The sequence below is a fragment of the Erithacus rubecula genome, assembly GCF_903797595.1.
Source record: "Erithacus rubecula genome assembly, chromosome: 2".
NCBI classification, from domain to species: Eukaryota; Metazoa; Chordata; class Aves; order Passeriformes; family Muscicapidae; genus Erithacus; species Erithacus rubecula.
This window is the reverse complement of record NC_136685.1, coordinates 99,240,233-99,312,321: the sequence shown is the minus strand read 5'-3', so window position 1 is coordinate 99,312,321 and position 72,089 is coordinate 99,240,233. Positions and strand designations below refer to the sequence as shown.

Genomic DNA, 72,089 nt, shown 5'->3' with positions numbered 1-72,089 from the left:
GTCATTCCCATTCTGCTAGCAGGGGTGTGCTAAGGAAGGGGGCGAGACTCTGCAGGCCAAGTGACCTTACAGCAGTAGTTTAAGGGGATAGTTCTCATTATGGAAGCAAGCTGACTTGCAAAGCTGTATTTTTATACAAAGGTTCTAAGATTTGTTTAATCTTTACTTAAAAACTGCTCCCCCAATTCATGTTAAGTTTCACTTTTTATGCTGATTTTGCAGTCAAGGATAAAATAAAGCTGTGAGATTTTGTAGTGGGAAAAAGAGGGTGTGCTGGTGGCAAGAGGATAGCTTAAGAGTCTCTGAAAACTTTTTTTAAACAATATATATTTTAGCTGAAGGTTGTGCAATAACTATGTGCAATAAGAAATGTGCAGTCTTGCCAAAGCAATTATCTGATTTCCCTTTTAGAGTACAGAATGAACCTATTGGCAAATTCAACAGCAGTCCAAATTACCAATGACATTTTTTCAATGACAGAATGGTGGGTTGGAATAATTTGTTTTTTGCGAGGATTGCAGCTTTTCTTATAATAAAAGATTAATATGAACTATATTTTAAGGACAATCAGAAGCTTTCTAAGAACAAGATGGGCACCTGATAATTAAAGAAATATATGAATGAAGCAAAGTATGTACAATTCTTAATTCATACAAAGAAAGACTCCTGAGCAGTTTATCAGGGTACATTTGGAGCTAGAAAATGAAATTACAGATGTATCACAGTCGCTGATAGTTTTTCTTGTAATCTCTGAGATCAGTGAATATGTATGTCTATACTGTAGAGCTACAGTGTACTGCAGAGCTCAGAGGTACACACATCTTGCTGGAGTCACCCTGGGACTCTCCTCCCTTCTGTCCATCTCCTGTCTAAACTGTGACCCATCATCTGACACAGTCACACTTCCTGGGATTAGCAAGTATCAGGTTCATTTTTCACCTGTGGACACTGTTCTACTGTACTAGCTCCATACTGGTTTTTTTACATCTTTCCCATGGAAAAAAATAATAGAATTATAGAATCATAATCATGGGATGGTTAGGTTTGGGAGGACTTTAAAAGTCATCTAATTCCAACCCTGCTGCCATGGACAGGGACACCTTCCACCAGGCAAGGTTATTCAGAGCTTAATCCAGCCTAGCCTTGAACTTGTCCAGGGAGGGGTCAGCCATTACTTCTTTGGGCAACTTGTTCCAGTGCCTCACCCCTCTCATAGTAAAGACTTTCTTCCTAATATTTAAACCTACTCTTGATTTTATGCCATTTTGCCTTGTCCTGTCACTACATGCTCTTTTAAATAGCCTCTCTCCATCTTTCTTGTGCGCTCCCTTCAGGTATTGGAAGGCTGCACTTAGGTCACTCCAAAGCCTTCTCTTTTCCAGATTGAATAATCCCAATCCCAATCCCAATCCCAATCCCAATCCCAATCCCAATCCCAATCCCAATCCCAATTCTCAGCCTTTCTTCATAGCAGTTACTCCATCCCTATAATCATCTTGGTGTCCTGCTCTGGACTGGTTCCAACAGGGCAATGTCCTTCCTGTGCTGGGGACCCCAGATCTGAGTGCATCACTGCAGGTGGTGTCTCACTAGAGGGAAGCAGAGCAGCAGAATCCCCCCTCACCTGCTGCCTACTCTGCCTTGGATGCACCCAGGGCACATTCTGGGCTGCCATCGTGCATGGCCAGGAAATATGCAGCCTCCTATCTACCAGCTCCCCCAAGTCCTTCTTCTCAAGGCTGCTTTCCATCTGTCCAGCCCCAACCTGGACTGATACCTGGGATTGCCCTGACCCAAGGTACAGTGTGGCCATTACTGGCCCAGGGAAAATCTTAAAGCATTTTTCCAGTCTAACTTTCTCAGGTTCAGATAGGGTTTTTCCCAAGCTAGAGACCTTTCTCTAATGTAAATATAAGAGAAAGAATTATAACAGAAGATAAACACCTGCTGGATCCATGAGAAACCCTGGGACAAGAGGTGTTTCCTTCTCTGACCAATGAATCTTCTGTATTTTATTTTGCACCAACTCTCTTATTTAAAACAATGGCTTTCTTCAATAAATTGCTCTTTCTTTCTCTTTCTTGCACCATACAAGAGAGTGCCATGTTACTGTGTTCTCTTGCTGTTCTGTAACCCCATACAGTAACAGTATAGCACCTTGCACTTGGTCTTATTGAATTTCATAAGATTCCAATAGGCCCAATTCCCAAGTACATCCAGGTCCCTCTGGGCTACACCACCCAGCTTGGTGTCATCTGCTGAGGGTGCACTTGATCCCTACATCCATGCCATTAATGAAGATATTGTTCCCAATATGGACCTATGAGAGACACCACTTGTCACTGATGTCCATCAGGACTCTGATACATTGACCCTCTATATGCAAACATCCAACCAGTTTCTTTTCCATCCAACAGTCTACTCATCAAATCCACCTCTCTCCAATTTAGAGAGAACCGTGGTATGGGAGACCATGTTGAGGGCTTTACAGAAGTCCAGATAAATGACACCTGTAATTCTTCCCTTGTTCATTGATGTAATCATTTCATCATAGAAGGCCACTGGGGCAGGCAAGTCAGGCAAGACTTGCCCTTGGTGAAGCCATTCTGGTTATTCTGAATCACCTCCCTGCCCTCCATGTGCCTTAGCAGGGTTTCTCAGATCTATTCCATCTTCCCAGTCATAGAGGTGAGACTGACAGGTTTGGTATTTTCCAGGGTCCTCCAGTCTGCCCTTTTTAAAGATAGGTACAATTTCCCCTCTTCTAGTCACTGGGGATTTCACCTGCCATGGCTTTTCAAATGTCATGGAGAATGGCTTGGCAACTACACCAATCAATTCCTTCAGGAACCTGGAGCACATCTCATTGGGTTCCATAGATCCAATGATGTTTCCCTCCTTTTCTGTTTATGTGCACTGGCTGTGCAGGAGACAGTTCTCAGCCAGAAACTTCCTAGGGAATGCCAGAAATATGGACAAAATGAGAGGATTTCAGCATTTCACCATCTTTTGTAGATGGTGTCCAATTGCTGTGTTCTTGGTGCACAAATGAAACTGGAACTCAAGAGGAGTGTAATACAGAATATTTTATGCAAGTCTGTCTTTAGTCTGCCTGGTGTGTAGCTACCTGCCTCTAGGTGCAGGAAGAAGGCAGATACTGAAACTCAGAGAGGCATCCCAAGGCATCCTTTGCAGTGTTGACTGCTTGTGAGAGCTGGCCGAGAGCTATTCTAGCTGTGCTTCCAGAGCAGGAGCATTTGCTGCTTTGAGTGAAAACCAGAGAGGATTAGTAGTTGAGCCCTTTGCTGGAGCAGACTGTTCCACAATATCGTGTGTTGGTTAGGTTTTTGCTCACAGAGAAACTGTGAGCTTTCCAAGGTGGGGATAATGGTCTTCCCTTGAAGTGTCTTGCTGGGCAGTCTGACCACACCCCCTCAAAGATGGCATATGAGACTTCTGTCTCCCTTAAAGGAAACAAACACAATGAGGCTTCAGTACAATGACAAATTACTATCAGGATCAGGAGGCAGGCAATGCTCTGCATGTTATAATGTGGTGTAAGTAGCTCTACTGGCTCCTATCTCCAGCTTATTTTGACATTTTCTGGCAGAGCAACTGGGTGTTGCTCCTCCTTCCTCCCCTTTCGCATTACTTGTTTAGTATTTTTTGTATTTTTTAATTGGCAAATTGGAGCATGTGTGGAAGCTTGGATAGTTGTTTTGCCCAGAGCTTGGCTTTTTAACAAACATCTGGACCCAGCTCCAGATCCAGAGAGTTTGTTCTGGACACTTGAAGGAAATGCATGCTTTGCAAGTGGTCCATTGAATGTCACTATGATGCTCTGCAGGAATTCAGCTCTAATGAGGTTTGTCTGGCTGCAAACAACATGAACAGAAAGCAGTTTGGAATTGCGGTGTTTTTGGTTTTTTTTTTTTTTGTCTTTCCAGTTTGGGATGTTGTCCCTTATTCTAACTTAACTTCTTAAGCTCAGTGGTATCTTGTCTTCAGTCACTCCTTTGGATGACCAGGGAAGTAATAGCTGTTTAAGGTGCTTGATAGATTTAACTTATTTTTTTCTTTTTATTTTGAGACAGAGAAAACTTTATGGGAAGCGGAGTGGACTGTAGTACTAGAAAGAGTACTGCTGGCTCACCCGTTTATGATGCTGTTCTGTAAAGAATAATATTATACAGGACTTGCTGTTACTGGACTTACAGTGTTAACCCTCACTGTACCTAATTATCCTCTGAAAGAGAGAGGTGAAAAGGCCTCCCTAGAGTTTGCAAAAATGAAAAAGTTGAGCAGTACTATATTCCCCTCATGCTGCTGTCCTACCAAGCAAGATGAAGCAGAGTACAAGGAGTAACTGAAAAGAAGTGATCAAGAGCAAATGGACTGCGAACACAATGCCCATAATTAGTGAGACAAGTTGTTTTTTCTTTTCACATGACTGTTATTGCTAATGAGAAGAGTTATTTTCTCCACTTCTTGAATTGCAAGTTTTAAGGGGAATAGAAGCAGCTAAAAAGTACTAATCAGTGAGCAAAGGGATAGAGATGTAGTCTCTCTTAGATGGTATAGGCTTGTCTTCTTTCTGAATTCAGACTTCCTGAATTGCATTCTGGGCTTATATTACTGGGACAGAAGAGATGTGCGAGGAAACAGAGTCAGCAGTTGAAGTAGCATAGCCAGGAGTCAGCTCCCTGTACCTGGCCTCTCATCACTGGGAGGATGTGGCTGCAGGAGTCATGGATTGAGGAGTGACCAGTGCTGATTCCAGGCAGAGCCTCTGACATTGGCAGTTAAGAAATCCCAGGTGTCCCTTTGCAAGGTATGTAGTTGTGCTGCCTGAAGGAGTCTCCCCTCTCAGCTTTTCATCAGTTTGATACCTGTAGGCACAACGATAGTGGTCTAACTCCTTTCCTTCCCATGCCATCTGCTGCCTGAGGTGTGGTCACTGCCAACCCAACTTAGATTTAGTCTTCACTGTTCAGTTAAGTGATTTTTAACAAGGCTCATCCCTCTAACTTGGGTAATTTTTTACTAGGGTTTGCTGTTGGATTATTTAGCCTAACTTGTTTAGAATAGAACTTAACTGTGGCATGACCTGCTCACTCTTACTGTCTTCTCTCAGAAGTAGAAGGTTGGGCAGAAACTGAGGTTGGCCTTCTGTGATCAGAAGAGGGTATATGAAAGCAGTAGCAGTTTTACCTATTGCTCCTCTATAAAAGTGTCAGCATTAAGGGTGTGTGTTGATTTACCTTTTGTTAGTTTATGAAATAAAGCCCATATCTAAAGAAATTAAGACAAAGGGTGTCAAACAGACTTGGGAATAATACATTAAATCATGTTGTCTGACCTGTGGTAAATATGCATGTACAAGCACTTAGTCCCTGAGCTGTACCTTGAACATAGCTAATTTCTTTTGTTGATTGTGAATCTAATTCAGATGAGTTGAAGTCGTGCCTCTGACTCTGTATCTGTGCATGGGTAATTACCACAGCCAAGCTGGTGCTCAAGGTCTGGAAAGTGAGTCTGATGTCTGAGACTCATTCATCATACAAAAACTGGGAAAACTCTGTGGCAGGTAAGCTATCTTCTTGCTCAACTTAATAGCAAATATTAAGTCCTCAGGCCTAATGGATACTGATTGGTATCATTGGAGCATGGAGACAGCACTTTGGAATTCCATTTACTGTTCTCCTGGAAGCATAGAGCACTATGGCAATCAAAACCATCTTGTCCTTGGTGTATTTTGCAGAATATAATTCTGATCCTTATGGTACATTTCACTATGCAAGGAGTCAAGTCCTGGTGACAACTCTCTCCCAGCCATCCAATAACCTGTTTCTAATCTGGAAGGACTGCTGGAAGAATTTCTCTCATGGGATTTCAAATTTCCTGTTAGCTCAAGAGCAGAATCCCTTAAAATTCTTCACTGATGATACCTCAGCCACAGTATGAGTAACAAACTTTATCACTTGGAAATATGATGCTGGAGAAATCCATCTTGACTGGGTAAGGAGTGGCCTGTGATGTCATGTTCCGCACAAAACTTTACAAAATAGCACTTAATTCTTTGCAACCTCAAGAGCACTTTGCAAGCTAAACCTGGAAGTGCTCCCTTCTGCTGTGAGGTACTGAAGTAGATGGTAATATTCCACACATAGAACTAGGAAGATGACCTTCATGTAGTTAAGTGGGTTAACTCCAGGCCACACAATGCAGATACAAACCTTGGTTCTTGCTTCTGTGTTTAACCACAACCTTAAAACTGGTATTTCAGGCTGCAGCTTGAAGCATGTCAGGGCTACAGTGAAAGACCATGGCTGCAGGGAAAGTCAGAGTTCTGCAGGGGCCACTTTGTAATAAAAAAAAAAGTCCCAGTCCCATTAAATACCGTTGTGTCCTGGTTAGAACACAGGAAGCCAAGTTTTTCAGCCAAGCCTGTATCCATGACTGATTTGAAGAAGTAAAAGCCTACTGTATTCTGCTATATAATAAGCCTCCAGCTGGACTAATTAGGCAAATGCTATTACATATCAGCCCAGAAATTTGGGCTCAGTGTGGATTCAGTTCTTTTCCCATAGAAGCCGGATGAAGTGACATCTCTGGTTTCAGATTGGCTCAATGTCATTTGACTGATTTTTTTTCAGTGACACCATTTCTTTCTGTAATCACTGTAAAATATAAGAGAAAACAAAACAACTTTGGCTTCTGATAAATTTTTTTCCCCCCCAGAGAATGGAGGAATCTGGGCACATCAGCTTCTGGCATGGAAGCAGCTGGCAGGTTTTCAGATATATGGACGTCTTTCCAGTTTTCGAAGAAGCTTTGTGTGGGTTGGAAGGAAAGCAGACTGCCTCTGACTGATAGATGAGCTTCGGAAATTCTGCCCTTGTTTTTAGATATTTTCAAATATTTGGAGAGCAAAAATAAATGACTGACAAAATGGTGATTACTCTTTTCAGTATTTCCATGCTTGCACAATAAGGACAGCACATGAAGAAAGAGCTGAAAGTTACATTATCATTGTAGGAGCAGCAAAAGTGTCAACATTGATTTAAGAATAAAGTCACACAGACGATTTTATTTGCTCCTGATCTTCCTCTGTGATACTTCAGTCTGTTTACACAGTGTTACCCAGACTGACATTTCCTATGTGTGTCCAAATTAGTTTAATTTAAAATTGCAATGCATATTGAAGATAGAGAATTACAGGTCGTGTGCAGTAATCTTGCAGAAATTTACCATTGCTGCTGATTAGATTTTATTAACACCACTAACTACTGAATTCAGACAGAATGTTATTTCATATCACATTAAACTGATGAGGAGTGCAACATTTCTATTGTTTGGAGCTGACACAGATCCTGTGGAAAAATTATTCCCTGACAGGTACAGATGGATTTTTTCAGCAAATCAGAACAGAAAATGCATTTGTTTTAGACTCAATATTCTAGACCAAGAAAATATTCTGAACTGTGTCACATTGTCTTTTATAAAGGTATGTTTCCAAAATCAAGGGGGGGGGGAAAAGTATTCTGGATGATAAATAAATCCTTTCAGCTTCAAAGAGTCCACTGTGGTAAGGATGAATGAAAACACAGAGTTTAGGAATATGAGGAAAGTGGTTTAAGTAACAAGACTGAATAGCAAAGCCCATCAAAGCCATTAAGGCATAAACCAACAGACTTTAAAAAGTGAGAGTTGAAGATTATTTAGCATGGTATGGAGGCTTTGCAGAACCCATTTCAAATGAGAATGGAACAAAAGAATGAGCAATTGCAGCTTTAGGGGAGATTTATTTCAGTGGAAGGGAAAACACTTGCTCTCTGATACCAATTAACCAACAAGAGGACAGCGTCACAAGCCCCTGATATTAAAAATGTAAATCCCAAGCCCAAGGGTGCCTGAAATGCAGGTCATACAATTTGAGGAGAGAATGCATAAAGAGATAACGAGACTCATATTCAGACCACATCGGCTGCCTGATTATCTCCTTGCCTTCTGCCTATTCTGCTGGTTTCCAATAGGAGAGTGTCAGCAGAGAGGCACAGGAGGCTCCATGGATGAACAGGATCACCTTGGGAAGTGGGCTGAAGTTGATCAACTGTGTGTCACAAAGGTTAGGAAAACAGAAGATTAAAACCTGATATGGTACCGAGAGGCAAACAGGTGAAGGAGTGGTAACATAAAGGAACTGTGGCACAGTTTTTGCACCCTGTGACCCCGGGGCTTTGTGTGGGGCTTTAAATCAGTGGTTCCCAACAGAGGGCATGACAGGAGCCTTTTGGATGCATTTAGGTGCTCTCACAAGGGGCCACGAACTCAGCTCAGAGCACGACATCCAGAAATAGGGTTTTAGGGTGTCATGAGCAGCATGGGAATCCTGCTGCAGATGTGCAGTTTGAATCTCAGGACAGTGTGAGACAGATGGAGCACAAGGATTCTGGCTGGGAAACCTTGGACCAGCTGCTTGCCAGGTTCAAGGGGACTGTGGACTTGAGTGGGACAGCTAAAAACTAAGTATCTTTATTAGTACTGATGCAATAAAGGGCCTAAGTTGTCCCCTGAGAATCTGCCTGAACTGAAAATCGGGATCTGGAATCTCACAGGTCTTAGGCTTGATCCCAAGAGTCAGAACAGGCTGTTTTGGTAATACCAACTCATTTCCATGCTGTCAGGGCAAGAGGTGGGTGCTGATAGGTAGATCAGCTGAGATTCTAGTGCTAGGAGGATCATATCCTTATTGCTCCAGGTCACCTGGGTTTGGTATTAAAGGTAAAAGGCTTTAAATGTAGGTTCTGTGCTTAATAGTAACAATCTGATGGCAAAGAAGAGACAATATTTCAAACTCCAGAATATGGCCTCAAACACAAGACTCTACTGCCGTAAAAAACCTTGGATCATGGAAATGCTATTTTTTATGACTGTAGGTGTTTCTTCATTATTTTAAGTAGACATGTTGCCACAAGACTGGGCTGCCTTTGATTTATGTAAAGAGATTGTGATAGGAATTAAGTGAAAACTCATAGGGAAATGAATCTAAATAAGAATAATTGAAGAGATTCATGGTTCATTTGCACTTATATTCATCATACCTATTGTCTGAAGAAATACACTTGTTTAAACCAAGTGACAGATTATAATTTACTAACTTTGTATTCATGACATCACTGTATTGTCTATTCCATAGTCAGAAATGTTAAGCCTGAGCAGTTATTTTCGCAAAATACTATTATAGACTTATAAATGTCATTAAACAATAGACCGAGGTAGTGCCTTGTAACTTCAATCTCTGGATTAAGAGAATTACACAGAATGAAAATATTCAATTTAAAAACAAAGCCTTGACACTATATTTTCCATAACTGTTATGCAGTAAGACATTTAATTTGCATCTATTTTCCACTTGTTTTAAATTCTAATCTATAAATTCTATTTTTTCTTTACATTTAAAATGTTGTCTTCTCCAAAAGCCAACACATTTCCTTGGGAAATGTTAGAACTGGATATACTGTGCTGCTGAGCAATCTGAAATTGGTAAGAGCAGAAGCTGTAGTGGAAGAGGAAGATACTTTGTATCAGAAAGCCTGGCTGAAAAGACTGTGCTGGGTAATAATAACTACCTTCACCTTAAAAAAAAAAAAAAAAAAGAACGACCATTTTTACATTTTGAAGAGCCTACCAAGCCTATAGCAATTAAATTATAGGAGCAACATTTTTGCTGCTCTTGGACTTTGTGCAGATTCCATTCCATATTCTAAGAAACCGTTTAAAAAGCTCACCAGAACCGGGATCTCCCCCGTGTGAATCACACCCCTCTTCCACCGAAAGTCATTCTTTGTATGTGCATTAGCAGTGCATCTCAAGGACACCTTGACCATGTCAGAAACTGAAGCAGTTAGTTCAGTGAGCAGTTCAAGGAGGTTTGTTAGAAGAAAATCAGCCCTGTTTCCTACATTCTCCCCAGCGTGATGGTGAGATGACAAACGATTGAGTGGCAGATCAAGTGCTTAACGCTCTCTGTTTAAAGCCAGTAGTTTGCCTTTCTTTTCTGCAAGTGCTTCTCCTTCAGAAACATTTGAAGCGTTGTACATGCTGCTGGCAGCTCGGGTTGTTCTCCACAGTGGCCACTAGAGAGAGCGAGTGGCCAAGCTAATGCTTTGCTTTAGTACTGCAGAATGTTTTTGAGTTGAAAAGAACACAGCCAAACCCCGAAGCAGCCTATCAAGCACCGTCAGATGGCCTGTCCATCTTTGTATCTTTCCTCTTTCCTAATACAGAGGTGTGGAGCCTTCATCCTAAATGAATAAATCTTCCTATTTAAGTGACGAAGTTAAGTTACTGATATCAATACATACTTTTCCCACTGTTGGAGCCATAAATTTTGGCTGTTGCAATGCTCTTAGTACAGCTCATTGTTCCTGTGGGCAGAGCTCACGGTAGCTCTTAGCAGTCTTGCTGGAGAGATGTGAGGATTTTTCTAGTAGTTTGTAATTTTTCCCAAAATGTGGTGCAATGAATGTCTATATTTCTGGCAGTGCTGAGGTGCAGCACATACGTAAGTTTTTAAAGATTTCTGTAGTAGTTGCATTTGTTTGTGTTATTACATGTGTGATAAGCTACTTTTGTTCACACTCAACATTGGACAAGGGTTAAAGGGGATTCCTTTCAGGAGGGCTGATACAATTAAAAGGTGGATGTCCTTGTTTTTACTGACAGGCCCCTAACTGAGAAGCTGAAGAAATGGGGTGAGAAGTTTAAGGGAAACCATCACTCATTGAGATCTTAACCCACACTTTAATACCCAGCTGGGATCTCTTCTTATCACAGAAACCACATTTTACAAATTATTTACCCTAGCAAATAGCCAGGCAGGCATGTTAAGAATGACTCTAGCATCACACAGGAGTGGGCTGTGAAACAAAGGAACTTGCCAGTGCCCGAGATCCTGTCTCAAAATTGTAATTGCTTAGGGAAAGTGATTCTCTACTTCATAAAATGTTATGTACTGAAAAGTGAGTGACTCATCAATATGGGGATATTACCACTAACTCTTAATGCTGCTCTCCCCTCTAAAGGGCAGAAAAGCTGGGGCCCGATTCTGGTTCCATTAGAAATTATGAGAGTTTTGTAGATGATTTCAGTGAAGACTGAATCAGACCTTCGTTGTTTTTATGGGCTAAATGTCCTATGCATTCAGTGCTTATGCCATTACAAAGACTTATGTTTGTAATAAGAGACATATTGCTTTGGATATAAATACAGCCACGAGTATCAAATACAAAAAAATATTTAAGTACACTGAGCCAAATTTGTCCCTGTTGCCACTCCAAAAACTTAATAGAGTTACACCAGGGATAGCACAGGAGAACAATAGCAATAGAAGTAATTGGTAACAAAATAAGCTTTTAATTGCCCTAATCTAACCCCTTGCCCCTCACTCCCAAATTTACTGATAGCAAACAGGAATGTTGAGAAAACCAGTGAACCCTGTTGCTGTGAAAGGGATACACTGCATATATAATATGATGTGACATGACAGAGGATTCCTTATGGATCTTGATGCACAGGGAACCCAAAAATTAGTTGTACGTGTGCATATGTTTTAGAAGATTTTCCTGTCATATGTTTTGCAGTGTCCCACTTCCAATCCTACAGACTCTGTACAATCCTGTTTTCCCTCACAAATAACCCCTAAAAGTCCTGTTGCTCTTATTGTGCTAGTGAGAAATTTAAGCATAATGAAACATGAAGATGAATTTGACAGAGGGCCTCACCTTAAAGATGCTAAATCCAGGGGGGGGGGGGGAAGTCCCAAAGCTTATACGAACTGCTGAACCAGAAGTCTTTTAGAGACCATGTGCAGGAAAAGTAGTGCACAGAGATGTCCATGTGGATGGATTCCTCCACATCTGAGTGTGGTTTTTGGTGAGTCCTAGCAGAGAGTTGAGGGAACAGGGAGACTGAGCTTGCCTGGTGCTTGTCAGACTCTAGAGCACATCTCTACAGTCCAACAGTGAAATGTTCTCAGATCTGTTGTCCTTAAACCTGAGCAGCCTATGGATTTGAGAATCAGGTGTGTCTGTTCATCTACTTTAATTTTGAATAGACCTCAACATTGTCTGTGTGCAGAAATTGTTTTTAAAGCAAATTGCTATGATTTTTGCTGATCTCTGAAGAAGGTGTGTGCCAGGAATTTAAAGCTATATAAAGAGAAAAGATAAATCCTCATATGGGTCATGAAAGCTAGGGTGCAGAGAAAAGTGCTGAAATTTAAAAAAACCCAGTCTATCTTATTTTGAGGGCTTAGTGAACTTTGGGTATGGCATCAATTCAGTTAAACTGCTGTCTGCACTCCTTGAGGAGTTCTCCTGAATGTTATGTCTCCATCCAGATACTGGCATATCCCAATTTTTATGCCAGCTATGCCAGAGTTACGAAGTTTTAGTCAAGCATGATGAGACATGACAGGGCACACTTTATTGAATAATAATGCCTGCCTAAGTGCATTTTCCAAGTTCATTTAAATGCAATGCATTTGAAGTAAAACAGCAATTCCAAAACATTGGTTTGTGTGTCTACAGCAGTGGGTACCTCATTATTGTTTACACTGTGCAAATGAATGAACAAGAAACAAAAATATTAATATTATAAAAATATCTAGCTACTGTGGAAATTAGTCCCCAGCAGAAACTATGATAACTTTTTATTTGGATGGATTTTTTTTTTCCTCCATACTATATTCTTAAAGCATTTTTATTGCTTGAAATGTATCTTTATACACTGGAGGTTTTTAGGAACCTGCAGGAGACGAAAGCCTGTAGCAGCCCTTCCGATGCTGACAGTTTAAACCTAAGAAGCTCTGACATTACTGGGAATCCTTTTGAAGTGCCTGCAGCTTGAGGAAAATCCATCTGTTCCAGAAAAGGAGACTTTTCAATTAAACAACATCTTCTTTTCGATCAAAGATAGATTTTTAAAGACTTTTAAATTGGCTTTGCACTGTTGGTATTAAGCAAGGACTGGATTTCACCTCTTGCCTTTCAGGGCCAGAGAGCCGAGCCTCACTCGGGCTTTATGCCAGCTGGTTAGCAGACTGGAACCAGAGGGATGGGTTATTTCTTTTAATGGAGGGAAAGGAATTGGCAGCAGGAGTGAGCTTATTAAATTGTCTCGGTCTGCTTTTATAAATGCGTTTGTGGAGTCGGCAGGTAGACTCACAACAGAGAATTTCACTGGCAAAGCAACCTCTTTCTAGCATGGGATCTGGTGGTGACTCCAGGTTCTTGGCCGAGTTCAATGTGCCCTTCTTCCTCCCAGGTACAGAGGCCCTTTGGCTTTCTGACCTCAAATTTCATTTCTGTCTTCCAATTCACTTTCATCTCAGTTTGTGTTTTACTGTGTTCCAAAACCATTAACGTCTCTAGTGTAGGCAGCAGAGCCAACTTGTATCTTACACATCCACTGTCTATTAAGGTACCATTTGAAAAGAGGCATCACACCTTTGAGTGATCTTTTTGATATTTCCTTATCTGCCTTGAAAGTATCTATGTAAATATTACTGCAGAAGAACATTAAAATGGAGCTTCTTCTTCCTTGTGTCTGAAGGACAGAAAGATTATTCTGTGCAATTTCTCCCCAGTCCTTACCCCCTAATTTGCATATGCTTGTTTGTCTCCCGTCTTCTCTGCTGTTATACATGGTGTTTTATTTCCCACCAAGCCTCTTACAGAGATGGTACCATAAGACTCTTTTTTCAGTCTCTATTCTGAAATATTGAATTCATGCATCATATGCAGCCAGAAACAGAGGGAATAGGAGAAAGATGGGCTCCCCATGAGCTTAGGACACTAGAATTAATGAACATACTTTTTCTTTGCTGTTGTCCTTCCCTGCAGTAGTTTGAGATTATTTGACTAGGGATGTGCTATGCATTGTTTTGGTGGTTAGTTGTTGAACTTGGTGTAGTGAGATTTAGTAGTGAGTGGTAGTGAGTGAATGATCTATTGGGCACTGATGTAGATTATCCAGAAGGTCAGCTTCTTGTCTTCAGCCTCTGCTAACAACATTGCATAATAGGATTTTCTGGGAAGATCAGATTCTGTTTCTCCTGTTCTTTGTGCTTGGCTTCATATCTCAGTGTCTTCTCAGGGAGAGCTCATCACACAAGTGCTTTGCATCTAAAGAATTGCTCCTGAACTGAACACAGAAGGCTGTCTCCTGCCATGGTTCCTGCTGTGATGCAAGATAGTGTATGTGGCTCCTTCAGCATTTGGGATAGTTTTGTAGTCTTATGGATGGTTTTGTAAGCCTTGTATCAGACATCAATACATCATCTTGGGAATCTTTCATTACCATATACCCACCATATTTCCTCAGTTATTCTTTATGTTTTGCCTTCCTTCCTACTGAATGGCTGTTTTCCTAGCCCTTGGCTATAAACAGCTCACCCTCCCAAGCTTTGGTTCACACACAGGAACAGGCAGAGAAGAAAAAGGTCTTGGCAAAATTCTAGGAAGTCATCTGTCCAGAACTGAGTCAGGATATTCTTGATTTCAGGCAAACCTTTTCCCTTCTGTTAGAGGGAAATCAGGAGTCAGCTTTACACCAGATCTCAGTTTGCACAGATGGAAGGGTCTGGTAGCACTGATGTATGCCCAGAGTACATCAGCAGGACAGGACAGGAACAGAACAGTCTACAGTGCTCTTTCAGGAATTAAGAATATGCTGAATTATTATCATTATTCCTGGTTTCATCTTAGCTGCAGACCTTGGTGGGGTGGTTTGCCAATGCACAGTTGCTGATATTTATTGCACCTGACTGCACTTCAATGAGCAGAGAACTTCCTGCTGTCCCCCTACCCCCCACGCTTCTCCTCATCCCCTGCCTTGATGATCCCATGGGTTTGAAGCTCATCTGTGGAAGTAATTTTTTCTAGTGGGATGCTTGTCAGATCCTGTCAGGTACAAATTGCTCTACTGAAGGTGCAGAAATAGAAATCCTTACCTGTTACTTATGGTGGTGATTTTTTCCCTTTCTGAATCTCAGGACAATCATCTGCAGCAATTCTCCCAACACCTCCAAGTGTAATTTAACATACTGGGTGTTTTTTAGGTCTTTTATCTGCACCATCAGATGGCATCAGCTGACTTGGAAGGTGTGTTACTCTCTACTGCATTGATAGCAGTGGAATGTGCTCTTTAAAGTGGAAGACATCAGAGTAAAGTGAGGAGAAAGATACAGAAACTTCATTATCATTGTAAGGGGGTTAATATTTTAAACATGTTTTCACTCAATTTATTTTTTTTTTTTGTGTGTGCATATTCTGTGTCCCGAGTGTATCTGGTCTAAGGATAAAAGAACAGAAAGAACTGTTATATCTACTTATTTATTTTTCCCTGGCATGACTTTCAGCAGAGATATAACCTGATGGAGCATATGCATAAAGTCAGTTTGGTCAGCCTGCATGGGGACATAAGTGATTTAAGGCCCCTGTGAGCAGAGGAGTCCCCCAGAAATGTGTTAGTTTATGGCCAATATGCACAAATTCAAAGCCTCCACTGAGGGTTTGCAGCACTCCATGCAGTGTCTGACACACCAAATACATGTGCTAGAAATCCCCAGCCTTTTGTTCTTGCACACAATCTTGGCATAGCTGTCAATGCTGCTGGTATTTGTCTTACACTTTTAGGTCTATAGCGTTGGGAAAAAAGTTACAATTATCATTGAGATAGATATTAAAAGAAGCAAAAATGTCTTGAGTTAGACTCACTCACAAGGGCATATTCCTTTTTGTAGGCTTTTATGATAAGTAAAAATTATAAAGAAAGTTGTTGAAAAACCTGACCTCTAAACACTTACATTACTTTCATGTACCTCTATTGATCTTTCTCCAAGCAGGTTTACTCTGGATTTGGCTTTACTTCTTTCCAGTTCTCAGGTAATAGAGGCCCATCTGATTCAGATTTTAAGGCCTGGAAACCCATTCATAGATAAAAATGCATCTTTATTGACAAGGGACCAACTCCAGCCCTTGTAGTGACTGTTGCTCACTTAACACTGCTGCTTTTGAATCCAAAGCTTTGCCAGCAGCTGGGAGAGCTGTAAACAATCCAGATGTTTTTTCCTTGTGCTAGAACTCTGCCTGCAAAAGGAATCATATACATTGTTCCTAAATCACAAAAGGCAAAGCCAGATGAGTTTGTCAACCAATGGCCAGTTTATTGGGTTAGCAAATGGTAGTTGAAAATCAACCAGACTTCTCAGAAAGGCTCCTAGAGGAACAAATAATAAAGTTTCAATTTACTTTGGCAGCAATAGCTTGTTGTCTTGGTGTTGAGGTTCTGAAGGTACTACTGAAAGTTATAAAGCCCAAACTAGCAGAGCCTGTTGTTCTTGTGCAACAGTTTCTGTGGGGAACCTGGATACAAAGAAGTCTTCTGGTCTGCTAAGGGAAGGACAGAGTTGTTTCTCTTTCATCTTGAGAAATAAGAAATTGAGCCACATAAATGAGAGATGAAAAATTGGGCTTTCAATGAGCTCATTTGCAGAAGTAAGGAGTGTAGATGAGTGCATCTGTTAATAAAAGGACTGGACACCTCTCCATTGAAGACAGGATGAGAGATTTGGGGCTGTTCATTCTGGGAAGAGAAGGCTCTGGGGACCCCTTATTGTGGCCTTTTGATACTTATGAGAGGAGGACTTATGAGAAAGATGGAGACAAACTTCGCAGTAGGACCTGTTATGATAGGAAAAATGGTAATGGTATTAAAGAGGGTAGATTTAGACTACATGTAAGGAAGGAATTTTTTATGATGAGGGTAGTGAAACACTGAAGCAGGTGGTAGATGCCCCAACCCTGGAAACATTCAAACAAGTACCAAAACATTTACAGCAGAGTCAATAGAAATCTGAAAATTTAGGCTCTTTAAAAATCATTGCACTCTAACACACATTTCAGGTCATCTACAAACTGGTCAAATCTGAAAATTCCCCCTGAAGAGTATGAAGAGGAAAGTCTAAGCTCTCAAATCCTGTCGTTACTTGGTACAGGTGGCCATATCACCTGGTGCACTGTGTTTCTGCTGTTCCTGCAGGAAATGCTGCAACTGCCACTTACTGAAGCCAGGGACCAGCTCTACATCTTCTTGACAGGCTGAGTCTGAAGGTTTCTTTCTAGTGGATCTTTCTGGTCTTCCCTCAACCAACACAGCTGACATAAAATGTGCCAGACCTTCAGCACCTCTGACCTTCACTTTTTGCATCCATAAAACCATACCAGAAGATACTTTAGAGCATTGTCCTAAAATTGTTAAATCAGCTAGAGGGAAGTTAATGGTGGGGGTGGAGCCTGGGAATTTCTGTGCAGACAACTTTGTCACTGTTTTTGGATGCAGGTTCACAGAGTATAACCCTACCATAGAGAACCCAAACTCTGGAAACAGTGATAGATCCTCATTCCAGGCATCAGACTCCAGTTCCTTGGAGGAATCAGTCTACCTGTACTGGCTGTAGAAGCTGGCCGGATAACTTTGTTTTCCTGAACGTGAAGCTGATCTTTGCAGAGGCTCCAGCACACTCCCTCCCTCCTCTTTTACTGGAAAGAGTGTAGGTAGATAGACTGCCAGGTAGACAGACTTCAAGTTAAGCAGAGATTTACAGGGCAAAACCAGCTCCATTATTCCTCCCCCTCGTGGAAACCTACTGGCAGTCAGTGCAAATTGTAGGAGAGGAAGAATTTTCTTATGAATTCACACATAGCAATGGCATGTTGCATCCCTCTCCCAATTTCCAAGTGAGTTGAAGTATAGCCTGGGGTTAATGTGTGCTTCATACACATAAAGCAGGCTTATAGTGACAGTGGCAGGAATAAAGGCAGTGAGGCTTCTGGCTGGTGAAACTGCTACCAATTTTCAGCCATACATATCGAGGGAGAAAAGAGATTTCTTCTTTGCAGTCTTGGAATAATGGAGGAGCCATTACAGCCCCAATCTGCAGAGTATGAAGTACAGGATAAATGAAGGTACAGCTCTTGCTGTATTTTCTTAGTTTGTTTTACTTCAGCTAACCATGTGGGCTGTGTGCTGGGACAGTGATTTCTCTTGGATGAAATTCACTTTAATAAGTGGGAGAAAGAATAAGTTTTTTTAAGAAATGAGAGCGAAGGATGAGGAGGAAGGATTAGCTCTCCACACCCAATCAGCCTGAGGGGCTGACCTAGGGCTCAGTCCTAGGGCAGGGATTGTCTGCACAAGTGAAAACACCCATAGAGGGTCAGACCACAGATTTCTGGGAAGATGGTCTTTTCCACTTGATTTCTTACTATACTCTTGCGCTCATGGAGAAACTGAAAATGCTTTCCTGCCCATGAATTTGATCTACAAACTGCATGTCCTTACCAATGCACATCAGATGGGTCAGGTGTCCAAGGCTCACCTATGAACTGAATTCCTTTAGATTTTATCTGTTCTACTTAGGCTAAGAATTAGTGGAAAGATTAAGAACAGTGAAACACAATACTCTTAAATGCACTAGTAACAGATGAAAATAATGTGTGTGTATATAATATTTTTAGAAGGCACAGTGTTGTGGCTATTATCCTTTCCCTTGTTGTATAATGGTGTTTGTGGTTACTTATTCAGCCATTACTGCAGTTTTTGCTTTGGGAATATAATCACCTGCTAATGCAATTTATTGCCTTGTATATTTCTCTGCCAAGAACATTATCCCTTAAATAGAGGCTTTGTAATAATAACCTCTAATTTCCACAATTTCATTGTTAATTTCCACAATTTCTACTTCACAAGTATTAAAACTCCAAGTTCTCCACAAGTCCCTAGATTATTGCAGCTGGTGATTTTAGTCCTTTAAAATGCTAAGTCCTTGTGTCCCTGCTCAGTGCCATTGGAGGTGCACTGCTGGGAGTACTGGAGCCTGCTGTGGAGTCTTGATGATTATACTGCACACATATCAGCACTCTGGGACCAAATCCTTCCCACAATACCCAGTCACTAAGATCTCTGTGAGGTCCTTAAGTGTTTCATCGCAGGGCAGGAGCAAGACACCTCAGCAGGTGTTTATGTAGAGATCAGAGGGCTGAAGCAACTTCAGCAGTGTTGGTCTAGTGGATAATGTCAGACCTCCCATACTACTTGGGTAAATGGACAGAAACAGCTTCCCATTTGCATTCTGACACGGGCAGAAGCTAACTAACAAGTGTTCTTTTTTCTGCTTAATTATATTTTTTATTTTTACAGATGCCATTTGGCAGCCCCATTCTCTCCTGAGCTGGCCTTGTTTCAGTGGGAGGGCTTCTGACCTCTCTGTATGGTGCAGAGCTTTTAAACCATTTAGAGATCCTTTTGTGTGAAAGACATTTTATAATGCAAACCAGGGTTTTCTAAGATTTGGACTTTGTGCAGAGTAGAAGATTGCTGAATTTGTTACTTGCCACCAATGACAGTCATAGTATGCAGCAACCTGTGAAAAGAGCACCCTAAAAAGAACAAAAAATCCCACATCAGAGTTTTGTTGTAAGCCATTGATGTTTTCTTTGGAGTATAGTTTAGGTAAATACTGTAAAAAATGAAAATCACAGTGCAGTACTTTGTTTTTTAGTGCAAGTTTGCTTTAGTGTTTAGATCTCTTCAGGATCTGTGTTCTTTGCAACTGCTGAATAACTTGATCTTGTCCCAGTTTTATACATTGGTTATAACTGTCAAAGTTCTGTCTTTCTTTTAAAGCAGCACAATCTACTTGTTCAGGGCAACTGCCTGGATAGTCATGAGGTTAGTTCAGCTCATTTTTCCCCAGTAAGATTATAATTTGTTTCTCCACGCCATGACTTATTAATCTTTCTAAAAAATATTCCTTCTACTGTTCAAAAGGAAACATGAAATGGAGCCAAAATATGCTAGATCAGAGCAAAATTAATTGGAAATAATTTTCTTTTAAATAAGTTGCATATGTGTTTCCCTGTTTAGTATTCACAATGTACAGCAGAGACGCTTTCAGAAATGAACTAATTTTAAAAAGAGATAGATTTACACACACCACAATGAAAGCAGTCATTGGCAGCATTGTATACCGTATCAAATCAGTGACTGTTGGTACATATTTGAAGTTAATTTGACTCTGAAGTAAACAAATCAAAGTGTGTTTATAGAATAATTAGACCATATTCTCAGTATTGTGGCTACAAAATTTTGTCACTGCTATTGAAGTACTCTGTGGGTTTTTTTGGTTTGTTTACAAAATTCCTTAGCAACACAAAGAAAAGTGTCAGAATTACCTAAGTATAATTGTCATGGTAAAACCTGTCTTTGCATAATAGTCACAAACCAGCTATATGAATCATAACCAGTGGTGTTGCTTGGTTTCATATTTATGATTCTGGAAGCATAAGCAGATCTATTTGTTAGTTAAAAAGACTTTGAAGAAAAACTGAAAATGTTTATTTTATTCAACTGAAAATAATAAAAAAATCCAAAACCAGAAATGAGGTAAAAGTTTTTGCCAATAGTCTATGCATTTTTCTACAACATAGAAACATAGTGCTTTTACATAAATAGCATAATACCACATACATTTTTATCTGGTGTTTTCCAGTCGTATTATTGTGTCCTTTAGGATTGTGTAACTGGAAAGACAATCTAGACTGATAGCAATATAAGGTTTTATTTACATCCAACATTTTCCTGCAAATGTGCATCTAACTGTGCTTGAAGAAATGGTAGAGAGTCTATACTACCCCAAAACTGAGATTACATGTTTTTTTAGGTTTCTAAGTCAGGCAAAGAGACCATCTCTTATTTTCATTCTTCACTTTTATGGTTCATGTTATCATTTGTCACTTTTGCCACATCTCTTGAGTGCAAGGCAGCTGCTATTGGTTAATTTGGGCCTATTCCTGCCAAATATATTGGTTAGTTTGGTTCAGCTTGGCTCTTCTTGGAAACAGTTCTCAGAACTATAACATTACTTCTTCTCATGCATGCCCAATAAAATAACAGTGCGTGTAAATCTGGATCTGAAAGTCAGTGTTGCTTGCTTGTATGGAAGGAGAAGCTGCTGAGAGAAACAGAAGTAACAAAAAAGAGACAGAGAGGTAAAACATTAGAGTTGGTGTCTGATCCTTTTTGAGACTGATGGGAAGTCTGACACTCACTTCATTGGATTCACACTGCTCCACAGAGTTTGCTCTGGGAATAGCTGCCTACCTTTACTGAACCTCTTTGATCAGGGTGTGTTTCTGCCCTTTACTTTCTTTTCACAGTAAATATGTACTGATGAGAATTGCCCTAAAATGACATAATTCTCTGGTAAATTACTTCAGAATCACATTCTTGAGTGCCTCAAGTGGAAAAAATGTACAGATATTGTTTTGTGGGCACAAGCAGGGAAGCTTTATTTGGAACACAAATTTACTACTCCTGAATTTTCCCTCCTTTTGTGACTGCTTTCTGCAGATCTGGGGTCCCTATGTCTTGAGAGTCTATTTTGTACAACACTGGCCTTTCCAGTCTAGAAAATGATGTACCCAGCTGTTTGCTGAGATTGCAGGGCTTCATATGTTGATAGTTCATGGTTCAATCCTGTCACAGTGGGACCAGACTTTCTGCAAGTAGCAAAATCATTCCCATTCCTTCAAATATTATCCTTGGGGCTGAACCCCAGGAAGCATCCCAGAGCACAGCAGTGGATGTAATGCCACTGTTTCTACAATACAGGTCAGATTCTTGTTTACTCCAAAGCTTTTTCCCAGTTGTAGTCAGATGAGGATCCAGGTATCCAGGTGGCTGGTTTTGTGTTAGAGTTTCTCCCATCTGGATTCCTAGTAATGTAGCATCTGGAGCATAGCTTTTCTTGACTTCCTCTGCTAGCAGTTTTGGAAAGCACACACCAGGCTGTCTTCCTCTAGAGATCTGGGGTTACAGAGTGATAGATAAAGACAGTAATTAACAAATGACTTCAGTGTATTCTAACCCTTCCTCTTTTTGGAGAAGACACGCTATTAAACCAGAACTGGAATCTCCTGTGTTGTTTACTTTGTTTATCAAGATTATATTAAAAAATCAATATCTAATTTTTCTATTATACTTTAGTACTGCATCTTCCTAGCCCTTCAGAATCATATCCTATTGATTCTACCTTTAATGACTTTGAAATTTTCAGTGATTTGTTTGTGGAGAATACTGTGCTTGATATAGATTTCCCCATGTTAGTTTAAACGCTGGTAGTATACTTGGTGAATTAATGAAATAAAAATAGCTTTGTCAATAAGCAAAAGTGAAGCCACTTCCAACGTTTGTTGTGTAACCATTGCTTTCTGCAACTGCTGCCTGCACAAAATTAGTTGGTGGGATTAAAGAATATATTCCTCTTTTATCCCATGTTTGAGTACTTGATCACAGAGGCATAGTTTAATCCAAACATCAATAGCATCTCATCAATTCAGTCAGATGCAGCTGTCAAAGTGGACTTTTGGTTTGTTTAGAGCTTTGAGATTTATCCTTTTTTAAGGTCATAGAATATTTTCTTTGATTTTTGATGCTGAAATCTTTCTTAATCTTCTAAACTTGAGAAACATCTGTTAAGATTTAATGGGGTGACTTTTGTCTTAAAATTGGAGTTTGTGTTGCAAATCTTTGGTTTTTAAAAACAGGAGAAAACTACAAGCATATATTCCTTAGCAGTTATAAGCCCTGCTTGGTCAGCAAGCGATTAAACTAGTTAAAATGGAGCAGCAGGCAGTGCAGTTACATTTAAGCAGTTTTTCATTGGAATGTGATTTAAAATTTGTTTTGTTTCACATTGGCATTAGTCATTTCCCTTGACCATGGCACTTAGTTGAGGATCTGAGTGGCAGATTTGTGAGAGCATTTAAATAATGAGACAGTGATGTAATCAAGTGATAAAGAAGCAGAAAGGAATTTAACCTGCATTCTTAAGCTTTGGAGATTTGGAGCACTTGGGAAGAATGTAGTAGTTAATATGTTTGGAGATAAACGGCATCTAAAAATACATGCCCCTAAAAACATACAGACAGCTGTCACATCTAGTGCCTGAATATATTAGTCATTATCCTCATTAACAGATGTAAAATCATCCGTGTTTTCATAATGCAAGCATTTCATATCAGGTAATTTGTAGTAATTTTTTATGGGGCTGAATTCTTCAGCTCCCATGTGAGTTGGTATTTTGAAGCAAGATTCAACTGAGAATTGGAAGATTAGGTCCAGACATCTTTCCTGTGCGTTTTTGCACTTTCTTACCTACTCCATAACAAGATCATCTTTGCCAGGAATGTAGCACATGCATTTTTTTTATTAAAAGCATAATATTGCTTCATCAGCTTTTTCTGTAGCTGGTAGCCAAGCATGTTTAATAAGTTTGATGTGAAGTCTTGTCTGCTGTCTTCTTCAATTCCATTTCAACAGCAGTATGACCTGGATGAAAAACACAGGATGTGGCTTTTTGAATATAAATGCTCTTTTCTCTTTTTCAGCTCATAGAGAGGAACGTGTTGTTCTTTAATTGCAGAGACAACACTGGCACAACTTGTAAACCTCTGCAAAGTACTGCAGAGATGCCATTCATAAGTACCAAGAGCTAAGTACAGCATGAAAAGCAAGAGAGCCTGCCAAGTTTCTTGCAACTTCCTCCTACTTCTGACAAGGTTTTCAATTAGCATCTTGTAGGGGCCCAGCCTGTGGTCCTATTTTCATGCAGTATGCATAACTGAATTCCCCAGAAGAGGCCGGAACTGCAGAGGAAAGGAAGATACACATAGATTTGTAATGTTATATATTGGAAGAAAACCGTTTACCAACAGTGTGATTCTGGAAGAGGAAAGAAAGAGGGGCGCTGGGAAAAAAAAGAAATTACTACAGTGGGTCTTGAAAGCGATGAAATATTTCTCAATCTATTTTGTTAAAAAGCATTGGAGCCCAACACATTGCCTCCCTGCAGCCCTTGTTTAGCCCTCATGAAAGGTTAACCTGAATCAGCAGCATGTTGAAGAGGATAGTTGCCCATTCCAAATGAAGCTCTGTGTCTGCCCAGAGAAGTTATGTTACATTAACACTGCTTTGTTACATTTGGCAATGTTTCTGAGTGCCCCCATTTAATGCCATCACTGCAAATGGAGGAATTCTCACCTATTGGGCCAAATAATGAATTGGTGTGAGCTTTGTACAGTCCTGTCTCCAGGTAGTAACCTGGTCTCATAACAGGGGAGGTCAGTTGAAAGCAATTATGTGAGTACAAATACACTCCTTGAAATTTGGTGCAAAAAGGTGGGCCTGCTGCACTCTGTTTGGGTCCCTTCCAACTCAGCTTATTCTGTGATTCAGTGATACAGATTTTGCTTTTAGCAATCCATGATGTGTCTGTGCATGGAGTGCACTGTAGCAAAACACCAGCAACCTGGTGAAAGCACAGGTAATGTTAGGGAGGACCCCTAAGGACGGCAGATATCCTATGGCCAGGCAGGGAGGAAAAATGCTCCCGAGACCCTGTGGTCACAAGAATGTCTTAAAACAGATTTCCATCTGTGACCTCTCATAAAAACAGAATGAGGGGTGCAGCCATGGAAGGCTGTCCTTTGGGAGCTGCTACTCAGCATGACTAGAGTGGATTGTTTCTTCAAAGCCCAGAGTGGAACCACAAATGGTTTCTTCTGTGTTACACCATGATGATCCTGGTCCTTTAATTACCAGTGTACATAGAAATACAAAGGCTTATGGAAGACACATTTACCTTTCCCTTCTTGTCTCTTTCCCTCTGCTAAGAGCTTCAATGGGAACAGATAAGCTGATTTATGGCAAGTGTATACACAGCTGCAGTGGAAGCCTTGAAGCAAAACTGGAATAACACAGCTACAGTGCTGAAAGTGCCAAGAAAGATATGAATTGTGTGGACAAGAAACTTATATCTGTGACATGTGGGTGTGGCTGCTGTTGTGAAAATTGGCTTAATCCTCAGTGCTGCTGCAACCATAGCTAAGCCTTCACCCATTGCACTGGCATGAGACCCACTAGACAACTTAATTTGAGCTGAAACATCTGCAACCTGGTTCAGTGAAAGATGGCAGTGAGTTGGGACTAGGTGACCTCTAAAGTTCCCCTCCAGCTCAAGACATTCTATTCTGTATATTCAATGAGAAAAATAAAATTTAAAAAATCTGCCCTGAAGGCTATGAGTAGGATCCCTATTTACTGATTTTAAAAGGAGCCAACCATATCTGTTTTCCATGTATCCTGTATAAAGGAAGGAGAGAATGGATCCTCCACAGGGCAATTCAGAGCATCTCTCATTGTCTCCTGTCTGGAGTTGGGTTCTGGAAAAGAATGTTTCACACAAATAGCTCAGTGAGGTGCTCAGCAGTTGTGCTTGGTTATGGAAATAGGGCTTGGAGCTGGGATCTCTGTGCCCCAGGGACACAAGGCCACCCTGCTTACAGAGGGCAAGTTTTGGAGAGGTGCTGCTACGGGGAACTTGGCAATGAGTTTGTGAGTGCTTTCCCTGTAATCCTCCAGTAAAAGGAAGAGATGTGAATTTCATACATAAAAGGAAAAGTATCACATTTTCCCCAAATTCTTCAGGAAATTAGTCTCATATACAACCCCAGAATTTGGCTGCCTTACAGAGACAGAGTGTCATTTGCATGCCATTACCAGGCTCTAACAGTCTCATGGTGACTGCCTACTATACATTTGCAATCTTTAGGGATCCTATGAAGGTCACCCCTGAGGTCAGGTTTGTTTAGTCTGTTCCATAATGGTGTAAAGTGGACTTGAATGTGTACTCTGCTCAAATAATACACAATCTGATTGATACTTAAACATCAGTAAGTGTTGTATATATGTTGCAGTTTCTAATGTTCCAGGCAGAGGCAAACCATGTATTTGCTAACAAATTGTTTCTACAAACAACCTGATGTGGCTTTGAAAAGTGAGTCAAAATAGGGAATGAAATGTACCCTCAAAATTAGAATAATAAAATCTTAATTTTTTTTCTCTCTTTGAGAAAAGTTGTGGGTTTTTATTTTAAAACTTCTCCAAACCTCTCCTGTACTAGGAATTCTTCCTCCTGTTTACTTTTAATTCACTCGCTACCCATTCACTGATTGCCTTGCATTTCAAAAGCCAGGTTCTTTATGTTGCATTGTTCAAAGATGGCTTAATTAAAAATAGATCACGTCTTCTCTTTTGTGCTAATAAGCATTGTGCTGATTGGCTTCATAGAAGCCTGGATGATATTTCAGCCCTTTACATATATTTCAAAAGGAATAATGAAAAGAAAGGGAGGGGAGAAAACCAATGTGAAATTTTTTTCATCCTTAATATGTCATGATTTAGTAGACAAGAATTATTACTCAATGTAGGCATAAAAGAATAAAGAAGGAGTAGAGAAAAACTGATATATGAGTGACTTTGCTCTATCTCCTAATTTTCAAAATACTGTAAATGTATTATCTGTTGTGAAGACTAGGCTCACCCAATTTTTCTAGTGCTTTTCTTTCAATAAGACTTTCATGATGAAAATATAAATAAAAAATGACATAAAATTATACAGCTCAGCACAGGTCTGGTTGAGGCAAAATGTTCTTATTGCCATTTTCATGGCTATACCATAAAATTAGAACCAATTGGTTATTAAGTTTTCCCTGTTTTAAATCCTTTGGCATGCATAGGGGCTCAGAGAGGTATTCCCTCTCATACTTCATTATTTTATGGCACAATAATATGTCTGTGATGCTATATTTTATTTGTTTATACTTTCTTGCATTAAGAAGTTTAGTTTTTGTGCTCTATTTAGTGAAGAAGTTGTAATAAAGAACAAATACAAAAGCATGACCCTTCACAACTAAGTTGTAGTTCTGGGTTAAACCTAGTCAACACCCACCAACACTTCTGGCATTTGTCTTTTTTTAAGCAGCAGTAATATAAAATTATCTGTGCTGTAGTCCATCAAAGCTGCCTGCTGTGCTTTTGAAAGCTCTGTTTGCAGGTGTACCAAAGGTGAGTTTCCTGTGCTGTGAGCAGGATGCCCAGCCTGAGCCATGGGAGCCAGCTGAGGATCTTCCTTCTCAGCAAATAGGAGTCCAATGCTTTGCTCTTCCTTGGCTGCACCTGGCCAGTCCCAGCTGGCCAGAGTCACCCTGCAGGGCATAACAGCCCTCAGGAGGAGTAGCCTTATTTCTGGAAGAAGGTTTCAGGTCCTGCCCTTGTTGGGGAGGTTTGTGCCTCTGACCCAGGCTCACTGTGGTGCTGATGGGCTGGGTGAGCCTTTCCTGGGATTGCTGCACTATTGTGGGACTGTACTCAGCAATGCAGCTGCTTTCTATAGAGGCAGCTCAGCTGCCTTTGAGCTCTGGGTTGTCTTGCAGTGCAGGCACATTCCCTGGGAGAGGCTCTAACGGATCAGAAGGTGAGCAGAATTATGGTCAATGGTCTACTCTGAGACAATCTAAGATAACGTGGCAATTTTGTCCTCTTGCATCCCCTTGTTGATCTCTTCAGCACATGAAAACTTTGTTATCTGAGGAGGCAGATCCCCTTTTCACCAGCCCTAGCTAGATTTAGCTCTGGTTAGCTCCACCTCTGATTTTTGCCTTTCTGTCTCTTTCTGGACACAAACCTTTGTAGCCTTTATTCTTCTTAGGATCTGGTTCAGCAGGAGAGGGTTTGATTTGACTCTGAGCTGGCAAATTCTGACTTTTCAGTAACTTTCAAAGCATTCCTGCAGAGAGTGATGACATGGGGAGTTCCCTTGCCAAAATGTAATCATGCAGAAAATGCAAAATTGAGATCACCATATAGATTATTTTATAATGTGGTCACATGAGAGCACATGGTATAGAAGCCAGAAACTGAACTGTCAGAGCAACAAACTCTAGATTGTTGTAATTTGATTCACGTAAGGGAATTGTGTTAGCTTTTTGGCTGTGGTCTTCATGTTTTGTTTGGAAATGTATGATGTCATTGTACCAAGCAAATCACAGCAAAAGGCTGCTTGTATTTATGTTGGCTGAAGGTTTAACCAAGTGTACATGGTGAGCTTAATTTATTGCTACTTTAACTTTGTTTAGTCACTGAAGGGCTTTATTTATGCTGGTAAATCCAAATAGTGGCTAACAGTGACCACACAGCTGAAGAAATGGCAAGAGTCATTATCACTAAATCACTTTGTTGCTGAGTTCCCTTAATTAGGCAGTGGGGAAAAAAATTTGAATCCCTGGATATTCAATAGTGAATATGGTGGTAAAAGAGAGTGATTAATTGAGATATCAGTTGCTTTCCTTAGGAAACTAAATTTCTGTAACCTACTATGGCAAAGCAAGAATGAAAATAAAACTCAAGCATCATCTAAACTGCTGAATCAATTGAAGGCATATTAAAAAGTTTTATAGGTTCTCTGTAAAGTAAAATAAATAGCAAGAAAGCTAAATTCTTTATGCAAACATTTTTCATTACAGTACGTGTCGGTCCCTTGGTGAGAGCTCATTAACTTTTTAAAAATTACCTTTAATGGGCTACTCATTATCATCACCATCAAACGCTTCACTTGTCCGACATTCTAGCGTTTAGAGCAGATTAAAGCCAAAATTACCTTCTAGATACAGGGCATATTCAACTACACAGGAAAAAAAATAAAATCATTCTGTAAAGTCATGGCTTATAAGTAGTGAAAATTAGGAATGTTGAAAGCAGCCTTTTTTTAAAGCTCAGAAATGTGTCTCAGTGTGGTAGCTGTGGTTTTCAGCAATATAAAAAAATGAAAAGGTTCCTCATTTTCAAGTCCCTCATTGAAAAGCTATTTGGTTAAACATAATTGTGAAACAGGGACCTAGAAGCCTGGTCTCCAGGGCTTGGGCATATCCTTGTGTAGCTGTTGTTTTGCTAAGAGACTTGAACAAGCCACATCTTCCTTTTCCTGAATTAAAACCTATGGGCATTGAGATCTCCTTTGCCAAGGACTGCAAACCCATGCATGAAAGCTGCTTTAGGAGATCACTGCTTCATTGTTACTCATCCTGCAAGAACTCTGCTTGATCTCAAAACCACTCTAGGCAGGAGCACAAACAGCACAAGATCTGAATTTTTAACTTGTTTAAATTGGCTCAAGCTTCTCAATTTCAGTGGAAATTCACTCATTTGCACCACTAGGGAAATTGGCGTCCACTCTGTTTTTTTTCCAAGGGTGTTTGAGGAGAGTGTAAATTCAAGAGTGCTGATTAGGAATTTCAGACATCCTGGCATGTTTTGATTTATTGGGGACTGCAGCACTCAAATGCTCATGTTGTGATGAATAGCAAGGTTCATCAAGGTTGCCTTAGCAAGGCAACTTGGAGAGCATTTTTGTGATGGCAGCTTCACTTACTCCTCTGAAGAGGAAAACAATATGTGAACAGTCTTAAGATGTATGAACTCTTCTAGCTCTGAGGGAGCTGAGTGGTTCATGTCAGCCATAGGTTTGGACCTCCCTTTGCCTTGCCTTTCCCTGGGTTATCTGAACATGGCAGCAACTCACCTGAGTCACTGATATCCAGAGGTGCTCTTGGGCTGTGGTACAAGCAGACTGAGGAAATGGCACCACCCTTATGCAGATGAGGTGAGGTTCTTTGGCTGAAGCATGCTGTGGTGCCTTGCTGTAGTCTTCCTGGTTTTGGGGAGATGTCCCAATCATTCTTCCTCTGTCAGTAAAAAGATCATGTTACTGTTAAAATCATCCACTGCTGCAACTTTTCATCTATTTCCTCCAAGAATCTTAGTTTATTTTTCAAAGCTATTGAACTGCAAATTATGCTGCTGTAACATACAGCCAGGCTTTTTAGTTTAACTTTCTTCCTCGATTGGATTCTGGTTAGAGTCCTGTATCAACAGTCCTTTGTTTAAAATAAAGATATTCTGAAATTGTCTGGTCTACTGACAATGCCCTTTTTAGCCCTTCAGCTGGTAAGATCTCTCAGATATCTCTCTTCTGGCACTTTATAGCTGATGAACGAATTATCTGAAGGTTGGTGAAAAGCTGATGACACCCTGGTGCAAAATAAAAGAAACTTTGGAACATCTTATTTGATGGAGCTGGAGTGTTCTCCAGATATTCTGGACAAGTTTCTGGTAAGGTTCATAAACTGAGATTATCCAAAGCTTGCTCCAAAGAATATAACATATATTATGCCCCTGTTATTTCTCATCTATTTAGGCCTGTAAGTTGTAGCATTGTGCATACATTGTTAGGTTCTCATGGCAGATTCAGATGTTCTTCAGAGCTTTGAAGAATTCTCCAGCCAGCGCTTCTTTTAAACCTGCTACTTACTTGGCAATATACAGGCCAACTGGATAATCTTTGAAAAGCAGACAAACATGTAATTTTTATCATGCTAGTACATTCTCTTGCTGCTGTATCCTAGCTGCACTTGGAAATGAAGACAGTGTAATTACCTAACAATTATCTTGTCAGCTTGTAGCAGAATGTGAAATTTGGATTGAGGTAGGGAATGAGAGTGCGTCTAAACAACGGGCTCTTGTGCATGGTGTTCGTTTACTTTCCATGCTGATTTTGGAGCTGGGTAATGAGGGAGATGTGTGTGGTTAAGCTAAATGGCCCAGAGTGTTGCCCAAGAGACCCCATGGCCATGTAATGCCTCCATGTACCTGCACATTGCTGCAGTGTGGGGACAGAGCTCCTGCACTGCGTGGAATGGAGTGACCCTTACCAGCATTTTCAAGTAGTTTGACAGCCATGGCTGGTGGGGTGGCATCATGTTTTTTCCTGACACTTGAGGCAACTGTCCATCCCTCTTCTCTGCCAGTCCTGGTTATGTTGCAAGGTGAAGAGGATACAATAGTACATGAAGAACAGTTCCCATTTTTCAGCCCTTCATTTTTGGTTCTTGCCTGTAGGTATCTTGTGGAGGGTCCCTTAAACACAGGGATGCCAGCTGAGATAAATTATGATCATTTGCCATTGTAGACAGCCATATTAACTTATTTGTACATATTTGGACAGGAAGTGGTGCTTACAGGGTTTGAATCTCAACAAAGAGAAGTGTAATTCCTTTTTTACTCAGAAGATGCTTTTTGCCAAACCTTTGACTGAAAGGTATTCTCCTGTCTGTCAGGAAATACGCATCCCTTTCCTGATGGAGAGGGCTCTGGGAGTGTGACAGTTCTGTGCTCACATAGTAGTACTTTTACAACCACCATGGCCACAAATTCCAGCTGTTTTATGCTGATAAGACATAGCCACAAAGCAGGCTCACCTGCTTTTTCCCTCCTGACTTTGCATAGCTCAAGAGACATCTTAGCAAGTGTACCAGTCAACACAGAGTAGAAGATGAGAAGTGACTTTAGCTGACAGACTCTGATGGGCCCTGATCGAGAATCTATATTCTGGAAGACTGTTCAAAACAAATGCCTTTTCTGTCTTTAACACTTTGGCATTTCAAGGCTTAAACCTACTGCTTTTAATCATAGTGTGGGATTTTAGAGATTAGAAATCATGTTATGAGTTGCTAAGTGGTTTGTATTTCAAGATCAGTTGCAAGTTAAGATATATCTTGGCAGAAACATGCAGTAAACGGGCCAGTCTTTCAAATACAATCCAGGCTACCTGTTGCAAAGGACTTCTCATTCTGGTATAGGCAGGTTGCATTGCTGAAAGCTTTGTGTGGCAGGAGTGGTATAAGAGTAGTTTTGGAGGTACTGAGATGTGCTCGACAATCTCAGTATTTCTTTTTTATTTTGTTTGTTTCATGCAGTGTGGTGAATATTGCACCAAACCAGTTTTGGTTTTGCACTGTTTCTTAAGAGTAGAACACTATTCTTTACCATTATACATGTTCTTGAGGCCTTGACCTTTTATACTACTTTGAATATTGTGAACATTTGCAAGGCTTTTTGTAAAATTACTATGAAAAGAGGGTTAAGGATATTAAGTGCGGATTTCACTGGTTAAAAAAAAAAAAAAAATCACTTAGTTTTGTCCTTAGAACAGAAATAGTATGTTGCCCTTCAACAAGTCCATGCTAGGGCTGGAAGCTTGGGGTTCACAAGGTGTGGAAGAAACCCAGTGAAAGACAGAGAGCAATGGCAAAATATTATGCACACAACACAACCCACCTGCACTGTCCATCACCAGAGAGCCTGATGGGATGGACTGTGTGTAAACTGTGGTGAAAGCTAAGGGAGCTTAAGCTGCACAGTGAGGAGAAAGGTTAAGGTTGTTAAGAATTTAATAGCTTTCTTTCTTCTTTCTCATTACTTAAGTCAGTGATTGGAAATTTGAATTAATTTGCAGTAACTTAAGTAAAATAGCCCCTAGTGAAGGTGAAAGGATGTGTGTCAACTTTATCATGGTCTGAATATATGTACCCTTCACAAATTTCAATCCTCATCCCAGTGGGCTAGACTGTATGGATTAATATCTATATATCTATATACCTTATCTATATATCTATATATCTATATATATAAATTCATGCCTAAAAAAATTTCATTCCCTGCTCCTGCAACAAATGTAACCAAGCCATAACATTTTGCATATATATATATATATTACATATGCCACCCTTTGCCCCTCTGTGAACTGAGAGGTTGAATTAACACATGCTGAGCACTTGCTTCAAGTTTAATAACTTTTTCTTGCTAAGAATACAATAGATTTTTTCATTTATTTACTATACTCCAGCTTACAAAGCAGATGATGACAACAGTAGAAATAAAAACCACCACCACTACTGGAGGTACCAATAGCTTCATGACTCAAATAGCTGCAGGGCTTTTTCCAGATATATAATGTATGGTGAAGACTGTTCTCTTGATGCAACACAGGTATTTCTCAGCCTGGGCAATAAAAGGGTGTACCAAATGGCTCAACTGCTCTGAACATTGCTCCACATCCTGAACAACATTAACTGAACCTTCTGTTTTCCTCGTGTCTGCAATTCCTTAACTCAGTTTTGATGGGCTTTCTGCCCCACTTCATCCTTGTCTGTTGTGTTTCCTTCCATGTGACTCTTCTGGCACCTTTCCCTCTGAGTCTCTCCTTCTCCTATGTCTGCTGCTTGCTTGTAAATAACTGTGTGATGGGATGCCTTGGACAATTACATCAGCTTTAGAGGCAGCTGCCACCTGCATAGAGCAGTTCACGGCCCTGCTGAAGTCTGCCATGTGTGTCCAGTGTGATGATCTCACTCATGAGATCACCAGGCATTCATGTAAGTGCCAGCTGAGTGCTTATGCAGGAGTAAATCGGGTGCTTGTGAGCTGGGCCATCATAAATGCAATAGTCAGGTTCTCATGCAGGAATCCAGTGATCATGTGTGACCTGAATGTGCAGTTTTGTGTGAGTGAATGGGGCATCTTGAACCAATTGGATGTCCATGTGTGAGCTAATTGGGTGCTCAAGCATGAATTAATTGTGCATAATCCATGCAGAGATTAATTGGATAATCAAGCATCAATTTGCAGGACACTCATGCATGCACTAACTGGGCACTCATGCACAAACTACTTGGGTGATCTGGCATAAATTAATTTGGCACTTGGACCTGAATTAATTGTGCACCCATGTTTGAGTTACTGGGCACTTGAGGATGAACTGATTGGGCTGTCATGCATGAACTGAGTGATCACTCAGGTGTGAATTATTTGGGTGCCCATGCATAAACTGGATATTCACTCATGCATGTATTGATTGGGTGCTCATGCACGAGCTTATTGAACTCTCAAGCAGGAACTAGCTGGGCATCCCAGTGGGACTTCATGGGATACTCATGCATGAATGCAGTCCCCCCTGCAATGTGTGCCCTGAGGGGCATAATAATACATGCTCAGGCTGAGTATAATCCCTGCATCCCATAGGAATGGGGCTTGAATTCTGTGAAGAGTTGGTGTAGTCAGACTGTGGTAAGATTGATCCCAATAATCTAGTCCACCAGCTGAAGGGGTAGAGCTTGGAATAGCTTCTGAATGAAAATTCAGACTATGATGATGATAACTGCTGTAGTTTGGCTCCCTGGGATGGGGCTAGAATTTTATTAAGTGCATATGCACTTTGTTATGATATTAATCCCTTACAGTTTGGTCCACCAGCATAAAGGGTAGAGTTTGTGATGGATTAGGTGTTTTGACTGTGTAGGAATGGCCTTAAGGACATGGTTTAGTGGAGGACTTGGTAGTATTAGGTAAGTGGTTGGACTCAATGGTTTTAATCATCTTTTTCAACCTAAATGTTTCTATGATATGATTTGTGGGGCAAGGAACAAAATTTTAAAGAGCATTACTGCAGTGCTAACCCCTACTGTCTGTTCTGCAGGGAGGCAGGATGAAGTTTATAATTGCTGTATATTAGAGATAGTAATGTTAGTGTGTTGAAACATCTCATAAATATGTGTGTTGCAGAGGCAAGGGGTGGAAGGTATTGAGATTAAACTGCAGGGTTTACTTTGTGCATGGGCAGCTAATGAGCTCCTGCATGAGTGCCAGTTTAGTCCATGCATGGTGTGGGTGCCTAATTAACTCATGCATGATCAGCCTATTAGTTCACGCCTGATCACACAATTACTTCACGCATGGGTGCCCAATTAGTGCACACTTTATTGTTCAAATAGCTCATGCATGAGCGCCCAATTAGCTCACGCTTGAGAGCCCAATCAAGTCACGCTTGAGAGTGCAATTAGATCTGGGTGAGCACCCAATTTACTCATGCATGAATGCTCAATTAGAACATGCATGAGCACCCGATGAGCTCATCCCCCAAGTGCACCATGAGTTCTCGCCAGTCCTGCATTGGACACACCTGGCAGGGTTTGGCATCCAGGCGTTCCAGTATAGTCAGCATGGGAGGTGGCCATGAACTGCTCTGTGCAGGTTGGCAGCTGGCTCTGGAGCTGAAATGCTGTCCCAAAATGCCAGGCCCTCAGAGGACCCTGCAGTGCAAACAGTGTGGAGATGCTGGAGGAGACATACGATCAGGAAGATGGCAGAGAAGACGTAGGAAAGAGGATGATCCATACCCAAGGGATGCATGCCTGGATCACTGCAGCCCAAAGACGACCTGCAGCAAGGCAAGGAGACTTTGCATGTGACCATGGGTGACCTATGCCAGCAGTGTGACACTAGGAAGCCAGAGGAGTGGAAGACATCTAGCAAGACAAGAGTGTCAGACAGAAAAAATTTTGTGTGAACAGCCCAGCTTTCCGCATTGCCCACTAGATCAATGAGATGATTGATGCAAACCAAGTGTAACTTGTGGTACAAATAAGAGGAGCTGAGTTTAGGAAGGTATGTTTAGCTTAAGTAGAGTCTAGGAAAGGGGGAGAAAAGGTTCTTTCTTAAGTGCCTAATTTCTTGTATTTTATTGTCTCAATGCTTGAGTCTGATTAGAAAGTAATTGGTGTTAACTTCTGAGAAAAATGTTCCCCCAGTATTGGCAGTTTTGTGCATTACAGAGATTAGTGGAGAATGCAGGCAACACCCAAGTTTGACATGACCTGGCACTGCAATTTAAGTGACTTTGAGATGTAGGAAGGAGTATTGATTATGATATTGGAAATTTGGGGTACTGTGGTATATGTCCCTCGTGCCTGGAGGGGTACATGCCAACAGTGTGTAAGCAGGTAGGAAATGGAGAGTTCAGGGCTAATGGAACAAGATCCTGAGGGATGGGAAGGTGACTGGGGCAGGATAGGATGGAGTCAGCTTTGAGGTCTTGCCTCAGTGGCTTACAGTCAGGGATTCAGGAATGCCATCCATGGAGAGTCTGTGCCTGGGAAACTCCAGGAAAGTTGCTGTACTGTGGGGTGCGGAGGGACTGATTGCATCCACTAAACAGATCTCCAGAGACCCCAGAAGCACATGGCAGACATGGGGAGTTGAGCTGGAGTTCTCTTACTTTAAAATAAAAGAAGTCTTCTAAAAGAAGTGTTAACAAGTGCTCAGCGCAGAAGAGAGGCTCCTGCTCATTATAAGCAGTGCTTGTAGTGCTGTGCTGGGCACAGCATGCACCACACGGGGCTTATTTCTACTGCCTGGCCCATGGGGCCAAGAGAGGAGTTTGTAATTAGTGTATATGAAGATTGTGATGATGGTGACAGCAGAGTCGTTGAAAGAGTTCCTGTGCGTTTTTCAGAGGTGGAAGGTAGAATGTGTAGGGCAGAAACCGCAGGCTTTCCTGCATTCACACGTGCATGCCCAGCTTGTTCACGCATGAGTGTCCGATGGGATCACGCCCCAGCGCCCCATCAGCTCTTGCTTGAGCACACAATGAGCTCCTGCTTGCACACCCAGTTAATTCATGCATCGGTGCCCAGTCAATTCATGCATGAGAACCCAATTTCTTCACGCTTGCAATGCCCAATTAATGTTTGCATGAGCGCTCAATTAAGTTATGCATGAATGCCCAATTAATTTGATAAGAGTTCAGAGAAATGCCACTGCTGGGAACCCTGAAACTGAAGCCAGATGCAAATTAAACCACACCCCTTAAAGGACCCCTGGACAAATTAATCTAGGCTGGAAACCAGTCCTGTGGTTTGAATTGAAAATAAATGAAAACCAGCTCTCATTCTACACCTGGGTATAATTAGGTCAACATTAACTTGGATCCTTTTTTAGGACCCAGAAAGCAGCTGTGTGGGATACTGGCTTTTTCCACTCAGAGTTCTGGCCTTTCTGTTGCCATATGAGGTTTTTGTTTTGTTTTGTGTACTCATCATTAAAATGTAATTTCCCATCATATAGCTTCTTTAACCAGCATGAAATATCCATGAAAACAAAGATATATTAAAGGAAAGAACAAAATTAAGCTAGCTGAAAAATTCAAGAACACAGGGCAGTCCCCAGCCTATTTCAGAAGGAAGGAAAAGTGATATATTCATACCTCCAATGGACCTGGAGGAAGAGAATGCAAAGGACTTTTTGTATTATTACTTAGGCTGTGTTATCCTTCTGCTTTTAATATTTCATTACTTTTGTGATGATGACAATTCCATTACCTAATATCTGTTTCTTGGTGAGCTCTGTTCTCCCATTATCATCTTTTCTTTGCTGAATGGTTTAGCTCCTTAGCTAATTTCCGAGCAGCAAAATGTCTGTGGAGGAGAGAGTAGCAGCTGATAACAGTCCTGTCCCCTCAGCCAGCAGATGTTTGCTTTGGGAGCTGGGAGCACTAAAGATTTCTTTGGTATTTAGACTCAACCTGTAGATGCCTCTAAACTGACCTTTCTTATCTTGGCTTATCCATACAGAAGTTTTAATTAATATTGGCCAGTTGCTTGTAGCAGTAACATGAAAGTGTTTTACCAGCTCACACCTTTTGAATCTAATTTTTCTTAGAAATGGGCCAAAACTTGTTGTGTCATACACGGCCAGACTGCAGCTTAGGACTCAAAAAACTGCAAGCCTGGGACAGAAACCAAGCAACTTTAATTCTAATTTGGCTGGAAAATAAACAGGAGACCATACGGTTGTCTGTCTGCCACTTTTTTACATTCTCTTTATGATATAATACATGATAAGTGCAAAGAATTATAGATTTGGGCTTTGTAATTCAGTAGCTTTGTTACTGATTTTGAATCATTCTTTTTAAAAATGGAAGCCACTCTCTGTTCCATTTGTGGTACCTGTTTAAGTAAAACAAACTCCCTGACATGGCTCACTTGTCAGTGGTTTCAACATTTGGATCATATAAGATTTTTTTTCCAATCCCAGAGAAACTGTTATTGATTTTTTTTTTTTTTTTTTTTTTTTTTTTTTTTTTTTTTTTTGATAGGCCAAGGGGAAAAATAAGGCAAAAATATCAGACATGCTTGGGCATCTCCTGATGCAATTTAGTATTCTGGTTTCTCCACCTCATTTTGAAAGAATGACAAGATAGAGTTGTTTGGGCTTGAAGACGCAGAGGGTAAATCTCCCTTGGGGTCTAGTTCTCCTGTTCCTATTTAACTTGAACTCTCTGGGTGGTGTCCCTGATTTAGAACATACTTAGCAGGTGCAACACGACTGGAATGAGGCAACATAACAACAAACTATGTAGGAGTAGAGAAGAGCCAGTGTTTTAAAAAGGAGGTGCAAAATGGGTTACTGCACACAGAACAAAGTAGAGGCGTTTGCAGACTCCACAAGTCTTTTGGGAAGTGTTTCTGGTATCACTTCTATTTAATTTTAATCTGGAAGCAAAGGGATATATCTGTGCATTTGTGTTCCTTCCCAACTGGAGGGTGCCTATTTAAACTGTCACAGGTCTCTTTTGAAGCATTTACTCCCAGCATGACCCAGTTGTAGCTCCAGTGATGCAGGCTTAGGGACAGTGTTGAATTTAAAGCTCGGCAGCATCAGCTCAGAGGACAGGGAGGAAAAACTCTTCTGCAGGGCCATGAGGGCTCTGTGCAGTACTGTGTCTGGCAGATTACCAAGATGCTTCCCATCAGATTGCCAGAGCTGCACTGCCCTCTTGGGCATGGAGTTAGTGCCAGCATAACTAAATGGAAGGAAAGTATACTGACTAAGTATGAAGGATTCCAAGGCATCTTTTAATCTTGTGTTGATATGCCTTTTCTGCCTAATATTGATTTGCAATGTGTGTCTGGGGGCAAAATGCTCTACTGCCCACACATTGAACTGTGAGGTCTAAGGGAGAGTGTGGGAAGAAAAAAACAAGAGGGAAAAGTCTGTTATAGTTTCAGATAGTAAAAAAATTTATTGTACCTTTAACACATTCCAGGGGATACAGGAAATTTTAAATTGGACTGTGCAAACTTCTGCCTCCTGAAGACAGGTGTGCTGTTGATGTGATGTTTGGATATACAAGAAGGATGAAAGAACAAACTGCTGTTCAGTTTGGAGCCATAGCTAGCTCTCTCCCCTAAAATTAAACTAGAATGGAGGATATGTAGGTATTAGAAGCCTTCACTCTGCCTTTTGCTCTAGCTCCTCTTCCTTCAGCGATTTAGGATGTAGATGAGCTGGCTTCTGAACTCTAAAGAAAATTAGAAAATGTTTGCAACCTCACAGAGGTCACAGCAAAGAAACAGCATTTTTGCTGTTGGAGAACTTATTTTCCTCAGCTGATATGTGACCTTTAAATTAACTGTAACAGACATTTGTTTTGTATTCAGCAATTTTTCTCTTCTTTTGCCTCAGTCTTGCTGGAGTTTACACTGAATGGTAGTGTTGCAGAGGCTGGTCTACAGCACCCTCCTTTCTGTCTCATGTTCTGTCCTGTGAGTAGCAGTGAGAGACAGCTGATGCAGAGCCTGAGCCACCAAAGCTCTCAGCCCTGGGCACAGGCCTCTTGTCGGACTTCCTCTGGCAAGGTTAGAGTTTAGCTGGCACAGCCCAAGGTCAGCTCCTTCACTGATAAGAGCTGCTGTGAAGAAAGCTGGAAGTGATGGCCTACCCCTCCTGTCCTTTGGGAGCTGCTGAGAAGCTGAGGTTTTACCCATGCCCCTTGCAGCCCTGCAGCAGCTGTGTCTGGGATGGTCTCATACTGGCACAGCTCTGACCCAGATCCAGGCCTGCTGACTGGCATTCCTGGCTTGACATCAGATGTGCCCCAGTATGCAGATTTGCTGTGAGATCACTGCACTATGTCTGACTGATCACTGCCTTTTGCCTTCATCTTCACCTGGACCTGCCAATTTCTGCCCCAACTTTGTGTTGGTGAGGTCAGTGCTGGAACCTTATTTATTAGCCCTCTTTGTTCCCAGCTTCTTGTGCCTTGCAGAGCCCCCTGCCCTCACCTGTGGTAAAGCTTCAGCTTAAAAATGGTTCCCAAGGGAAATGAGGGGCAGGTCCTTGCTTCTGGCTTTCTTCACAGCAGCTCTTATCAGTAACAGAGCTGATCTTGAACTCAGCCAGCTAAACAGTTTGCTTAGCCAACTAAATCCTGGGAGGGGGATGTATTCTGGGCCATGAGAAGATTCTCATACCTGGCTGAGCACCAGTGCTCCGCTCTGCCTTTAGTAGCACATTGTGACTGGATGGCTCAGATACACTTGCAAGGCTGCATGTTCAATAATCCTGCTCCCCTGGTCTTTCACAGCTGCATGTTCCTTGCTCCCTGTCCAGCATTGTATCCAGTTCTTCCTGTTACTAGGATTTTTGTGGTCCCAGAGCTCCTCTTGCTCTTGTTTCAGTCCTTATTGAAAAGTTTAACAAGCAACATAACACACTTTTAACTTTATTAACTCAGAGTCGTCATATGCTACCAGAGAGATCCTAGTGAATTCCAAGCCTGTGAAAAGCCTCCCAGCCTGTGCCCCACTTGTGTGTAATTTGGTGAGCATGACCCTGCTGAAGTGGGAAGTGCTGTGCCCTGTATCTCCCTGGGGCACGAAGCACCATCTCTTGCAGGAGGTTCATGGCTGAAATGTTTATCCTCTGCTTCAGTGCTGAAACTGTGCTGAAGATAGTTTGTTTTGTTCACTTTTATTTTGGGAAGGGAGGGAAGGGATAAAAGCTGGATAACCACCAACTTTTTAATGTAATGTGTGACTGTATTAGGTGCAACAGTATATGGGGACTGGGAGTTCCTCTAATAAGTAAGGAGATCACCTCAGCCTGTTTTTTACTTGATGTTGCAAACCTGACACTATTCTCTTGAGACCTCCCATCTGCCCAGAAAAACAGCAATGGTTTTTATTTTTTAGTGGATACCCCATCAAATGTGAGTTATACAGGTTGATAGAATTGCTTGGTTCCCCTATCAATGATAGCTTATTTTTCCTTTCTTTGCTTTGTTGATGTATTTACCTGACGGTCAACTCAAACTTTTTATATTTTGTAGGGAAGAGCACAAGTCCAAATAGGGAAGGGGAGTAAGTCTAAACAGTATATGTGAGGAAAGTAGATTTATTATTACTTATGTGGATTGGAAATCGACAGAATGTGAAGAGGATGCTTTAATCTCCCTCCATTCTTCTCTTTCCACCACATCTCCTTAATGCTGCTCCTACTCTAGGTTGTATTCCTTAATGCCTCATTTTTCTTAATCATAACAGTTGTTTTATCATATCCTAATGTATTTTCTGATGCTCTGCAAGACAAGGAGCTGACATTTGTCTTCCAAGACTTTTTTTTATGTGCATTTTTAGGCATTCAGGACTGGCTGAAAAGGAAATTTGTCAGCCCCATTAAGGCAAAGTTTGAGATAAATCTCAAATTGCAAATGGTTTGTTGAATTTGAACCAACAATTCTTTCGGGTTTTGAATCTTAATTTAGATGTAGACAAGTTCAATGAAAAGGCTGGTGGTGAAATATTGAGTATTTGTAAGTGAAGAGATGAGGACAGGGGCATGATGGTGGGGAATGAGTCTCTCAAGTAGGCCTAGTTAAAGAAACTTTAAATTAATTAGGGTCAGTGGGGGTAAATTAGTCTGCACTGAGCTCCACACAACCACATCTACAGCAGCACCTGAGCTGGGGAGTTCTATAGCTAACTCAGGTACCTCTGCAGTACAGACATACCCTGAGGTAAAGAGAATATAAATAGGGCTGGAAGGCGAGGGACAGAGCAAACAGCCAATCTGCAGAGGGTGGAGGAGCTGGGATCAAAACTGCTGCCAGTGCTTTGAAAGTCATGAAAAGGCAGAGCCTTAGTTTTCTCACACAGGCACAGCTCCTCTGGGCTTCTGGGAGAAAGTGTCTGAGAGGCTCTCAAAGTACATGTGCAGAGCCAGCCTTGTTGTGCTAAAAAACAAGCTCTGATTAACTGTGCACGTGGCAGGAATTTTGCATTGCCACTAAAGCAATGAAAAGTTCTGAAAGATTTCCATGACATTAATTTTAGTTCATTTGAGATAATCCATGTAGGGCTTAAATAATACATGAGATTTATGCCATCGAAGATATGCAGTGTATCTCAGCCTTAGTGAAAAGAAATTTGCCTTGTTGACACCAACCAGGCAAACCAGCAGACAGGACAGAACTAGTTTTTCATCGGGGTATCACTGCCTGTTTCTTCTCCTGGCTTTCATCTCTCACTCCCTTTCTTTCCCGCCTCCTATTTTTTTTGTTGATTGGTGTCACCTCACATGCTTAGGATGTCTGCCTGTCTGCTCAGAGTGTGAACACATTCCTCAGAATGCTGATTTGTTCGTTTCACGCCAGTGTCAAAATGACTTATTAAATTCGGCACCTCCTGATAGTCGGTGCCTGATGTGTTGCTATCCAAACATTAAATGACAATAAGCATATGCAGCCGCTGGGCCTAGCAAACTCATTTACTTTGATAAAAATGTCATGGCAATATGCTTTAAATCACTGTCCTTTTCATCATTGTTAATTGCTAGCTGTAGACCTCTTTCCCGTGCTTAATGCAAGTGTTAGGACGCTCCTCCTCCTAGCCTGATTAAACATTTTTTTTTCTAACTGTAGAAATCTCTTTCTGTGGCAGTGTTATTTCATCAAGAGATGGATTTTGCTCTTAATTAGCCAACATGCCACTAGGGATACTTCAGTCATGGGTGTGAAAAAGCCTCCAGCAAAAGATTGTTGCTTGGGATTAAAAAAAATAATGTATCAGTGACTTGGGGATAATTGGGAGCTTCAATGATGGTACATTGGCTCTAGCAGTGACAATATGTTCTGGTGTAATATCAGTACCTGCTTCTGTCTGCTTTCCAATTGGCTCAGTGCAGACTCAACAAGAGCAGTTCTGGGTATAACAATGTATGCCACTGAATGCTGGGGGTGGGGAACCACTCCTCACCTTTTCTGCTGTCACTGGTGAGCTGCACAGCTTTCACAAGGCACAGGTTTTGTGTTCTCCTCTGCAAAAATGCACCTTCTTCTCTACTCATCCATGATTACTTGAACTTGATGCTGAGTTTGGACTTGAATATATCTGCTAATTTCTTGCTACTAATCATATGCTTAATTTGGACTCTTGCTTCCCTTTTGTCTTTAGAAGCTGCTTTAGGAGATGCTTCTGTGGTCAGAAAGGTTTCACCAACTGAATTCCTGGCCATATTTTTCCAAAATAGTAGGAAAAACAATCTTTAAAAACAACAAAACAACATCAACAATGACATTATTGAATCCTTCTTCTTTCTAGGAAATATAAGGTTATATGTGTGAAAAGGTAATTTGCAATGAGAGAATAGAATTTCAGACATCTTTGTAAAGATACTCATTTCACACTCCTGGGGTAACTTTCAAATAAGCTGTCTCAGAGTTTGATCAGAAATAGTACCTGAAAGATTAATTCAGCACAGTGGCATTAAAAAAAATCTATCCTGCATAGAGTTTTACTAACAAAATACTATTATATTTTGTAAACAAGTTCTGAAAAGGGGGGCAATTGTCTGTGTGTGGGGAAAGAAATCCATGCTACTCTAGGTGTGGAAGTATGTGAGAGCATGTCAGTCACTGCCTGAACCTATTTTTTTTTTCAGGCGCTGCTGCCTGAACCTATTTTAGCATTTGCAGACTCAACCTGAATTCCTTCAAGAAAGCAAACCTAGTCAGCCTCATTTGGCCTATATGTGCTTGATCCAAAGCTTGCTGAAATCCATGACAAGTTTTGGGATGTGATTCTAATTGTCATGAAGAACTTCCAATTATTTAGTACATTTTCAAAAGAGACAGGGAGAGAGAGAGAGAGAGAGAGAGAAAGAAAGAGAGATACAATTTCATCAGTCAAAGATGTACTTTTCCAAATGGAATGAGCTCTAACACATCCTTCACACTGTAAGGCTGTCAAGCTGTAGTAGAAAGATATGTGATCAGGCATTTGGAGGTGCCTGCCTTGTAGCAGCAAAGCAGAGGTTGTTGCTTTGGTGTCAAATGAAATGAAGAGATGGTTGGACTTCGCAGGGTCTATCTTCTCTAGATAAAAGGCCATGACCTTTTCACATCAAGCCTGGAGAGAAGGGTCTGGCTAAGGGTGATATGCAAAAGTGTTGGCAAGAGGGCTGGTTCATTAGAGCTGAACCTCCTTTCTCTCACCTTAGGGAAGTAATTTAAGATGTGTCTATCACATTGCTGTATCCTCACGGGGTGGTGGATCATTCTTTAAAAGGAGAAACATGAAGAGAAGCACTCTGAAATGTTGAAGCAATGCCTTTCATTTAGAGAAATGTAGAGCATTTTTCTTTTGAGCTTTTGGATATTTTGAAGTGTTTTAATTTCAAAATTATCTGCCCATAAGAAGGAGCTAATCAAAAAATGAAAGGGAATTGTTTCAGAGTAATACATAATCTTGTACAGAGCATAAATACTGTACGTTTTATTTTGATATTTGTTTTCCTTTGGTTAGATGCCAAAGAATTAAAAGGGTATTTTCCCTTCTTATTGTCAATCCAGTCACAAAATAAAAGATCTTGTTTATGTTATTGCTAGTAGGAGGCCAGTTTTCTATAAACATTTTTAAATGATGCCCCAGACAATGCTGGCTATAGGACAATCTTGACCCTTCTGAATGCCTTAGAACAGCTTGAATTACTTCCTTACGAAGAGAAGAGGTTGCATTTGTGTACCTGATACAGTAATTATTCCTGAAGTGGCAGAAAAGAACCACACATACTCATCAACCATTTCAAACACCTTTAACCATTCAAACACCTATTTTTCCACAGGTTGTTCGTCCATGCCAACAAGTATTTATCAATAAGTCTTTCCGCTTCTGTGTGTGAAATTTAGTTTGTAATATGAATAAAGCATTGAGCACTACAATACAAAGTAATTTTTTTCAAGTTTTTACCAGTCAGTGTCAGCCTTGATTACTTCACTAGACTTGCATGGTGTGTGGGCAGGAGATTAGAATTTGCTGAGAGGTTGCCTCTCTGTACCTGATATAGTAGTATTACTTACACCTGAAGTGGCAGAAAAGAGCCACTCAGCATCAGTTTCTCTCATGCTCTAGTAATCCATTGTGGATTATTATCGAGATCAGCTTGGAAGGTAATGTGATTTTAACACTCCAGCAAAGGGTTGGAAAGGAAGCGAAAGGAGAAAGAAAGAAACTTCAGGCAGCAGTTGACATCTATCCTGTGATGTGAACAGGGAGTATTTTGCAGGCTCATGAAAGATCTTGTAAAAGGGTAGAAGGAGCATGACAAGGTCTGAAAGACAATAACAAAATAGGATTTTTTGGAAGAGAAATTCGTGTTTCTGGAGATAAAAAAGATTTTTGGTGGCTTTCTTTTTTTCCTTTCCTTTTTTTTTTGTTTGTTTGTTTCTTTGTTTATATGTCATTCAGGTAGCATATTAACGTAAACAGTGTTATGTTTCCAGTATTTTACAGGCCAGCCAGGGAAGTAACTGAATATACTTTCTTGTAGAACGAATAGAAGGCTCAGAGAAGCTGTCCAAGTCTGGTTGGATACTGGGATGTGGGTACTTTTGGAAAGGCTACAGTTTTCAGAGTGCTTGGTTTGAATCGGTGCTGACTGTTGATTAAAGACCCTGCCTTATTTGTGGAGAAAATTTAAAATAATCTTGGTTTTGTTTCTTCTCTGATGTGCAATGGCAAGACAGTGTTAAAAGTATTTTGTGATGATATAAAAATGCACAAGGGGCTAATGATCACTTTTAACTACCTCTACTGCTTCCATAGTTTTTTATTTAATTCTTCTTATTCATCAAACTGTTTGGATGTGGTATTTGAGTTGATGGAGGAAAATAGTATAGTGAAATGAAAATACTTATATCAAAGAAGACATTGAAATGATGGGGAAATTGGGCCAGGACAGGTTTCCATAGTTAGAATAAGAATCCCTCAAATAAACAAGCAGAAAATTGTTCTCATCCCCGATGACTTTGATTCTGTTAAAGTCAAGTAGAACTGACAGAGCTGCTCAGTGTCCTTATGTCTGAGTTAACAGTGGTGCCAGTCAGACAACAGACAGAAACCCTTCAAACTCTTTTGCCTACTCACATGCATGTTTTTGGAAAGAATTCCTCATTATTAGAGCCATTATTAGAAAAATATCCCTAACAATTTGTTAATGGCACTAAAAATAGCATAATGACATTCCATTGCACTGTATATTATTTTAGTTGAGAATACTTTAGAATAGAAAGGGATCTCAGGAAAGCTTTCCCAATCAAAGAAAGCAGAGACAGAGTTGTTGGGCACCAATAAGAAGTATTTGCTGGTTTCTCTTTGATGAGTGATAAAGAGTTAAATGAAACTGGAAAACTTTAAGTTTGTGGCATTGTTGCTGTGCACTGTATTCTGGTTAAAATCTGTTGTCACAGCTTTATCATCCATGTAATCAGGTGTGATATTGGCTCTGTGTAGCCCCTCCCGCCTGCTTTTTCCCAGTTTACTCTGGGAAGAAGCAGAGTAGTAGGAGAAAGAAAGGGAACAGAAGAATTTACTTGGTCTGAAGTGCTGTTCAAAGGACATCTATGGGCCACTTATTTCATGCGGTTTCATTCTGTAAATGCCACTTGAACTAAAATATTCCCTTTCATCTTTTTGACAGAAATATGACACAGTAATTCTTTGTGAAAATGTAGATGATATGCTGCAGTAGTTACAGTGAGTTAGGATTAAGTGGCAAATGCCTACTCTTAAAGGCTTAATTAAAGACACAATAGCTCTGGGAGGTCATTATTGTAATTACAGCACTGCCTATATTGTTGTAGCTGAGTATGTGGTTGTAGTGTCATGTTATCTCTACACAGCATCCTGGTTTGATGAGGCAGCTATTGCATACATTCCATGGACTGTGATTTGCATGAGCTTTTTACTAGTCTGTTTAAGCTTGAAAATCTGATTCGGGGTTCAGTTTATTTTTACCAGTTTTATATGGGTACAATTCCATTAACTTAAGTGTGACCACCTTATATTTTTTTTTAAACCCCCATGTGCTGGAGGAAAATAAGACTCTCTGGCTTGGTTGCAATCTGTAGAAATTAAGGAAAGGGCTGAAACATGACATTTGTCTTACTGTTCTCTGTGCATAAAGAGATTAAGAAGAAATACTGGTTTTCATACTAACTTAATCACAAAATAGTTTCGAAGAGTAGATCCTCAACAGAGGAAACCAGCAGACCTGTGTGAAATCAAATCTTAAGGTTATAGAATGCAACAATAATTTTCAGCAGTGTATTTGAGGGCTGTCTTACATACTTATCTTTCCTAGAATTGAGATTTTTCCCTGCAGCATTTTTCCAGTCTTATATTCAAGCCTTGAAGTGGTATGATTGTTGCTTACCATGAGAGTGATCTCCACAATTGACTAATCCCATGCCTGGAAGTATTTTAATCTGACTATTTGGGAAGGGGATTGTAGTGATAGGAAACAAAGCAAGGTTAAAGACAGTGTGGGTACTTGTCTGAGCAGTTAGGGCATGGCAAATCTCAGGGAGCTCTATCTTGCAAGATTAGACTTGTATGGACTGCTGAAAAGATAGTTTCCCATGTTTGTGGGATGAAATCCAAGCGAGTTTAGATCACTATAGAAAGGAGTTGGAATTCTTTTATTGAGATGTCTTCCCTGAGAGGACTGAAAAAAAGATGAAACCAGGTAACCAGCCATTCCATTGCCTTCTCTAAATGCTGATATTTAATTTCTTTTTTTTTTTTTTTTAATCTCTGAGTATTCAAGAAGGACTTGCAAAATGGAATGCAGTCAACAAGAGAGATGGAATTACCCCAGAGGAATTACCCCGGAGGACAAATGCCTTTGCTTTGGGAGGTAGGAGGCTGAACTTCAGATCATCTAATGTAAAAGTAGCTATTTGAATGCTTCCAGCATGTGGCAGGATCCTATCTTTGAGGTTATTATCTCAGAGTTGATAACAACTCTTACTTTCATTGGCTTATATTGCAAGCACTCACCAACAAAAACAAAAGCTCTTTTTACATTTTATCTTAGGGTTGGATTTACCTAATTTCAGCTTTAAAATGCAGTTTGCTGTTAAGTATAAATCAGGCATAGATTAATTTTTATCCATTTGTAGGTTGTGCAGGTTCTAGTCTCATTATTTTAACTTCTTTGTTCCCTGACCACTTCTCTGTTCTTCTTTATTAATAACTATCCTCTCAATATCACACCCACAAATGAATGTAATGATCCTGGGTCTGAGCTGTACAGCATGAGGATTATGAGTTTTGTGCTCTCTGCTGGGATATTGTCTGCTACAAAATACTGACTTGTGTGCATGCACTAACATTGCCTTTCCAACTCTGTGCTTTCTATTGCTTCAGCTGAGATGGTCTTATTAGTATTTCTTGGGTTTCTTCTCTCCAGGATAAGGTCAATTTTTAGATTATGTTCCCTCCAAAGTCTTCAGCCTTACCTTGTCAAGTGGTAACAAGGTTTCTGACAAAGATCCACTGTAAGGAAGACATAAAATAAACTTTTGCTTTTTCAAGAGATTTTTTTTAATTAATTGAACTGTGTTCCTCTACTGGAAATAACTCTTTTGATAATAACTCTTTTGATTTTTTTTCCTGCGCTGCTTTATTTCAGGGATAAATCCATTCCTCTTTAAGAGTGGGAAGGTACTAAATTCTTGTGGAAGACAGGTTTGTTAAGCTTGAAATAATAGTATCTATCAAAAGAGTGGTGCTGAAAGAATTATAAATTCCTCTGATCAGCCCAGCTGAATCTGGTGCTGAGCTCTGTATACCTGAATTCATGTGTAAAATTCTAGCTGTGGTGTCCATTCAGGACATATCCATTTTAATGAGACTGCTGTGCAAGGAATTAAAGCTATGTGCCTCTGCTGGTAGGAAAGCTGTCTGTGCTGTTGTAGGATATTGGCAGAGAAAATTTGGATATTTTTTTCCAGTTGCTTTTTTCTTCCTCTCTCCTTATATTTTCTCACGTCTTCTGTGTGAGAAGGAGCTGAACAGACAGAAACTCTGAGCTTAAACAGAAACTGATGAGATAGTTCTCATAACATTAGTTTATTATTACTCCTGACAATTGCATTATTGATATTATTGGGCTATACTAAAATTAAGGGATATGCTTAAGAGTACAGTTTGTTCAATCAGAGAACAGCCAGTTCAGAGAACAGAGGGATGCAGTTGCATCCTTCTGCTAAGTCTCTACTTTTATATGGAGTAACAGTTTTTTAAAAAATGTTCAAGCTCCAGAGGCTTTCAGCTCACAGCACCTCCTGCCAGCACTGTCAGGATCTCTAAGGCTGAGCTGGCTGCCCCTGGCAAGCAGAGCAGTGGGAGAGGAGGTCACCACTGGTAGAGGTGTTTAATTTGAGCCTGGGAAGTACTGCTCAGTCTGGCAGTGCTTGGAGCTCAGAAACGTGGGAAAAAGATCTGTTCTACAAGTTATTTTGATTTTGGTTGTCTACCCCTTTCCCCCACTCTTGATTTCTTTCCTTTTCCTTTTCCTTTTCCTTTTCCTTTTCCTTTTCCTTTTCCTTTTCCTTTTCCTTTTCCTTTTCCTTTTCCTTTTCCTTTTCCTTTTCCTTTTCCTTTTCCTTTTCCTTTTCCTTTTCCTTTTCCTTTTCCTTTTCCTTTTCCTTTTCCTTTTCCTTTTCCTTTTCCTTTTCCTTTTTTTTTTCTTTTTCTTCCCTCCCCCCCCCCCCGTTTTTCCCTTTCCCCCCCCCTGCTATTTTCCCCTTTTTTTCCCTTTTTCCTTTTCAGTTTCTAAAAATTGGAGAGGTTAGGACTCATTTACTTTTATTAGTTGTTGGAAGCAAGAGATAAAGGAGGAGAAAAAAAAAGGAGCACAAGCTAGAAGATGAATATAATATATATATATTTTTAAGGGAAGTGCTGTCTCCATTAAACATGTGTTTTCCATGGGTAGGTATTTTTTAAAGAAAATGAAAACTATTCGTTGAAAAGTTAGGAAAGCACTGAATAGCTCTAACTGAGTGCTCCACTTGATTGCTGACATGTTTTTGGGAGAATGAGGTACATGCTCCTTGCTGGCCAGGACAGTTTCTCTGATGTCAGCCAAAACCTAATGGGGCTACTGTTGTCCCTGCTATTTTCATAATCAGAGAACAGGAATAGGCCAAAGGAGCACACTTGAGTTCCAAATATGATATCTGCATTTGCTGAGCATATGCAAACATGTGCATCCTCATGAGATAGATATGGCTCTCAGGATTGGCTCTTGGCAGTTTTTCAACAAGTGGGAGGAGCACTGGTAGATGATCTAAAAGCTGTAGCAAAGGATGCTTCATTTCCATTCTTTATAGTGTTTTATAGTAGTAAGTATCTGGTAGGTATTTCTGATACATGCCAGGAGTCATTCTGTTGGATACAGTGCTTTTATACTCTTACAAAACTCTTGAAAACCCTCTCTGTTGTTATGCTGGCACTGTATAAAAGCCAGGGCAGACCTTATCACGTTCTGTCCTCTGTGATACTTTGTAGGTCACACTGCATTTCTGCTCCACAGAAAAGGCAAGTTCAATGGGAAGCAAGTATGAATATTTAGCTGGTAGTGTACCCATGCTGCACTTTTTTTTATTGTTCAGATATTGCCTTGAAATGTAGTTTTTGGAGACTGCCTAAGTCTAAATTCTTCTTGTGACTTTTCCACTTGTTTGAATTCATACTTTGCCATTTTATAGATTGGTTTATGGGTTGCATGATGCATAAATCACATGTTGCATTAAGGAAACATATTTCTGTCTTTGATATTTGTAAGGCAAAACATATGTCTGGGTGTTAGCCTTGGAAGTATTTTTTTTTTCTCTTTTTGGAGATAAGCCCCTCTTTTAGAATTTGGCGTAAACAGACTGGGAATTCACAGTAGCTTGAGTGCATCCAAGATGCAGCTTTGTTTGAAGCCATAATGAGGCTGATTAAAAGACTGTTTTGGTGCTAAAAATGTTGCTTGAAATCACTGAACAAAGCCGATTGAGAAGTCAGCTGTTGCTTCAACCTCATATGTGTGTCAGATGCTAGAGGAGAGCAAAGTTGACATTCCCACAGAATAGAGCTCCAGGGAGATCTCAAGGAAGTGCTGCCAAATACCAGGCTCCTTCACTAATGCTTCCACTCTGTCTCATGAATCCAGAGCAAAACATTTGGATACAGAAACACTTGCTTCATGACAAAAATCCCAAGTTTCTTCTAGAGTATTTACTCAAGCTGATGGCCTTCGAATTCCAAGTTCCATTGTGCATTTATATTCATGTCATGTCCTGCAGGCAGTAAAATATTCCAGAGAAAGTGAGAATCTGAATTTCTGGAGAAATTACTTTCAGTGGATGTGAATCCTGTCCTCCAAATACTTCACCAGTGTCTGCTCCCACTTAGCGCATTTCAGTTGCTCCAATTTCTCAAATCTAAGTACAAATTTAAAAAGAAAAAGAATAGGTGGAAACAATTAATATATAGTCTAATATTAATAATATAAATCACTATTGCTAATGCCACTAGTGTGCATTAGAGAACTATAAAATTCCAGAGATGCAAAATCAGGAGCTTCCTGTGCAAAGGAAAGGCAATTGGAGCTGGGACATATATTATCAAATATATTATCAAAGCTTGAGATACAAAATGTTAGGTAGGTCTGTTAGGTAGATCTGCACTTGCTTCCTCTATTGGGTCACTTTTTTGTTGTCTTCCTCATCAGAGAACATTCCTAATCCTGTTTACCTGGCCAAACCATTCCACCACCCTGATGGGGCTGTGACAGCTGCTTTACTCTCTCATTCAAACTCCTCCTTCTACACTGCTACTCACCTTTCTGTGGCCCAGTGTTACAGGTCCTCAGTGCTCTGGCCACAACACGAGTTGTTTTCAGGGCCTGTAGAAGCACCAGCAGGGCCAGTTTATCCCTTCTTACCCCTGGCTCCATAGTGTTTTGGGATTTGGTACAAATAATTTTTGTGTTTTAGTAGTTTCACTGTTTGTCCTCATATCATCTCCTTGTCTAATTATTTCTCCAGTGCCTGTCATGCTGTTTTCATCAGAAGGATGTTTCTTCCAGCAAGACTTGCTTTTGGAGTCTTCATTTTTAAAGCACTCCATTGATTCAAGTTTTCTTTTTTAGCTTTTCCTTACTTTCTTTTTTCCTCTCAGTTATTCCTATACAAACACACACTTAGATTTGTTACACATTCCACCTGATGGCATCTTAAACTTCCTAAATTTAGCTGCTATTTCCAAACAGCAAACTCCATAGTAGTGCCCTTACCTAGACACTCAGGCTGCCAGTGATCTCTCCTGTACTCTTTCTCATTGTAGATCTTGGCTTTTCTGGTAAAGCATGAAAAGGGACTGGGGTTGGCAAGTGGTTTGTTAGGGTGTGCAATTGTGGGAAAATCTTATGTGACTATGCAGGGCTCTGACCCAGTTATATAATTTCTAGTGCTATCTTCTTATGGAAACACAGAATTGTAACTACTTTGGAGAAAAGCTACTTTGTGCTTGATATGTCTTCTTACTCCTTTGTTACTTGCTGTCAAAATAAGTACAAGGACTATTGGGCAGTCAGTTTTCAGAGGATGCTACATAAAATTGTTTTATACAGCAAAATAAAAGCTAACCCCCTGATTTTGCTTATCCCACCATTCTGCCCAAATGCTCATTATCAGACTTTTTCAACTATGCCAAAAAACCATCCTCTGGGTGAAGAGTCATTTCTGAAAAAGCAGGATATCACAATTTACCCTTCAGGGCTAAATGAGGGGGTTTAATGAATTCCACCACAAAAATTCCTAGGGTGGTTGTACTAACAGCAAGTTGCCTTAAAAGGACTATTTTCCTCTATAGGGATTTCAGTAAAGAGACAATGTTTATTTTTTCAGTGGAAAATTGATTGTAACTAAGAGGATACTTGGCTTGAAAGTGGGGAATTATCATATCATATGATTAAATGAAAGCTTACCTTGTTATAAGGTAACTAGACATATCCCAATAGAATTGAGACAATGTTTGATTAAGCCAGATTTTCCTGCTTTAAATTCAAGGAACAAATTAAAGAATAATTGAGATCCTTTTCAGATCTTTTATAAGCTGAATATATAAAGCTGCAGCTCCAGGTGGCAAAGCAATTAGCTGATGAATAAAATCAACCACACTGTCATTCGTCAGATGTTTAAATTCCATAAGCCAGATAAATTAATGTGTTCCTTAAGCCAAATAAACGGTCACGCTCTTCATGTTACCACTGAGTTCCCCTGGGAATGGGCTTGGGAACATGTGGATAGAAAATCTAGGAACTGTCTCATCAGAGGGGTCATAATTAAGTTGCCTGGTTTTGCATGTCTGAAATAAATGTTCCCTTTCATTGAAAAGATGACTGTAATGATCTTCTGTGCTTTGTCAAATGGGAGGATAAGAGTGGAAGGGTAAGCATTTGAATCTGAAGATTCATGCCTCTCTTGCTGGAGATGGGATTTTGGCCTCCTGGCTTCTGGTTAAGGACTGGAATGACACAATCTGTAGCACAGTTTCATTTGCTAGTGCTCAGTTTGACTTTAGAAGTAACATTGGGGCAATCAAGTCAGGCTGATTAATCTAAGAGAACCTATTTGTCTATCAGCAGCTGAACTGGAGCTGTATTTTTTAACTTTAGCCTTTTTATGGTGGAGTTTAGAATGTGGGATTGTACTGTAAAAGTGTTTCCCCTTGTGCTGAGGAGTCTCTCTGAAATTTATGTGGTTGCTCAGACCATTTGATAGTCACTGTCTAGCCAACAGAGGCATAGCCTGAATCCAGTTTAAAGTCCTCAACACTTTAAATTAAAAAGCTGTCAGGCAGAAATCACCTCTTTCTATATTGACCTGCTGTTGTAGATGATTTTGCAAGCACTTATCCATACAGTTTTAATAATAGGAAGGGGGTAGACTATACTATGTATGATGAGCCCATAGATAGAGAAAATGCAAATTCTTGACTGTTTTGATGCTCCTCTCCTTCCTTACAAACCTTGGGTGGATTCTTCAGGTAAGTAGTAACACAAGTACCACTGAGTGATAGTTGGGTGAAGCCAGTTTACACTGCAGAGGTACTCACCTTTAGTGAAGTACTGCTCCTCAGAGTGGTGAGTCAGTGTCAGTGTGCCTGTCTGTAACAGTGTCAGGACTGGTTTGAGACATGAACTGCTGTTTGGGGTGTATGTGTGCTTTCCCAACCCATTTTATGACCTGCCAACTGGTTTATAACAAACAGCAAATGCTGCTGTTCCTTAAAACTCTCCCTTATTTTTTTCTTAAGAAAAAAATAATTAAAAACTGTAAAAACAACGTGCTTTGAAATGGAATATATTTTCTGTTCTGCTTGAATTTTGCTCAAGCAGTGCTTTTATGTAACCTGAGTTAGTTTTTGAATACTTCTGATTTTCAGACATTTAGAAACAAGAAATAATGGAAGAATTATTCTCTCCCTAGGATTTAAGAAAACCTGGAAATGCACTGCTGAGTGCATAACTGCATGATAAAGCAGGTGTCATAAATAACTTGAGGCAGAATGGGTGACTGTTTGAAGGCCATTGAAGCCCAGCAGTGGAAACAGACAGGAACTGACTGATTTGATCTTTCACACCCGTTTGATGGATTTTCATTAAGAGTGAGTAAAGATCATCAATCCATATTTGAAATTGTATTTTTTAACTTCTATTTAAACATCTAGTACTCCAGGCAACTAAAAGTATTTGTAGGAGGTATTTATTTTCAGAATAGTGAGATGCTGGCAATCAGTGTAGAACAGCAAGTGTTGACAGACTTTATTTATGGGTGCATTTCACAAAAATTTGGTAGAAATTTCAGTGAACTTGTCAGTTCAGCATCTGCTTTGTGGAGCTCAGAGTGACACTCAAGTCTCAGAACTTGCAGTGGAAACATTTAGGTCCTGTGACAGGGACAAAAGGGAGATTAAAACCACTTGGGCTGATTGGTAAAAAGAGTGATCAGCAGAAGATCCAGCAGAAAATCTCTTGATGCAGAGACTACTTGAGTAGTCTACTTTCTCTGGGGGCATTTTATCAAAAAGCATTTATTCTGAGACCTTATGCCCTTATGCACACAATGCTTTACGTCCAGTGAGGTTCGCTGCGCAGACTTGCTTTCTTGTCCTTTTATTTATGCATTTATTTGTTTGTTTGTTTGTTTATTTTAAATTGGAGCAACATGCATTGTGTTGAATTTCTGATCAACTGAGAAAACAGGAAAAGCTCTCAAATCAAGTCCTTTCTGGTGCTCAGCCCAGAGAAGTGAGTGTCCTGGGGAAACAGCTTTAGCAGGCTGCCCATATCTGACAAAACCAAGGAAGAGATTTCTCATAGTATAGAAGCTCTGAAGAATGGGGTCTTCCAACTGTTCTGTCATTGTCGCAGCAGTTTAATGTGTTCTGTGCTCACCAAGAGGGAGCTGAGGATCTATCTGCTACTGACATGGTTAGATGTTAATGTCTAAAAATAGAACTTACTGACTAGCATTTTTTCATAAATAAACACCCAACAAGTGATTTCAGTGACCAACAGCATTAAAGTAGCTATATGATGATAAAGGTTCATGACCAGGAAACAGTTCTGTAGATAAGAGCAATAAACTCCTTCTAGTAATGAAAAGTGTCTGAGTGATGTCTGAGGGACCTGCTATACAGGTTACATAACTGTGTCATAGTTTTATCTGTGTGCTGGAGATAGCTATGGCCATTATTGATCTGCTACTTCAGGCCACTTACCTTTGAAGTCAAGGGAGCTGCTCACAGGCTTTGATTTCTGCTCATGCTGAAGTGTCTGCTGCCCTGGCACGTTTATAGGTGATGGGAAACTCGAGCTTCTGTAGTTGGTACTGTGGTGCTAGGATTAGATCTGGGCATCAGTGTGAATCAGTTGGTACTCCAGAACCTGAAATAGGTTCACCTGAAAGTGAAGGGAAGGGAAAAATGGTGTGATGACTCAGTTTCCCAAGAGGAAATAGGGAATAGGAGGCATAGAGCAGCCCTTTCTGAATGCCCTGCCCCTACTGTAATTTCACCAACTAAAAATTCATCTGAAGTGTTGATCTTCATTGAGCATTCCCAACAGCATATACCTGGGACTGATGTTCATATTACTTTATGAATAGTGACATGAGCTTCACTAGCTTTTGAATATAAAGCTGCAATCTGGTTTCTAGTTTTGCCATCTAGGGTAAACTGAAAACACTTATTGTGAATAATGGTAGCCACAGAGGAAGGCCTTTACCAAGTACCTCTGTTTATATTCAGTTTGGATTGTATGTAAAAGATGTTGTCTAACTTGCATGTTTTAAAGGAATTGTTTTGGTAGAAATCTTAGCTATACTTGTAAGTAGATGAGAATAACACAAAACATGGTCATCATCTCAGCATGGATAATCACTGCAAAGAAGAAATACGTGGTTTTAAAATTGGCACAAATATGAAAACATTTGGCCAAATGTAAACAATCCCCTCTCACAGGACTTACTGAATTCAAGATAAAAGCATAAAAGAATTTTCCTCCCATCACAGGAGGGCAGTTACACAAGAAAGATGGCTTTGAATTTCTTGTTCCTATTAAGTGAGTAGAAAATCTTTGTTTGCCCAGTGTGGCTGGGTACTGTTATGGATCTGTGGGTTTGAGGGGAAAATGGATGTTAGTTCCCATATTACTATTTATTCATTTTTCACATCTGTTCTCAGTCAATTGAGTGATATTTATTAAAAAATATTTTCAAAGCATGCCTAACTCAAATCTTCTGACTTCTTGCATACATATTAGTTGAGATAATGCTCTTGCTTAATCTGAGTTTCACTGTCTTTACAAAGAGAGCTGGAAAAGGACAATCCAGTTTCTCCACTTACACTATTAAGGAGCTGTGAAATGTTTTGGTGCTGCTATAAAATTTGGCTTTACAGGTCAATAGTCTACTTAACAAGTTTGCAGTACTCACTTGTCTTTCCCTTAAAGACATGCAAAACTAAGAAATTGTAAAATTTTGTATGGTGTACACTAAAAATATTTTCTTCCTGTATTTTTCTCCTCATTTGTCTCCCATCTCCCTCTAGGTTTCTGTAATATTCAGTTATCTATGAAGGAAATTATAAATGTTTGGCCTGCATGCAATTTGAGGTTGCACATAGCCAAAATCTGTTTTCCTTCCCCCAAATGAATAATCCAAAGACTGAAGAGTTTTCCCACACTTTGCAAAAATGCATATATTAAGCAATATTTTGATGGCATTTTTGAGGCCAATTTAAACCTCAAATGAAGACACTATTTTTTTTTTTATCCTGCCCATGGAACCATTCTGCTAGTGGAAAACAATTTAACAGAAGCTGCAGTGCAGCTGTTACCAACTGAGTATTAAGAAATTGCAGGAAAATGAGGCCCTCTGTTATCATATTAATAATATATTAGCATATATGTGTATATCTTACAGGACAGAGTAATGTACAACATGAGGGGAGGTATCAAATGGCATTGCTGTGCAATGAGGATTTCCAGTTTACTAGCAGCAAAGCAGGAACCTCAGGGTAGTCTTCTGTGCTTCTTTACTGTGTCTTCTGAGAGATGATGCAGCAAACGGTTTATATTCATCTTCATGCTGTGTGCTATTTTTATATATATCCTCTTGGCTTACTCCATGATTAAAGGGTATCTGCATGCCACAGGAATGATGCAGAGGACTGCAGCCGTGATAGATTGGGTTAGGTGGTGTTATTAGCATATTGTTACAGTGTTAAGGGGACAATATTTTGCATATTGTATCCAAGGGCAGAGTTCCATAGTCGGTGAGGTTTAGGCACAGCTCCCATTTACCTCCACTGAGGCACCTCCACTGCTGCATAGCCCACTTTGTGTCCTTGCTTTCAGGAAAAATACCATGGCAAGTTCAACAGAAAATCATCAGCCAAATGAAACCTACATTTGTTTAGCATAGCTTTTCAGGGGATTATTAATCATGGGTAAATTTAAGAGACCTAAACAATAGTTTAAAAATATTTTTAGGCATTTCAAGCTATTCTTATCTTGGCTATACTTACTCTTGTTTTTTTTTGCTTTTTGTTTTTGTTTTGTTCTGTTTTGAAAAGGTGAAGAACTCCAATACAGAGATTTAATAAGTCTGAAATTGCTAGTTATGACAATTTTGGCACCAGGAAGAAAGGAGTCACTTAATGCTGATTTATGTGATCTGTGTCACATCTACTACACATCAGCATTTTTCTGTCAGAGGCTGATGAAGGCTTGATTTCTTTACCGTGGATTTTGCTCCTGGAGCTGGAATGAGCTGCTTCCTTAAGATGCTGCCCACAAAGGAGGGTATAAACGTGTTTCTTGATGATGAAAAATGTGCACAAACCTTTTCGAATAGGCAGCTGAGATATTTGTGTGCTCATCCAAGAGGTCTGAAAGGCACATGGAAATGTCTTGCAGTTAAATGCTAGCTTTTGTGAACTTGGCTATTTGGCAGTGCTCTGCCAAGGGTTGCTGAGTATTCCAGGTGACTCCTTCCCTTGGCTGGTACAGCTCTAGGTTTGTCTCTGTTTAAGCCTCCACTTGCCACTGGCTTTTGCAGATGTAAAATGATACAAAAACACTTCCTTGCAATCTGGTGGAAAGTTTCCCCAGAGGGAATGAAGGGATACAGCAGTTTCTGTGTGCTTTGTGGGCATATTGCACTTGAAAGGAAAATGTCTCTTCTCCAGCTCTGTGCCAGTGAGCACACAGCTGAACCTGGGGAGGAGAGCAGCTGGGTTGTCCCAAGAGGACATGTTGCTTCTGGTGGCTCTGTACCTATCCCTGCTGCTCTGATTTCCTGTTCCACTCCTTGTTGTGTCTTGTCAGTAATGTAAGACCCTGGGTATCAAGACTGACGAGAGGTAGTCTTCAAATGATGAGTGCATGCAGTTCCCATATAACATCCTCCTTATCCCACTCACTAAAATGTGTAACAAATAATCTGTGCTGGCAGTGGGATTAACACATTTGACCCTTAATGGCTCTGAAGGAATAATTGTGATGCCTCGGGTCAATAACTGTGTGAGCTAAGGAGGATTTGCTTGATGCACCATAACATCTTCTTCAGAGCTGTTCATCCCTTTTGAGGGTCTATGAACCATTGGAACTTTAAAGTCTGTGTTCATTATGCTCTGCTCTCTGTGTGCATGTGGTTAAGGTCTGGTACGTGTTAAAAGTAAACTCTGCAGAATGCTGACAGATCCTCTGATTCTGTTCTAAGATACCACATTTCTGTCTGATTCACAAATGTCTTTTTTAATTGAAATGGGGCCTGCAAACAATCTGAGATGATACAGTAACAGTCTCTGGGATAGCTGTTGCTTCCACAATCCAATAGGAATTTCTGTTCCTTCTTGCCTTCATGCTGAACTCGTCTGCTCTATTTATATGAGCTGTCAGTCCGCTAGTTTTCCATAGAAAGGGAAAAGGGGGAGTTGGGTAGAATTAGTTTTTGGGGTTTCTTTGAGGTTTCTTCTGTAAGGCTTGTTTCTATATGGAATTATTTTTTAAGGTCTCTTTCATTCCCCCACCTCTTCTATCCACATGTATCCCTCAAAGCTTTTGAGTTAGGCTTTGAGGAAGGCAAGCCTTTCTGATGAAACTGGTAAAAAAAATACTTTTACTCTGAAAAGTAGGAGCTGTTCTCACTATCTCTTTGCAGTTTGGGTATAAAGGAACAATTTAGATCAATGGGAAAAGAATTGACGGCATTAATGTAAAATCAGCTGTGTACTAATCAAAGGAAAATGTCACCTCTTTACAGGAAATGTGACTGGTCTTAACACATATTTGAAGAACAAGTCTAGTCAGCATACAATTATTTTTCAGATAATTTTTCTATTATGGTTGGTGTTAGTGGTTCAGAGGCCAGAATAACCGTATCTGTCTCATTTGATGTAACTGTGTATAATGGATTAAATACTTTGCAAATGAAGGACTGGATCCTGGCATTGCTTTCTGCTGGGATGATACTTGGTCATCAACATCATTTGACTTCTTAGACATCTCGGGAGAGGAATATTTGCACTCTTACTAAAAATATTTACTGCATTTGGTATTGAGTCCTTGAAAGAATCATTCCCACTGTCTGATGTGCAAGAATAGCAGCCATATGGCAAACAGTGCCTGACAGAGACCAATGTCACCACAATTCCTGGGGTGGTCCTGTACAGGGCCAGGAGTTGGACTTTGATGATGGGTCCCTTCCAACTCAGGATATTTAGTGGTTCTATGTCCCTGGGTGCCAATGTGCAGCATTCCTCTCAGAAACTGGTGCTTCCTCACTGCAGCCCCTGTGACATGGGTCTCTGTCCTGAAGGTGAAGCAGCCCAGACACTGATTTTGGTATCTGAGGAGATCTTCTCAGCAAGTGCAGAGTCCTTCCTTTATTTTGGTGTGAAACTATTAGTCGTTATTGGTTATTAGTCACTAATAATCAAGAGTTGAGCTACTTAAAGGAGTTAGATACCGGCACTAATATTACAGTGGACTTAAAAAACCCCAGAAACTCTCTGCTTGAAATTTGTCGCTGTCATTTTTATTTTGTCAGGTGCCAAGAGAATGCATAGTGCCATCTAAGAAACATATGAAGGACCTGATTTATAGAAGCACGGGATGAGGAGTTTCTGTGTTGAACAGTCATTTCAGCCCATTCTGTTCTCCTCAGAAACCACACGGGAGCAGTGTGGTCCAGCCTTTGAGAAAGCAACTGCTAGTCTTTCCTCTGGAAACTGAACCTATCTGTCAAAGGATGTCTCAGTCTGAGATATAAGAACACAAAACTGATGACAAGTAAAACATTTCACAGAATATCCATCTTTCGTTTTGCAAATAATCCTTTGTGAAAAATCAGATTGTCAGTAAAGAATATTCAGAATACTTACTATATTGAATGAAATAAAGAATAAAGCATTTTGTGCTGTTGCAGTCTGTGATTGGATAATACAAAGTAAAAAAGAAGAAAAATTCTATGATTTTGATGCGTGCATTAGCCATAATGAACTCATAAATGGAGGTTATCAATATTACATTTCATATTTCTGACAAGATGTAGTTACCAAAAAAAGAAAAATAAATACCTTGGGAAAATACTTTCAGGAGCCTTTTGGGGGAAGGCATAGGTCCAAATGTTTAAATGTTATAGGTTTCGTAAATATGTATAATTTTGAAATTATTTGAGAATTCCTGTGCAGATTTTGCATTAAGATTAATAACTTTGCTTGTCAAAGGTGTGCACCGGATCCTTTCTGAAAGATCAGGTAGGTGTAAGTACAGCACAGAGGAAAAGGTCTTTGTAGTATCTGGTACTCCTAGGAAAAGAGAAGCAAAAGGTTGCTGTTGCTTTTAGCCCCATCATACAGGGTCATAGGATGGGAAGACCATAATGTGCTTTAGGGAAAGACTCCATTGCTCGATCCAGAAGCAGTGATTGTTTGCCTGGGGCTTGTTACAGAGAATGAAAGATCTCTCCTGTCCAGCCAGCCCTGGGGCTAATCCTTTTCTGTCTCTGTAGGTGTTGGTCTAGAGAGACTCAATGCTCAAACTCCTGGCAACACCTACAAAGACCTTTCAGAGGAAACCAGCCTATAAACCAGAAATAATGTGTAGGAAGCAGACTGATGATTGCTGCTGTTCTCTCCCCGTAGTGGGGGAAGATCAGAGCAGTGGTCAAAATGGCTTTCAATGGAAGAACTTGGTCCCAATGTTAGGTCTGAGATGGTGTGCAGGCATTCACAGGTTTAGAGCCTTAGGGAATGTTATTGAGAGAATTGTGTAGGCATCAAATTTGGCTTCCAACTAGATGACATTTCAGAGGCTTAGAATACATTTCTGTTTTTACACTCAGACCCTTTTATCTTGTCATTCGTTCTTCAAAGCCTGGAACAACAGCATAGAGTGCCTGGGTGGCATCAGGCACAGAATTGTTGGCTGCTCAGGGGAGGGGATTGTCCTGCTCTGCTCTGCTCTGCATGGGGGTGGCCTCACCTCCACTGCTGGAGGCAGTTTTGGGCACCACAGTATGAGAAAGACATAAAGCTGTTAGTGACAGCCCAAAGGAGAGATATGAAGATGGTGAAGGGCCTTGAGGAGAAGCTGTGTGAGGAGTGGCTGAGGTCTTTTGGTCTGTTCAGCCTGGAGAAGAGAAGACTGAGGGGCCCCTTGCAGTTACAATTTCCTCATGAGGGGAAGAGGAGGAGCAGGCACAGATCTCTTCCCTGTGGTGACCATTAATAGGACCCCAGGGAACAGCATGAAACAGTTAGAGAAGGGCTAGGTTGAATATTACAAAAGGTTTCTTCATCTAGAGGGTGCTTGGGCTCTGAGCAGGCTCCCCAAGGAAGTGGTCACAGCACTGAGCCTGCCTGAGTTCAAGGGGTGTTTGGACAATGCTCTCAAGGAGAGCAGGTGACTCTTGCGACTGTCCTGTGTAGGGCCAGGAGTTGGATGGACGATCCTGATGAATCCTTTCTAACTGGGGATAATCTATGATTATATGAGTGAAATTCATGTTTAACTACTGTAATCTGTGTCTCATCTGATTCACCTGATCCCAAGTGCTTGGCAAATACCAGAACTGACATAACTGATCACTATATTCTTGCTGTATTTGCCTCAAAAAAGCAGTGAACAAGGTCAATGATTCTTTACTGATATGAGTGATTTTATTTCAACTGTTCTTAGTCCTTCCTTGTTTATGTGTAAAAAAAGAATACCCACTATTGTTTAGATATAACTGCTAAGATCACTTTTTTGGTTGGGTTAGCTAATGATAAAAAGGGCTGAAAAATCTGATGTTTGGTCTTTTCCATAAAGCCTCAGCTACTGGAGTCAAGTACTGAGATGTTATATTTTGGATACTGCCTTTATTCCAAAAAAGGGTGAAGATTTTGGCTTCCATTGTTTTAGGGGTGAGGTGCAGAAAACTTGAAGAAAAATAATGGTTTACTAGTGAACATTAAAAAATTGAAAGCAAATGAAGAACTGTCAATCCTCTTAGAACCTAATTCTCTCCAGGATAACATTGCAAATATCAAGTCCTCTGACCACAGCATTAAATAACACTTGTCCAAGCACAATTCAGAAGTTTCACTGGGGGCTGGTTGAATTCTGACATGGAAAGTGCATTGGGGAGTTTGCAGTATCTCTTCCCATTTCCAAAACTTGGAATAAATGCTGATATATTTCTTAAACAGGCAACCAAATATAATCATTGTGTTTGCAAAAGCAGAAATGGTAGCATACAGCAGAATTACAATGTTGACAATTCTCAATCAGGAGATTCTGAACGGATTTCTGAATCAGAAGATGAAGAATTCAGCATTCTCCTGATGTAGGAGAATCTTTAAAGATGGTGGCTCTAGGATATCCTGGTGCTGCCCCTGTTCAGCAAAGGTCTTGGACAAATGCCTTTCTTGAATGGGGATGCTGTCATCATTATTGGAATACCTGCTTGCAGTAACTAATGTTACTCAGGAGTGCTACCTGGAAAATGGGTTCAGTTTGCCTGCAATTTTGGCCATTTTTTGTGAGGTTCTCACAAAGTTTTGTCAGCACCTCTCTGACTCCAACCCCCTTCCCCCCTTTTTTTTCCTTTTTCTGGTTGACTTGATTTTACTGCTAGAAAGGTATTCTGTGGTTCAAAAATGTCGTGATAGTTTGACTCTAATTGCAAATGGAGCAGACTCTCGAAGTATATGACAAGATCACTGGCAGGCAGCAAGAGCTTCTTCAAGGAAAGGAGCCTCTGTCATTTCAAAAGCCTGATATTCTCTTAAGAATGATAATAATAAGATCAATGAGAAAACACAGGAGATATGATGTTTCATTAAATGTAGATTACAATGATCTTTTGTCACCTTACTTTTGAAAAGCAAGGCAGAGAATCAGCACATAGTAATTTAATAGAGTGAAATTCTTAGTGTGTGACCTCATCTGCTCATTTTTGGGGTAAAGCTCAAGTTAGTGGGGCAGTTACTTGAGTGGGCCCATGCTATTCTTCTACTCTAATTTCCAAGTATTGATCAGTGTCAAATGCAAAGCAACTTGTCCAGGATTAGTAAAATCTCCATTAATATACTTCCATATAAAAATATATCTGTCAAGTTTTAATTAAATGAAAACCTGTTAGATAATTTATTAAGAATAGGGAAGATGTGCAAAACATGTGACTTGTTATTTTAAGGGTTGAATCTTCACTTTGAAACTGGCATAATTCCACCAAAAGTCAACGGAAGTATCTAGATTTACACCAGCTGAAAGGATCTGTTCTCAATTTTACTCACAGTTTTTACGGCTTTTTTTCCAGAATGGAAGCAAATGTTGAAAAATAATATACTGCAGTGTTTGTAGGCTGCTTATATCTCAGTCAGCATCAAGAAAATAGCTGCATAGCCACACATTATGCAGGTGGGATAATCAAAGGTGTGGAGGGAGAAGGTGTCCCTACGTACATTATTAATTCTGACTGTGACTCTGAAGTGCATGGCTGAATATCACACTTGGAGCGTGATGCACAGGCTGAACAGCATATGGTCGCTGCAGCTCCCTGAGCAGGGGGTCTGGCATGTGTTCAAGTGGGATCCCTCGTGGACAGTGGGAGAGCTGAAGGCAAGGGAAATCAATCCAGCTGAATCTGATGGTGGAAAAGGTGTTTGGAGTTTTGAAACTTCCTCAAAAACAGAGGCAAAGACATTGAGTGCTAATGGTGCATTTTGAGCTTCAAAGGCTGTGGGAGAAGGGGAAGCAATCTCAGAGGCACATGCAGAGATGGAGGGGTTGAGGGCAGGAAGGAGGAATGGAGGGATAAGCTTTGCTGACATCTTTGGTGCCACTCTAAGACTGCCTAAGCAAAAAGGGCTGCAGAGGGAGACTGTGGGAGTCAGAGAAGACAACAGGAATAATGGAGGAGGTTCTTGAAGTGAGATGACTTTGAGTTATGTCTCAACAGTTAGAGGCACAGGAATATGTCTAGGTGTGAATTGTTTTACCAGAGTTTCCAGGTAAAGTGGAGAGGCACGTGGCTCCTGCAGCCATTATAAATGGGCATGTCTGACGTGCTTGGGATGCACATTCCTTGGGAGGACAGCTGTTCAACTGGAGCATCTGTGAGGCTGGAAAACAGTGTTCCTCTACTAATGGGGCACCAGGGGTGTCAGCACTGGTGTGAGGAGCAGAAAGTAGCTGCACTTCTCAGGGCCCTGTGTCTTACAGGATAACAGATGCCTGTCCACAAAGTGCTGCAGAGAGGCCACAGAAGGAGCATTTGTTGCAGCCAGCTCAGATGAAGGGAAGTGAAAAGCACACTGGGCTGTGTGGGATGGGGCCAAAGTGCAACAGCTCAAAGGAGCTTGGAAGTGAAAGTCTTCCAAGCTGTGTGGGAAATGATCAGCTATGGTTCAGGGAATGGACAAAGATGTGAGAAATGTGTGTTTAGTTTAAACCTGTTCCTGGTTTAGCTCCTTTTTGACAAATCACTGCATTCTGGCTGTGGCATTCTTCTCAATCTGCAGCCTGAAGGTAAATCCTTTTTTCTTGTTCTGTTACTTAGGTTGCAAGCTTTTTTTTTTTTCCCTTCACAATGGGTGTTAGGTCCCATGGCTCCTCAGCTGATCCCTCAGTTTTATTGTCATACAAATCATTAATACCGATTATTGAGGGTCAGCTCTAATGTCAGCTGCAGGGAATAAGCCTATGGAACAGGTATTCTGTGATGGAACTGCATTGCCATCTTTCTAATCCTGAACTGATTTATGGCACCCTCAATGCTGGTCTAACACACAGGAAAAGGAGAAGGACTCATTGTGTTTGTGGGTCACTTGTTTTTCTTGCATAGGGGTAGACTGTTTACAGGAAAGGATTTGAAAATTAATTGACAGAGTGATAAAGACCTTTGAAATGCTTGACTTCTAGTCAAGCTTCAACAGCAGGTGTCTTCCTAGATATAAATTCCAGCTAAAACTTGGTCTCCTTCTCTCTTTTAAAATCTGTCTGTTTAGATCACACTGTTTCAAGAAACAACAAATGAGGTTTTGCTGTGAGCACAATGGCCAGACATATATCTTGTACTGGGAAAATTCTTTATAAAATTTCATTTTAGAGGTAAAATATGACTCATGAGGATCCTGAGGATCCATGAGAGATAACACCACTGACTTCCCACATTTTAATTAAAACTTATTTCCAGAAGTAGGAAGCCCAGCTGGAAATGGGAAATGGAAACCAACTGCTTGCAGTTGTGTTGCTGCCCTTAGTGAAGTCTGCTGAGACAAATAGCATTTCATGTAGTGTGTCATTTATTCAGTCTTGTTATTCTTCTTACAACCCTCTCTAATATATCACAATCTATTTCAGCAGGTATTTTCTTCTGTTAGATACCTATATTAAGCTGCTTCTAAAACAATCCTCTTGGTGTAGAAATTAGTAGAATTCCTTGGTATGAGTAAGTGAAATCTGGCAGTACAATGTTCAGTGACTAAATGAATCTCTTTACATAGATTTGCCTCTGTGTGTGCAAGTGCATACATGTAAATCACACTTTTTATATGGCTGAAATCTTCAATATGGCTAATAAACAGGGAAAAATATTTAATCCTTTCTTTCATCAGTGGCTTCATTTGAAACAGATCACCATTAGTGTTATGATTTTCATTGTATTAAGACTCCTATTATAACCTATTGTTTTATTGCATTAATCCATTAACCTGTGGGTCATGGAGTAGGAGTAGAAAGGCTGTTCTTCCTTCTATCCCAAATAATTTAAATGTAGTGTTCATTGAAGGTTTCAGTTTTTTTAAACCACCGGAGTCTAGTTTGGTGCTTTTTACTCTGAAACTTCAGAGGCCATGAAAACATGACTCTCAAACCTTCTGTTAGCCCGAAATCATTTTTGGTTTGAAGTATTCCAAGTGGCAAAGGAGCATCAGAAGCTACATTTGATGCTGAGTATCACATGGCTTTGATCTGAGTAGAACGCTTATGAGGGGCTGTGTTTTTTTGCTTAGGATTTGTAGCATGTTGCCATTAATCACATTTTCTGACAGGGCTCTATGAGGAGGCTGATACACACTCTGCTGTTTAAAATGTGCATCTGGCACACTCCTGTCACGGCCCGAGATGTGGAGATGCTCAGCACTGGCTTCTCTGGCGGCTCTACTTGGGAAGCCTTTGGACATCACCAGTAACAAAGGCAATTGAAGTGACAAAATAAATGATGGGCCATCTTCTAAACAGAAGTTTTTGCCAGCTTCCTAGAAATACTGCAACGTAGCAGGAACTAGGGATTTGTGATGCTTATTTTTCACTCTGGGTAAACTGTAGTTTAGAGACTCCAGCTTCCTGTTGGGGTTGTAGGGAGCTAGGATCTTAAAATGGAGAGGAGCAGATAGGAATTCGCACTTGAATTCTATCTGCATGTTGAGGGTGTCTTAATATTCTAAAGTTCCAAAGTAGCTTTTTACTCAATCAGCTGCTGATATTAGCAACTTGCAGTTATAACTAATGTAGCAGGGTACAGCCCAGCACAAGAAACTTGGCAGGACTCTGGCATTTCAAATGCTTTGATAGCTTTCCCCACCTTCTCAGTCATGCACCTCCTGAATGTTGAGTTAATAGAAATGCCTGCCCTGCCGGGAATACCTGGAGGCTACAAGGGCTGGCCATGGGTCTGTGGTGGGTGTTTGAAGGGGGAAATACAGCCTGGGGCATTGTCACATCTGGTCATACAAGAGCATCTCCCGCCTTTGTGATGCGGCTGCGAAAAGGTTGAGTGGGCTTTGACGAGGGTGAAGCCATTGATACCGCAGCCACTGCAAACCAGGCTGTGAGCTGGGGGGAAGGAGCACTCCCCAGTTGGGAAGCTGCTGGAATCTTACAAACAGGGGATGGTTTGGTGCAAGTTAGCAGCAGTGCTGTAGAGAGTGCTTTGGGTTAGGCATGCAGCGTTAAAGGTCTGAGGGAGGAAGGGGGCAAATGTACTTGTGATTTGTCACTGCCCTGTTTCATTCCTGACAGCTGCCTGGGGATCGTGTCAGCCCCCTACAACAAGGTGGAGCAGCTTGAACAATCCCAGCCTGTTCTTTCTTTCACAATAGTCCTTTTCCTTGAATGAGAGCTTTTGACCCTTTCATAACCCAGAGTTGTACAAAAGGGGATATCCCCAGTTTTGCTCTATTGGTTCAACACTTCAAAATCCTTCCAAAAGTTTTAATTTCTTTGTCTTGTACTAGAATATTTGATAGCAACAATTTATTCTAAAAGTATTTTATATGTTTCACCTTGATTATGACATTCATCTGAATATTGCCCCCTGACCCTTTCTTGCTGTCACTATAAACCTGTTTTTACTTTGTTTTCACAGATACTCAGGAATGCTATAACTGAATAACCTGAAAGCAAACTAAGGCTATTTCAAAGCAGAGGTAGTACAATAAGGCTATATTTATACTGAGGTTTGTTTGGACCTGATGAGTTAACACCCATCAAACTTGACTGCCATTCTAATCAGGATGAAGCCAGAAATGGCTATAATCATAGTGTCTGACCATCCTCCTTGAAATTTTCTAAAGCCCTGCTCTAAAGTTGTAGGGAAGGGAATATTGAGAGGCTGCCTAAGAGGATTTATAAACCCTCCTGAGCCTATTCTTTCTTTTTGCTCTTTTATTTCAAAGCCATGGCATTTGCCTTTCTTTTTTTTTCTTTTTTTTCTTTTTTTTTTCCAGGTCAGAGTAAGTATTTCTTTCTCTATAGCAGACATCTTAGCACAACTTCAGCATTTAGAGGCCAGCCCTGTGTTTGATGAAGCCACTGATTTCTAGGTATGTAGAAGGGAGCCCTTCATGCCTGTCTTTGCCTTCTCTGCTCTGAACTTAACTCTTTAAACACAGTGCTCAAACTTCAGTCTGAGTTATCCAGCCACTATTTGCTCAAGGCACTTACCTCATCATCAAGGGATTTTACACTTCTCAGTCTAGGAATTTTTATGCCTCCAGCACTTTGTTTGAAGGGAGGGAGCAGTGTTATCTCTGTATTGCACAGGGACAGCCAGTGTACAGGGAGAGTAAGTGACCTGTCCAACACTCCTCACATGCTCAGTGACCAGGAAGATTGGAGCCTCTGTGACTGTCCCCATCCTTGACTGCTGTTCACTGTGCCCTGTACTTGTGCGAGTATCTGCTGGGAGGAGAGGCCTTTGCATCTTGACAGAAGTGAGCTTTTTTGAGAAACTGGCTTTCCAACAGTACCCTTGTGAAGTACCATCATTCCAGCATATTGGATAATTTGGGTAATTTGCATTGAATGCTACTGTTGAGGAAAAAAAGTTAATCTGTTGTCATTGAGGATATTACAATGTTGCACACATGTTGAGGGAGAAAAGACTAATGGTAAATAATGAAGCCACCTGGTAGGAAAAGTATGAAACAGAATATTCATTTTTCTTCAATGGGAATAACAGATGACAAAAGTGAGGCTTTCTTCAGATTGTTTGTTTACAGAAAATTCATATCCACTGAGACTGTATGTTAAATTCGCTCTCTGATGTTGCTGTTTGCCGGATGCATGTGGCCACTAGAGTATGTTCTTATGATCTTACCATTTATTTACCTTGATACAAAACTCCAATTACTGTCAGAGATGCTTCTTGTTAAATATGGTAACATCTCTAGCTTCTAAGAGAGTGAATATGTATTCTTTACTCTGGGGCCACACTGAGCATGATGCTAAGGAATGAAAATACTGGGGACTTTGGTGCAAATTAATTAAGTATCTAAAGATAACAGTGTAATGAAAATAGTTTGAAGAAGTTTGGGCTTTAGAGACAGATGGAATTTGGAAGAGAGAATAATACAGTTCCATGTTTGTCATTCTGTTTAGAAAGCTTTTTTGAAGCATTGGTTTTTCTTTTAAATAGATGTAAAGTCTAGTGCTTCCAGAAGCTGAGGACTTATCACTTTCATTAGTGTTAATTCTTAAAATTTAACAAATGCCCAGAGTGATTTTAACTGTGGTCCCTGTAGACACATAGAGTACTTGGAAGCTTTATGTTGTAAAAGTCCCCAGCTTTTAGTTGTCATTGTGATCTGAGGAAAGAATAAGGGCAACTGTAACATTAGAGGCAAAGAAATAGAAATATTTTTAGGGCAAAAGTCCTATAAGCCCATTTGTGGACGTGACCACTTTGTTTCATTTGTCTGCACGTGAGCCTTTAAATCACATCCTTCAATAGCAGTCCGAGCTGAAAATCTTGGTGGCAACCCAAAATGCTTTCCTTTAATTCCTAACAAGTAATGACAAATTATTTCTGGGAGGACTTTTTACTGTTGAAATATGCTCTAGACTCAATGAATTTCAGTGTCATACTGTCTCAGAAACAGTTATTTGACTTAAGAGTAGTGACTGAAGATGAGCAACTCGTGATAAAGTACTGAGGTCAGCAGGAGTTGGAGAGATAACAGTATCTACTTAGTTGATTTGTTTGGGTTTTTTGAAATTTGGTTGCTCAGAGAAGATTCTGAGTATCCCAAATTCCAGATTCTGTTATTGTCACAGTTTTAAGAAACAAGGACAGCAATAAACAAAGAAGGAATATTTAGAAAGAAGGATCAGTAAAAAGGGAAATATAATTTTACCAAAAGTATTTTATCTAAGTGTCTGGGATCAATTCCTTGTTATAACTAATTTCTTAAACAAAAGAAATCAGCTTGATCTGCTGTATAGCAACTTTAGAGTCTCTATGGTGTAACACAGGCAATTCTTAATTTAAAATATTAAGGAGGCAGCTACTGGAACTGTAAAGTGGAGTGGAAATGGTAAGAGACAAAGCAGTTATACAAAAAGAAATATTGTTATGCTGAAAGCAAGTAATGAAAGGAAGGTCTTCTGAGTGGGTTTTGGCACTGGATTTGGTTGAAGATTTTTCTTTAATGATGTTGGCATGAAAATTGGAGCATGCATTGATAGGGAAAAATGAGATGCACGGGCAATACAGAGGAGGCCTTAAATCTCCCATGGGAAAATTAAGATAACCCTGAGAAAGCAAGTGAAATGAAAAGCATTAAATGCACTAGTGAAAAATGTAAAGACACACTCATAAATATCCTATTTCCTTTGAAAACTCATAATTTAGAAATATGCAAGTAGGAGGGAGACTGGAATGTAGTACTTGCTTTGAGATGATTGAAATATGTGAAGTATCTCCATAAAGGGTGTTCTCCTTAAACGGATGAGGGAAAGATCTCCCCTCTGTAAATATTCCCATGTGCTAATACTAGCAAACCATGTTTGAGAAGAGGAATTTGGAGAGGAGTTCCTAGGATACTCTGGGTTTACCTCCTGTGGGAGTATAATTTGTTTATCTTACAGAAAAAAAGGGCTGAAAGGGAATACTATTGTTCTAAAATCACAAATAAAAGGTAAGAAAATGCCATGTATGAACTGGGAGTTAAAATAAACACCACCATGAAACAAACCTGGAAGAATTTAAAAACATGGGTTTAAATACCCAATGGAAGGTGAATAGATATAGACTGCCTTTAGTCTGAAGAGTAGGAAGTGATTACTAGGCATGGAAAAGGATATTTTCCTGAAGCAGCTTTAGCAAGAGCAGAATGTTCTTTCTTGGGTCTGTGCCTGCTTCAAGGCCTCCAATATCACCTTTAAGGGTGAAATTCCTATCCATGTATCCCAAGCTTTGAAAACAACATAGTACTTTCATCTTTTTTAGCTAAAAAGCTAATAAATGGCTAACTCTGACTCCATCTGGTTATTGCAGGTGTCTTGAATCCTTCTTCTGCTATGATGTAATCCAAAATGATGACATTTATATTCATGAGTGGTCTAGTCTTTTTTGACTATTGGCTGACATTTTATGGTCATTTATGGTCCTGTGGCTGCGTCAACTATTCCTGTTACCACTACTGGTTTGAAAGCTGCCTTATGTACTATAAAGTTGTATGAAGATTTTTGAGATGATGCTTTTTATTCCTTTCAAAAAACTCCAAGAAAGCTGGAAGATTTGTAATGGGCAATTTAATTTCATTCATCTTTCCAGCAGCCCTCTGTTGTTTTTTTTTCTTTTTATTTTCCTTTTTTTTTTTGGACTCATGTCATCTTACTCAGCATATTTCTTAAATGTGTGGTGGATTTTGTGTGACAACTGGACCTCCAGAAACATGCTGCTGCACATCATCTTTATACCAGAGGCACATGACTCCCTC

The 72,089-nt window shown here is 40.3% G+C and overlaps 1 long non-coding RNA gene across 1 annotated transcript; it reads left to right on the top strand.

Moving 5' to 3' along the window:
• Window positions 1-15,870: 15,870 nt before the first annotated feature.
• On the top strand, window positions 15,871-60,792 carry LOC306798188. Its single transcript, XR_013773294.1, has 2 exons — window positions 15,871-15,950; window positions 60,428-60,792. It is a non-coding gene; the product is annotated as an uncharacterized lncRNA (long non-coding RNA).
• The last annotated feature ends 11,297 nt before the right edge of the window (window positions 60,793-72,089 follow it).